This window comes from Quercus lobata, chromosome 9, assembly GCF_001633185.2.
Source record: "Quercus lobata isolate SW786 chromosome 9, ValleyOak3.0 Primary Assembly, whole genome shotgun sequence".
Classification (NCBI taxonomy): Eukaryota; Viridiplantae; Streptophyta; class Magnoliopsida; order Fagales; family Fagaceae; genus Quercus; species Quercus lobata.
In genome coordinates, this window is record NC_044912.1 from 6,441,878 (window position 1) to 6,513,966 (window position 72,089).

General features: G+C 36.0%; 4 protein-coding genes across 9 annotated transcripts; all 4 read right to left on the reverse strand.

Annotated features, from left to right (window-relative positions):
* Positions 1-18,544: 18,544 nt before the first annotated feature.
* LOC115959672 (protein NTM1-like 9) lies at positions 18,545-23,250 on the reverse strand. The gene is made up of 7 exons (XM_031078169.1): positions 22,961-23,250; positions 22,118-22,437; positions 21,242-21,526; positions 20,990-21,115; positions 20,394-20,735; positions 20,111-20,281; positions 18,545-19,902 (listed from the first exon to the last, which is right to left on the reverse strand). Exons 1-7 carry the CDS (start codon positions 23,124-23,126, stop codon positions 19,831-19,833), a joined length of 1,482 nt encoding a protein of 493 aa, XP_030934029.1. The 5' UTR covers positions 23,127-23,250; the 3' UTR covers positions 18,545-19,830.
* On the reverse strand, positions 18,545-37,784 carry LOC115959670 (NAC domain containing protein 52-like). 5 transcript variants are annotated; one of them, XR_004084963.1, is made up of 10 exons: positions 37,514-37,784; positions 36,426-36,700; positions 33,847-34,128; positions 33,606-33,731; positions 33,330-33,455; positions 32,895-33,194; positions 32,337-32,666; positions 31,874-32,221; positions 31,455-31,667; positions 18,545-19,689 (listed from the first exon to the last, which is right to left on the reverse strand). XR_004084963.1 is itself a non-coding variant. In XM_031078168.1 (9 exons), the coding sequence occupies exons 1-9, from the start codon at positions 37,677-37,679 to the stop codon at positions 31,533-31,535; spliced, it is 1,737 nt and encodes a 578-aa protein (XP_030934028.1). In that variant the 5' UTR covers positions 37,680-37,784; the 3' UTR covers positions 30,295-31,532. The 5 variants fall into 5 exon arrangements, 4 of the variants coding, with proteins under 4 accessions (XP_030934028.1, XP_030934025.1, XP_030934026.1 ...); XM_031078168.1 differs by lacking the exon at positions 18,545-19,689 and having other exon boundaries at positions 30,295-31,667; positions 32,337-32,520; positions 33,100-33,194; XM_031078165.1 differs by lacking the exon at positions 18,545-19,689 and having other exon boundaries at positions 30,295-31,667.
* Positions 37,785-42,841: 5,057 nt separating this feature from the next.
* On the reverse strand, positions 42,842-46,765 carry LOC115960353 (NAC domain-containing protein 91-like). Its single transcript, XM_031079207.1, has 6 exons — positions 46,513-46,765; positions 45,704-45,981; positions 44,576-44,848; positions 44,127-44,459; positions 43,586-43,930; positions 42,842-43,498 (listed from the first exon to the last, which is right to left on the reverse strand). Exons 1-6 carry the CDS (start codon positions 46,682-46,684, stop codon positions 43,229-43,231), a joined length of 1,671 nt encoding a protein of 556 aa, XP_030935067.1. The 5' UTR covers positions 46,685-46,765; the 3' UTR covers positions 42,842-43,228.
* A 16,547-nt stretch (positions 46,766-63,312) lies between these two features.
* LOC115960662 (uncharacterized calcium-binding protein At1g02270) lies at positions 63,313-67,829 on the reverse strand. Of its 2 annotated transcripts, none has more exons than XM_031079620.1 (10): positions 67,239-67,829; positions 66,917-67,021; positions 66,669-66,774; positions 65,552-65,772; positions 65,362-65,438; positions 65,151-65,259; positions 64,917-65,042; positions 64,703-64,813; positions 64,465-64,572; positions 63,313-64,095 (listed from the first exon to the last, which is right to left on the reverse strand). In XM_031079620.1, exons 1-10 carry the CDS (start codon positions 67,434-67,436, stop codon positions 63,874-63,876), a joined length of 1,383 nt encoding a protein of 460 aa, XP_030935480.1. In that variant the 5' UTR covers positions 67,437-67,829; the 3' UTR covers positions 63,313-63,873. The 2 variants fall into 2 exon arrangements, with proteins under 2 accessions (XP_030935480.1, XP_030935479.1); XM_031079619.1 differs by having other exon boundaries at positions 63,313-64,098.
* Positions 67,830-72,089: the final 4,260 nt, after the last annotated feature.

The following is a 72,089-nucleotide window of genomic DNA, read 5'->3' on the forward strand; positions in this document are numbered from 1 at the left end:
CTTGAAAATGCTAATAAGTAGGGTTGTGCATGGGTCAAGTTGAGGAGTTTTTTCAACCCAATCCGCCATGGTGGGTTAAAAAAATCCAACCCATCACAGGGGTTCAACTTGATAGGCCAAGAATGTATTGACCCCTTTGGTAAACTAATCAATTAATTAGCCAAGTGAATTAATTAAGTTAACTAACATTCAATACGCGTGGTAACACAAACAAATCACCAATAACTAAATGCAGCGGAAATTAAATTTGACACCAAAGATTTGTTTACGAATAGGGAAAACCACTAAGGCAAAACCCCACCGAGTGAATTTAAGGTCACTACTCCCGAGAATCCACTATTATCAAAACAAGCAGTTACAAGTAAAGGAATCCCAGTACCTTATACTAACCTACAATTGAACTCTTACCCCAATACACAATTGGACTTGTAATGTAGTGACAATCTTTCCTTTCAATGCACGACTCTAAGTACATGACTAACCAATCGATGCACGGATCCCAATACGTGACTAACACACCAACTTGAGAAAGATGTTAACTGCAAAGTTCTTCAATTCGTCCACACGATGAAGATCAAGAAGCTCATTGGTTACAAAACCCTACGGCGTACAAATGCAGCAGCTTCTTCAAGAGAAATATGAAATAGGGCAGATTGTCTCTGGTCACAATATGCATATAATAACAAGTGCGACAACCTTTGCATCAACTGAGACGGCCCTTAAAATAATCCTTATATAAGTCTAGAGTTGTGAGAAAAGAAACCCTACACAAATAACTTGGATATGCGTGAAAAACAGATCTGGAAATTTGAATTTTGTAATACTCGATGGATACAGTTGTCGAGCTATCTATCGAGCTTTAAATATTAAATCTCAATAGATACATCTGTCGAGCTATCTATCGAGTTTTAATGAACAACACTTCTTCACTTGATTCTTGGACAGATTTGCATGGCTTCAATACTAGACTTGAACTCTTATTCCTTGAAGTATTAAACACATCCTAGATCTATCCAATTATAAATAAAGTGCGTTTTGTCAAAGGATTAGCCAATTCTATATGAAATATGTTCTAACAAATTCTACATATGTCCTAACACAACCCAACCCATGTGGATCGGGTTGGACCCATGGATTGGATAGTTTTTTTTTAATTACTATTATTATTATTATTAAATTAAGTATTAGAACAACACCACTACAAATAAGAGCAAATTTATAACCAAATAAGTATGAGCATAACACCAAACGAACACAAACTATATAAAAAGAACTTAAGGTTTGGGTTTTATTTAGGAAGAAGGGCAAAAAAAGTCAATAACAAAATTACATAATTTATTTTTTAAAATTTAAAAATATATTAAATATAGGCGAGTCGGGACGAGTTAGGCGGATTTGTAAATTTCATGACCTGAACCCAACCCAACCCACTTTAAAAAATAATTTCATGACCCAACCCCACTTACCAACCCTTAAAAACAGACTCAACCAATGGGTCGGGCCAGTTTTGACAGGTTGGCACGTTCGCTGCACACCCCTACTAATAAGGTAAAGTAATAATTTCAAATGTATGACTTGAACCTGTAATCTATCACTTTTTTGGTGGAAGGCACCCGTCATTGCACAAAGATTCAACCTTTAGGCTCTACCAAGTACAAAAGGATGCTTTAACCCTTTTTTTAGAAGACTTTAACAATTATTTTATTGTGAAAGTGGGTTCTTATAACATTGACAATGAGGAGGGAATGGGAACCTCGAATTCAAAAGTGGCAAGTATATACAACAAAACATACTCTTTTATATCAAAAGCAACAAAGCCTTACTGGTATTACATACATTAGAGAATCTGCAAAAAACATATAACTGCCTATAGCCAATCTCCATAATATTATTATCATTTGTGATTGGGGCCATCCCTATCAAGACCATAGCAACGTTACATTTATATATGCTATAACTTGTAAGTTAAATAAACAAATGTGGTATTTGGGAATTCCAAAAAAGGGATTGAAGATGTATTGGATTAAATTTAGGCTATCAATTAACTTGAACTAAAGCGTATGCATTGTATGAGAGAGAGGGACAATGTTCATGGCATAGTGAATATGTAGTGTCTATGGTTAGTTTTATTTTTTATTATTTTAATAATGTTTATCCTTATGTTTATATTATGTTTATAGTTTTAATTTTTACAATCATATTGTTTCATACCCTTATATATAAATAAACACATAATGACACACTTGATAATAAATATAAATGTTGTGGTTTCTTTGTTCATCAAAAATAAATTATTAACTTGGTTTATAAATATGCATGAGTTGAATTAAAAGTAATCTAGCATTTTTTTTTTTTATAAAAGGTTTACAAACTAATCTAATATTATTAAAGATAGCATTTTTTGGCCAATGAGATGATGAATCACAGGTAAAAAAATGCATGACTTTATCAAGATTATAATTATCTCTAGTCTCATATGACTTTCTACTAGGGATATCGTTGAAAAGTGGATGATGAGAATCAACAAGCATTCAAGGATCCATTGCATGTTCCAGTTGGGCTTATTACTAAAGCAAAATCCAAGAAGATCAAAGGAGCACTTAATGGGCTGATTCAAGAGATTTGGGCTGATTCAAATGCAGGACATTCCAAGCTGGGCCCAAAGGAAGATGAAGACGTAATAAATTTAATTCAAACTATTGAGGGCTGATTTGGCTTAATTGGGCTTGATTTATGGCGTGGATTAATGGCTGATTGATTTTCCAGCTCCATATCAATTAATAGATATTTTTCCTATTCTGGAGCTTCTAATTTCGGACCAAATCTACCTTAATTTTAGGCTTTTATTATTTAGAACCTTTTTTAGCTATTTTCCTATTTTGGATTTGCTAATTTCAGACCAAATCAACTTTTATTTAGGGTTTAATTATTTAGTACGTTTTTAGATTTTCTATTTTCGGTCATGTCTTATAAATAGCATGCACTCATTGTAATAGAGATAATTATTGAATAAAAAATCAGAAAAAAGGTGAGGCTTTGCTCTTCTTTTAGTTCTTCAAGAACTGTGAACTTATCAGGGATTCTTCCTTGTGGCGTTCAAACTTTATACCTTTGGTTCGTGATTCAATTATAATCATTGGGCCAAGGTGTTACACTTATACCTTTGGTTCATGTTTCGATTATAAATGTTGGGTCAGGGTTTCTATCAAAATATTTGAATTTTAGTTTTATTGGACAAGTATTCCAATATTTTTGTTGGGTCTCAAAGCGTGTCGATTGAGGTTCGCATCAGTGGAAGATGAAAGATTTTACGTACCAAGAAAGGCCACGCGCAATATCTATCTCTTGCATAGTGGGCTTGAATGTCGAAGCTTTTCTTTTGGAAGCATGACATTTATTTTTAGAAATGATTATATTCCATAATACAACATTAAATTTGTAATATCTAATATAAACCATGAAATTGATCAATTTTAATTAAATAGAAAGGATTATTTTCCATACCATTAAGGCAAATGATATATGTTACCCCTAGACGTTAATGAAGGGAGTGAATTTTGTACCGAATGTCATTTTGGTTTGGCTAGTGGAATAAAATATATTGGTACCATATCTAATATGTGTGTGTGTGTGTGTTTATGTATATATTTATTTATAAGTTTATAAACATGTATATGTTTATTTATAAGTTTATAAACATATATATATATATATATATATAGATATGTGTGAGTGTGTGTGGGTGTGGGTGTGTGTGTGTGTGTGTGTGTTTATTTATGTATATTTTTATTTATAAGTTTATAAACATATAATTTTAAATCCACAAATTAAAAAAAAAAAAAAATCCACAAATTTATATGCTCAAATATAGTTCAAGTACATTAGGTCAACGTCCAATCCAAGTTTATTAATTACTAGTATTATGCCCGTGCGATGCACGGCTTAATAAAAAAAATATTTTGATAATATAATTAAATTTAATAACAAATAAAATGAAAAAATAATTAATTCAAAATTTAATATTAAAAAATAAATTGCACTTGTACACTTAAAAGAAATTTAATTTTTATTTCTTATTTTGATATTTAAATCATTTGTTTTAGTGTTGATTTCATTCAAATGGTTATAAGTTATATCAACTCTAAACCAGCATATGTATCCATCTGTAACATTCTAAATTAATAATAAATAAAAATATAATACTCTAACTTAATGTAACATTCTAACTTACTAATAAATAAATATAACATCTTAACTTAAAGTAATTTTTGTAATTGTATTGTGTTTTAGCCTTTAAGAACACATATATTATTTTTTTTATCATAAAAAAACAAAAATATTAATATTACACATGAAAAAAAAAATGAATTCAATAATTGAAACGGTTGAAAACAAAATTAAGGCAAAACCTCAATTCATTAATGAAAAAATATCCAAATTTTTGAGCTTAAAAAAAAAACGGAGTTAAGTAAAGATAAACTTACATAGAATTTTGGACAGATGGATTCTCTTGTATCCAACTTCATGTTTGACAGCAAATTTTGTCTTTAATTAAAGAATATAGATTACATGGAACAAAGCACCAAACAAAAGCCATAACAAATTAAATCCACTATAAAATATTGATGTCAACAACAAATAATCATGTAATAAGAAATTAAAAAATACAAATATATTGCTTGATATATTGACTTTAAAAAAAAACACTAAAAGGTGTGATCAAACATAGAATTTCAGCCTATCTATAAAACTTGTTGATAAAAATCATATTATATATAATAAAAAGGCAACAAATACACAAAATCTATTCAATTTGATGGAAAAAAAAAATACCTGCAAGGTTGTAGGTAGGGCAGAGGGGAGAAAGGAAGAATATAGCAAATAATTGTAAAGTACGTAGTAGAAATAATGAAACACCAAAAAACTCTGTGTATATATAGTGAGAATTTTAGGTTGTGAAGAAGATAATATGAACAAAAAGAAGTAGTTTAAGTGAAAGTCAAATACTTTTTTTTTTTTAACTTTATTATTAGGAAAAAGATGACATAAGAAGTAAATTTATCACAAAAAAAAAAAAAAAAAAAAAAAGATGACGTGTTCCCTCCTTGGTGAGATCACTGGGCTACATTACGTGTTGGGGCCTATGATTTTAGGCTTGGCTGTACCAGATGGTTGGCCCTTAGGATCAGCAATAATTGATAAGCTTGAATCCTTCATTTCGTTAATTCTCTTGCCAACTTATTATGTGCTCAGCTGCCTGAGCTTGGTATGCAAGTTTATCTTCTTCTTCTTTTTTCCTTTTACGTTTTTTAAAGAGACGTATGAAAAAAAAAATGCAAATTCGATTTTTTTTTTCTTTTACATTTTTTTATCTCTCTTTTTTTTTATTTAAATTCTACCCTTAGGTAATTTTATTTTATTGATTTTAGACTTTATTGATAACATTTTAAATAGACACAACTATTATAGTTGTAAATGAAATACTACTTTCTTTCATTACTTGATTTGTTATTGTGGGGCCCGGCCCAAAAATAATGGGCCACTCCAAATCCAAGCCCATCCGAGGAGCTTCCTTTCCGAGGAGAGGCCACACATGAAGCGTTACTCAATCCCAGCAACGCCCAAGAAGCCTATCCGAGGAGAAACTCCTCCTCGGATACCACGAAGCCCAGACCAAGAGCCATCCCCAACCAATTCAGTTCACCCTCCAGACATATAAAATGAATAAAATCCAAAATATCCCTCGAAAAGCTACCACCACATTAATTGCGCCCCAACCAACCTCTTGGCCGCATTAATGAGGAAAAGACCCCTGAACAGTACTGCCTTGGCCTCTGCAACTCACAAAGGGAGTGGTGAGGGCGGCTGATGGGACAGGCGCTCAAGTGGATGCTTAGATGATCAACAGGTGTAAGGTTTAGATGAAAGAAGGAGAGCTATATAATGTAATACAGTCCCCCAAAGAAGGGGACGGAAAAAAAACTGTATGAAGACCTAAAGAGAAAAGGAATATAAGGAGACTTGAGAAATCTTCCCCGTGTCTTTTATCTTCTGCAACCACCTTATCCATGCATTCGACCGAACAGGCTCACTGAAGCCAAGTTCTTTCACCCATTCTCTACGAACATTCATTGTGGGTTGCGTCTTGGGTCAAAGCCTGATCATTAGAATTTGGGCCAAGAAAATCGTGCAACCACAATTGGCGCCGTCTGTGGGAAGAACTAGGGCATCAGCAGGCGCAACGGTCAAGCATGGCAGAACTAAATCCGCACCAGGGGAATCCTCACCAGGCCGACTCCCAACGGACACAACCCGTCGAGTCCCAGAGGCAGAATAACCCCGTCAACCCAGGCCACAGGGGAGATCGTGAGGGAAGTGTGCAAACTATCCGGACAAGCCAGAGTCACACTCAGATAGGAAGCCACGCTTCCCAGAGGCGAAAGAGTCACCAGGACATGCAGAGAGAGATAGATGATCTGAAGAGAAAGTTGCGACGAACCCAGCGAAAACGATCTCCTTCAGACTCAGACGGGTCCTCTAATGCGGAGGATGTGAGTTACCGACGGAGGTCAAGGACCCCCCCAAGTGAAACCTTTTCCTACGTAAAGGAACCGCGCCACGTGCGGAAGTATGAGAGCACATCCAGCAGGGGCTCGGGAAACGATGCCATGAAGAAGGCGTTGGACCAGGTCTCAAGATCCCCCTTCACGTATAGAATTGAAGGGGCTAAGCTGCCTCGACGGTTCAACCAGCCGACATTCACCATCTATAGCGGTCGAACGGACCCGGTAGAGCATGTGAGCCAGTTTAACCAAAAGATGGCGATCTACTCGAAAGATGAGGCCCTGATGTGTAAAATCTTCCCATCCAGCCTGGGATCAATGGCGATGAGGTGGTTCAATGGCCTAAAGGCAAATTCCGTAAGCTCATACAAGCAGCTCACTCGGGATTTCTGCACCCGCTTCATCACCAGCACCAGAGTCCCCAGGCCCCTCGGTTCGCTACTGTCCTTGTCCATGCACGAGGGAGAGACTCTGAAAGCATACTCGGACAGATACTGGGAGGTGTACAACGACCTGGATGACAACCATGATGCGGTCGCTATCAGCACGTTCAAGAGCGGGCTCCCCACCGACCATGGCTTGAGGAAATCCCTCACTGGTAAACCGGTTGCCAACATCGATCAGCTGAGGGATAGGATTAACAAGTACAAAAGAGTGGAGGAAGATCAACTGCAAGGGAGGGGTAAGGATAAAGTTATCCCCCCCAAAGCAAACGACTTCAGGTCGGAACGGCACAATCCTGGTCAGCCGAGGAGAGATTTTTCGCGACAGGCGGGCCAGAGCAACCCGCAGGTAGTGAATGCCATATTCAGGGAGCCAGTACAACAAGTGTTGGAGAAAGTACGGAATGAGCCCTACTTCAGGTGGCCAGGAAAGATGGCCGGAGACTCTTCCAGGCGTAACCGGAACCTGTACTGCCACTATCATCAGGATCATGGGCATACTACTGAGGACTGCAGGAATCTATGGAATCACCTAGATCAGTTGGTCCGAGAAGGAAAGCTACGTCACCTACTGCACCCGTCAAGTGGCCATCCCGGCCAAACAACACAAGAGCCCCGAAAGGACGTGTCCTTGGGACCCCCCACCGGGACGATACATGTCATCCTCGCTGCACCAGGAAGGACGGGGCCACCCACTCCCAGGGTGTTAGTTGTTGATCGGTTCCCCCCTGAGGGTAGGCAAGGAGAGCCCAAAAGGTCAAGAAAGGGAAGCTCTCTGGTACGGGGTTTCTCGGACGAAGATAAGAGAGGAACTATTCAACCCCACGATGATACCTTGGTGGTCACGCTGAGGATCGGGGGCTTCGACGTGAAGAGGGTGATGGTGGATTCGGGAAGCACGGTAGAGATAATGTACCCCGACCTATACAAGGGGCTGAACCTGAAGCCAGAAGATTTGGCCGCTTATGACTCCCCTCTTCTCAGTTTTGAGGGAAGGATGGTCACGCCAAAAGGGCAGATCCGACTGCCCGTACAGACTGGAGCGGAGATAGTGGAGGTAAATTTTATTGTGGTTGACGCTTATTCGCCTTACACTGCGATAATGGCAAGGCCGTGGATCCATGCCCTGGAGGCCGTGACCTCCACACTTCACCAAAAAGTGAAATACCCCTCCCGAGGACAAGTGGAAGAGCTCCGAGGAGATCAAGCCATGGCTAGGAAGTGTATGGTGGCCGCCGTTTTACATCAGCCCCCAATCAAGTCCTCGGTCCCGGAGAGCTTATAGCAACCAACTCCCTCGGCGAGCCAAGGCGAGGGGCTGGCCGAGGAGATAAGGTGCGAAGGTCTGGATAGGATTGCTGTCAATGACGACCCTGAGAAGTTCTTTCAGGTCGGCTCTGAATTACCTTCCCAGGAAAAAGAGGAGTTGGTCGGATTTCTCAGAGAGAATGTCGACGTGTTCGCGTGGGACGCCTACGACGCCCCGGGAGTTGATCCCAGCTTTATTTGTCACCACCTAAATGTCAACCCCTCTTCAACTCCAAAGAAACAGCCGCTTCGACGTCCTTCGAAGGAACACGCCAGTGCCGTAAGGGACGAGGTGGCGAAATTAAAAAGGGCAGGGGCTATCAAAGAGGTCTTTTATCCCGAATGGTTGGCGAACACAGTGGTGGTAAGAAAGAAGACAGGGAAGTGGAGGGTCTGTGTGGACTTCACGGACCTGAACAAGGCATGCCCGAAAGACCCATTCCCCCTACCCCGAATCGACCGATTGGTGGATGCAACCGTGGGCCACCCTCGAATGAGCTTCCTGGACGCCTTTCAAGGCTATCATCAGATACCCCTTGCGCCTGACGACCAAGAAAAAACGGCTTTCATGACGCCCATCGGAAACTATCATTATAAGGTGATGCCGTTTGGGCTGAAGAACGCAGGCTCAACATATCAAAGGATGATGACTCGGATGTTCGAGCCACAACTGGGCAAGATCATTGAGATTTATATAGACGACATGGTTGTGAAGAGCAAAAGGGTTTCCGAGCACGTGAGTGACCTCGGAGCGATCTTCGCTATCTTAAGAAAGCACCGGTTGCGGCTGAATGCTTCCAAATGCTCATTTGGGGTCGGGTCTGGGAAATTCTTAGGGTACATGGTCACTCACAGGGGAATAGAAGTAAGTCCCGACCAGATCAAAGCCATTAACAGCCTACAGGTTCCTCGGAATCCGAAGGAAGTGCAGAAGCTCACTGGCATGATTGCAGCACTAAACCGGTTCATATCACGATCGGCGGATCGATGTCGGCCTTTTTACCTCCTGATAAACAAATGGAAAGGGTTTGAATGGTCGGAGGATTGCGCTCAGGCTTTCCAGCAGCTTAAGGACTACCTGTCTCGACCACCCATCATGTCCAGCCCTGAGGCAGATGAGGTGCTGTTTGCATATATTGCCGTAGCTCCCCATGCTGTGAGCTTGGTGCTGATACGGGACGACAATGGGGTGCAGCGGCCGGTTTACTATGTGAGCAAATCATTGCACGAAGCCGAGGTACGGTACCTTCCTTTGGAAAAGGCAATCCTGGCGATAGTGCATGCGACCCGTAAGCTCCCTCATTACTTTCAGGCGCATACGGTCATCGTTTTAACTCAGCTTCCCCTTCGAGCAGTTCTTCGCAGCGCTGACTATACAGGCAGGATCGTCATGTGGAGTGCGCTCCTGGGAGCCTTTGACATCAAATATATGCCCAGATCCTCCGTCAAGGGACAGGTCCTCGCGGACTTGGTGGCAGAGTTTGCTGAGCCCTCTTTAGAAACAATGACTGAGAAGAAAGCATTGGATGAGAAGTCGGTTGGCGTGATTTCAGCAGTCGAGACCAGGCCATGGAAGGTCTACGTGGATGGGGCGGCTAACCAAAGAGGGTCAGGAGTTGGGATAGTTATAATATCCCCGGACGGTGCTGCTATTGAAAAATCTTTGAGGCTCGGGTTCTCGGCCACGAACAATGAAGCCGAATACGAAGCCTTACTTCAAGGGATGATGATGGTTCACAGATTGGGCGGCACAGTAATAGAAGCATTCTCGGACTCCAGACTAGTGGTCGGACAAGTGATGGGTGAGCTGGAAGCTCGAGATATCAGGATGCAAGAGTATCTGGGACAAGTCAAGCGGCTACAGACGAATTTTGAATCTTTCAATCTGACGCACATCCCCAGGAGTGTAAACACCCATGCAGACTCGCTGGCCACACTCGCCACGTCCTCAGCGCACAATCTGCCGCGAATGATCCTGGTTGAAGACTTAGCCCGGGCAAGCCCTATCAGCGGAAATCCGGCCAGAGTCCATCAGATCAGAAAGAGTCACTGCTGGATGGATCCCATAAAGAACTTCCTTCAGAATGACGTCTTGCTGGAAGAAAAGCTGGAAGCCGATAAGATACGGAGGAATGCTCCTCGGTTCTGGCTATCCGAGGACCACCAATTATATCGGCGCTCCTATTCTGGACCGTACCTACTCTGTGTACATCCAGAAGAGTCCGAGTCTCTGCTTGAGGAGTTGCATGAAGGAATTTGTGGAAGTCACACCGGAGGAAGGTCGCTGGCGCATAGGGCACTCACCCAAGGATACTGGTGGCCGAACATGCAAAGGGAGGCCCAGGAGTACGCCAAGAAGTGCGATCAGTGCCAGAGATTTGCTCCGAATATTCACCAACCCGGAGGGGTTCTCAACCCCCTCTCTAGCCCGTGGCCGTTCGCGCAGTGGGGTCTTGATATTGTCGGACCTTTTCCTAAAGCCGCGGGGAACAAGCGATACATCATAGTCGGGACCGATTACTTCACTAAATGGGTGGAGGCTGAGCCTTTGGCCAACATTAGGGACGTGGATGCCCAGAAATTCATCTGGAAGAACATTATCACCCGCTTCGGAATCCCGCGTACACTCATTTCCGACAATGGTCTTCAATTCGACAGTAAAAGCTTTAGAAAGTACTGCCACGAGCTTGGAATCATTAACCGATATTCCACCCCTGCATATCCCCAGGGAAATGGGCAGGTGGAGGCCGTGAACAAGGTCATAGTGAACGGACTAAAGAAAAGGCTAGATGAGGCAAAGGGAAGATGGATAGAAGAGCTCCCGCACGTTCTATGGACCTATCGGACAACGCCACGGCGGTCAACCGGTGAGACCCCCTTTTCATTGACTTATGGGGCAGAGGCTGTACTCCCAATTGAGAACAACTTTCCTACGCTGAGATCTGCTTCGTTTACTCCGGACGGTAACGATGAGTTGTTGGAAAGAAATCTAGACTTAGCCGAGGAAAGAAGGGAAAAAGCAACGATTCATATGGCCTATTATCACCAAAAGCTGAGACAGGGATACGATGCCAATGTCAAGCTACGACCCCTCGGTCCCGGCGATCTCGTGATGAGGAAGGTCCTTGGCAGCGCAAAAAACCCCTCTTGGGGCAAGTTGGGGCCCAATTGGGAAGGACCATACCGTATAACATCCGTAGCTGGAATAGGCGCCTACTATCTAGAAGATTTGGATGAAAAAGCTGTGCCTCGACCATGGAATGTAAATAACCTCAGAAGATATTATTATTAATGAAAATGGCTTCGCCCACATTTTGTTTATTGGCTATCCACTTCTTGCTGATCTGCATGACAATTCTTATGAGTCTTAAACAGAACCTAAGTCCTGTATGGCTCCTTGGACCACAGACTTAGGGGAAATTAACACTTAAAAAGACCTCGTAAGTCTTGGACAGAACCAAGGTCTTGCATGGTCCTCGGACTCAAGCCTATGGGGAAACCAAGTACGAAAAGAAAAATCGCGTAAGTCTTGGACAGAACCAAGGTCTTGCATGGTCCTCGACTCAAGCCTATGGGGAAACCAAGTACGAAAAAAAAATCGCGTAAGTCTTGGACAGAACCAAGGTCTTGCATGGTCCTCGGACTCAAGCCTATGGGGAAACCAAGTACGAAAAGAAAAATCGCGTAAGTCTTGGACAGAACCAAGGTCTTGCATGGTCCTCGGACTCAAGCCTATGGGGAAACCAAGTACGGAAAAGAAAAATCGCGTAAGTCTTGGACAGAACCAAGGTCTTGCATGGTCCTCGGACTCAAGCCTATGGGGAAACCAAGTACGGAAAGAAAAATCGCGTAAGTCTTGGACAGAACCAAGGTCTTGCATGGTCCTCGGACTCAAGCCTATGGGGAAACCAAGTAACAGAAAAGAAAAATCGCGTAAGTCTTGGACAGAACCAAGGTCTTGCCATGGTCCTCCGGACTCAAGCCTATGGGGAAAGCCAAGCACGGAAAAAGAAAAATCGCGTAAGTCTTGGACAGAACCAAGGTCTTGCATGGTCCTCGGACTCAAGCCTATGGGGAAACCAAGTACGGAAAGAAAAATCGCGTAAGTCTTGGACAGAACCAAGGTCTTGCATGGTCCTCGGACTCAAGCCTATGGGGAAACCAAGTACGGAAAAGAAAAATCGCGTAAGTCTTGGACAGAACCAAGGTCTTGCATGGTCCTCGGACTCAAGCCTATGGGGAAACCAAGTACGGAAAAGAAAAATCGCGTAAGTCTTGGACAGAACCAAGGTCTTGCATGGTCTTCGGACTCAAGCCTATGGGGAAACCAAGTACGGAAAAGAAAAAGAAAAGAACTCAAGCCTATGGGGAAACCAAGTACGGAAAGAAATCGCGTAAGTCTTGGACAGAACCAAGGTCTTGCATGGTCCTCGGACTCAAGCCTATGGGGAAACCAAGTACGAAAAGAAAAATCGCGTAAGTCTTGGACAGAACCAAGGTCTTGCATGGTCCTCGGACTCAAGCCTATGGGGAAACCAAGTACAGAAAAGAAAAATCGTGTAAGTCTTGGACAGAACCAAGGTCTTGCATGGTCCTCGGACTCAAGCCTATGGGGAAACCAAGTACGAAAAGAAAAATCGCGTAAGTCTTGGACAGAACCAAGGTCTTGCATGGTCCTCGGACTCAAGCCTATGGGGAAACCAAGTACAAAAAAGCAGAATCGCATAAGTTCTAAACAGAACCTAAGTCCTGCATGGCACTTCGGACCACAGACTTAGGGGAAACTATTACTTGTGTCAGATCGGGAGATTATCGCTTAAAGGAAATCATTTCTATGCGCTGCACACATCCATCGAGAGCCATATCTGCATCATTGCAAGTATTTAAAGTAAAACACTACTGGCATACATCCATAGAGAGCCAAACTAACATTCCAGATTAATATTTCGAGTACACTGGAAAGAGAGGTCCTTACAAAAAATGGAAAAACAGGACGGCTCTCATAAAAAAAAAAAAGAGTACAAAAAACGAAAGCCTAAGAGACTAAGCCTCAACAGGGGGATCTTCCTTCTGCTCGGGCTGAGGAGGAGGAGCCTCAACGACTGAGTCTACGGTGGGACTCTTCGTTATCTCAGGCACAAGGGCGGTATCAGGCGCCGCCAAATCCTGCTCTGAAGTCACTTGGGCACCATCAGGATTCGCTCGGATCTCCTGAGGGTAGAAGATGTTCTCGGGCAGTCTTAGTGCCGAATCCGCAGGAACTCCTGCAGCATCGAGAGCATGAGCCCAAGAGATACTGCAGTAATCCCTGCACACCTCGGGGACCTCCTCTGATAGCCTGGCCTCCGTCTCCTCAGCCCCAAGCTGGCGAGCAGCATTCTTCTCAGCCTCTATAGCCTCTCGGATCAACTGAGCCTCCTCTTTGACCCTTCTCAGTTCATCCTCGACCTTTTGCAAGGCAGTTTTGAGATCCTGCACTGCCTGCTTCTCGGTGACAAGGTTGAGCTGCGTCGAGTATAGCTCCTTGCGCTGGTCCTCCGCCTGGGTCTCGGCGCTCTTCAGACCAGATTCTGCACTCTTGCGCCGGTGCTCCGACTCCTTGAACTCGTTCGTGAGTATAAGGTGATCGTGCCTGAGGGACCCCAAGGTCTTCTCCACCTCTGTCCGAGCCTGGATCTCGACCTCAGTCCGATTACGTTCACTTCGGCAGAATTCCTCAGCCACAAATACCTGCTGAGTAATCTACAGACAAAACCAAAATGCTTTAAAAATATCTAACGAGATCAAAAGAGTTAATGAAACAGTAGAAGGATCACTTACCATTGCGAGATCCCTTTTAAGGGATAGGAAGATCTCGGACTGAGAGAAACGCCTGTAAGCCTCCATGTCCCGAGGAAGGAGCAGGGGCTGCTCTAAGGCCTCAGCCACGTACCCAGCTCGGCCGCGGTTGTACTCTCTGATCGAGGCATTGTAAGGGATTGCGACCCCCTCTAACTCCAATTTGGGGCTCCATACACGCGGAGTAACCCGTACATCCGCAAGGCTCTCCTCGTCCCTACTCTCCGAGGAATTGCCCCTTCTGCTCCTTGGAGCCCGAGCAGTCTTCTGCTGCTTGGTGGGCTGAGCAGCCACCTCACCCTCCTCAGGGGTGTCAACCGGTCTCTTCTTCTTCAGGTCCGGATTGACCTTGAGACCAGTTTCCAAAGTTCCTTGAGGGACCACGGGAGGAAGGGCCTTGGCTTGTGGTGGAGGTGGTCCCTTCGATGATTGGCCTTTCCCTCTGGAACCCAACAGCTCCTTCAGAGATTTTCCCTTTCCTGCCATGGGCTCCGTCTCTTCGTCCGAAGTATCGTCCGAGCAGATAACAAGGGAAGGAGCGCCAACTGCCGAATGTCGATCCCGCTCTCCTTCGGGATCGGAAAATTCCGCTAAGGGGGATTGCTGGACTTCCTCCTCAAAATGGAACTCGTCTATCTCTTCCTCAAGAGAAAGACGAGACGACTCAGCTTCTTCTTCAACTTGAACGGCAACGCCAGGCTCGTCTGGCGGAGGTAACTGCTCTGCCAAGTAGGGATTTCTAACACCGGGCAACACAACTGGCGGTAAATCGTGGTCGGCTAGGAACCCGTCCTTGGACACGTCAATCCTGGCCAGCCTCGGACTGCCGGCCCTTATAGCGTGACCGATCGCCTGGAAAGAGCTGCTTAAAGGTTGATAGCCCAAAACTAGATGAGCCGCACGCAATTGTCCGTCCTCGAAAACGTAAATCTCCGACCTAAGAAGGTAGTTCAACGCTGGCACGTTCACAAGGCTAAGCCGAGGAGCTACGTGAGATTTATCTGCAAACAACCAAGAAGAGTGGGGTTAGTTCAAGAAATCTACCAGTTATAAGGAAAGCAGTAAAAATAAACCCTCAACACTAATTCCTCTCCCAACAAGGACCGATCCCAAAGGACGCCGCACCTGGGTTTCCTGCCCGAGTTGGACAATGAATACCGTCGAACCACTCCCCAGAAGCAATGAGGAAGTCATTCTTCACGGTCTTATTGGATACCGGGAGACAAGAGATCAACCTAACGTCCTCGTTCCGGGATTTAAGATAATACCCCTCATCCCCGAGGCGGTGACACTCGTACAGATAGGCCACATCGTGCCAAGTAAGGCCTAGGTTCATCCGCTCATCTAGGACATCTACACAGCCTAATATCTTGAACATATTTGGGGCACACTGTTGCGGGCCAACCTATGGTTGAACAAGTATTCCCTGGTAATCCTACGCATGGGAAGTGTCATCCCTCCCTCTATGAAAGCAATCATGGGGATGACAACTTCTCCCAGACGTTTATCTGTCACTATTCCTTCAAGAGGACAGTACCGCAGCCCAACCCCCGGGGGGATGCGGTATTTAGCCCTAAAGACCTCCATAGCGGCCGGAGTATTTACTAGTTTCTCGAACCTACCCATCTGAACTGGACTGGGAAACGAAAGTAAAGATTGAGCAGAAAAGAAGGGTCCGAGGAGAGAATTGAAACGACGAGATGAGCGAAATGTACTGGTACCTTCACAAAACGCTTGATGGGATGCCTGGAAATCACTCGTAAACGAGACGTTTCGCAGAAAATGGTCACGGCGGCGTAAAGGGCGCAAGTGCTTGTATGTCTCTGGGTTTCGCTGTAGATCTCTGGAGTCCTTTGAGGTTTATGAAAAGCAGATAAAAGAAGGAACTGAACCCCCCCCTGACGCCTTATATAGTCAGGAGGAGAGAGAGGAAATCACTCCTGCCTAAAAATACGCGAATGAACGATGGTCGTTCGATCCGCGCCGCACCGTTGGATGAAGGGAACATAACGCCTCCAGAAATTAATGGCCACGCCTCGAAAATTGTGGCACGTCAAAGGTCACGATCTGCACACGCGCCCCAGGTCCTCCTTATCCCTATCCACTCATTAACATCAAAACCCCGCTTTTCTCCTCGGAAGGAGATAAAAACCGGAGTTTTGAGGGGCTATTGTGGGGCCCGGCCCAAAAATAATGGGCCACTCCAAATCCAGGCCCCTCCGAGGAGCTTCCTTTCCGAGGAGAGGCCACACATGAAGCGTTACTCAATCCCAACAACGCCCAAGAAGCCTATCCGAGGAGAAACTCCTCCTCGGATACCACGAAGCCCAGACCAAGAGCCATCCCCAACCAATTCAGTTCACCCTCCAGACATATAAAATGAATAAAATCCAAAATATCCCTCAAAAAGCTACCACCACATTAATTGCGCCCCAACCAACCTCTTGGCCGCATTAATGAGGAAAAGACCCCTGAACAGTACCGCCTTAGCCTCTGCAACTCACAAAGGGAGTGGTGAGGGCGGCTGATGGGACAGGCGCTCAAGTGGATGCTTAGATGATCAACAGGTGTAAGGTTTAGATGAAAGAAGGAGAGCTATATAATGTAATACAGTCCCCCAAAGAAGGGGACGGAAAAAACTGTATGAAGACCTAAAGAGAAAAGGAATAGGAGACTTGAGAAATCTTCCCCGTGTCTTTTATCTTCTGCAACCACCTTATCCATGCATTCGACCGTACAGGCTCACTGAAGCCAAGTTCTTTCACCCATTCTCTACGAACATTCATTGTGGGTTGCGTCTTGGGTCAAAGCCTGATCATTAGAATTTGGGCCAAGAAAATCGTGCAACCACAATATGATTATGAAATGCATTACTTCTCATTAAATTAGTTCAAATTACAAAATAATAATAATAATGAGACCACCTTAAAAAATAATTACGTGTAATGCGTGAGTTCGCGATTAGTTAAGATAAAGTTTTGATCATTTATTGGCTTTAAAGTAGCGAAGAAAACTCATGATTTTCCTTAAACAAGTTAAAATATTAACCAAAACATTCCAAAAGATGAAGTTGGAGCCAAAATGTGCCTAGGACAAAGGTGCCAATTAGCACCTTGTCACACATACATGGATTCTAATCGGCACTTACAACCTAATTCCCACCAAATCAGAGTTTTATCGTGTCATATTAGCTCAAAATATTCTAATGTGTTTAAAGATAAAAACAAGTTCAAAACTACTACAGCAAATTAATGGAGTAAAAAAGAAAAACTATTTCTTTATTTTCCCCTTATAAATAAAACCCTCATCATCAAATTAAAGGATTATAAAAATTCCAATTTTCTGTAGCAATAAAGTTATTAGAAAATTAAGACTTTGAGAGTCATAAGGTGTGGCAAAATTTCTAAGAGAAAATGCTTTAAGGAGATATTAGGTTGCTTATGCAACATTTACTCTTTCAAAGTCTTTAAGCACATTCATATGTACACATTCAAACTACTGAATACTTCAAGAAATCACTTCAAGCAATCTACAATACAACATACGAAATGATTGATAACATGAGATGATATTTATTGTTCATATAACATATTCGGACACAACTTAATCCAAAAGTTTAAGATTATGAGTTTAGATTCAACTATATTGTATTAATCATTCACTCTTCTCATTATTATTCAATTTGAAATTTCACTCATATTTGTATATCTAACAATCTCCTCCTTACATGTGAATTATTGCCTCTTTATGAGCTATAACAACAACTACTAGCTCTCTCTTGCCTATGGGCTATTTTTTTTTTTTTTTTCCCACCAACACATCATCTATGGGGCTTTTGTATGTCACCATAAAAGCCGTGTGTTAGCCCTGCATGTTTATCCATGGAAACCTGCCTGCACATCCATGTCCATGGAAACCTCATGTAGAAATTTTGAGAGAAAAGACTTAACATTGTACAAACAGTATCGTGTTAGTTTTACTTGTAAAACTACCACCATTGGAAGGCAACCCATTTTAAAGCGTGAATGCACTAAGAATAATAGTATCATTAACAATAAAACATTGAAATTTGACAATCAATTAAATCTTTACCTATATGAGATGCCTGTAATCATTTAAAACTACTGGATTATATAAGCCAAAAGCCCCTTACTAGAACAACTTCAACCTCGAGGTCGTAGACCATGTCACTCATTCCCATCCTGTGTGCATTAGCCTTTTTCATTGTACAGTTCAATTCTAGCTTGACTTTCTCACTGATAACTATTTTCATGCATTCATTTTGTCTCACACTCAATAAGCATCTTAAAAACGCCCACATTCCAGCAAACAAGTTTGTGGCTTTGCACAATAAATCGACTATAACTATCCCAAAGATTAAAGAAGATAACATTAAAGAAAATCTCCTGTCGAACACTTTATTACATGTTTACAGAAAACGACAATTATCCAATACAACTGAACATAAATCGCATGACAATTATCCGATACAACTGAACATAAATCGCATTGTATACAGATTTAACAACAACCAAGTCTTGCTCTAATATTTTAGTTGCCAAATCCTTATACTAATTCCAAATGATTGCTTGATTCATTATATACATATAGAACTGGTTCACAGCACCAGCAGATGATGACGTACTGCACTTGTAAGGTTCACTTTGTAAGACGACCAAAGCTATCCGGTGCTCATCAACATCATACACAAGAAGGTATTTGGTATCACCAGGATATCCACTCCATGTGAGAAGAGTGTGATATCCCAGAGATGTAAAATACAAATTGCATTATACATAGAATTGACAACTGTACTTGTTTCACTCTGTATCGGAGTTGGGGTTGCTAAAATCTTGATCAGGATCTTAAATGTCACAATTCTACAAATTTAAAATGTCAATGATTTAAACATTAATTATATTCTTTTAAGAAGGATTATTAAAATAACAACCCAAAATAAGGAACCTTTAAACTCAACATGGAGCTAAAATAAGGAACCCAATTTGGTAGTCTTTTTTAGACTTTTTTCTAGGGGGGTAGGGTGGGAGAGTGGGGGAGAGTGACAACCCAAGTTCCAATGACAATAAGTCTGTCTTGAGTTGTAAAAGTAGGCCATAGGCCGTTGATTGTAAAAGACCATGGGTCTTTGGTTTGTAAAAGACTAGAAGTCTCTTTTTCTTTTGAGTTGAAAAAGAGTGAATCACTGTGAGAAGACTTTAGGGAATGTTTGCAAATGTAGGTGGGAAAAGGAAGATGACCCATTTTCAGCAAAATTCCCAAAACTTTGGCTGAATGTTGCTCACATGAGGGATTTTACATGCGGGATTTCAGAGAATATTAATAATTCTTTGACTTTTAGCTTTGTTTTTAAAGAATATTAAACTTTCTTTTGAACTTTGTAAGAAAGACTAATATCCTTTTTAATTTAGCTGTCTTCAAAGAGTATTTAAAATTCTTCTACTCTTTCCGGGAAAGACTTTTTTTTTTAATAAGTACTTCCCAAGAAAGCCATAGTTTTTTTTCTTTTCTTTTTTTGCCTTGTCTTATAAGTAATATTAAGAATTAATTATCTATCTAAATCATTGACATTCTTTAATTGTAAAATTTTATGATCTTCAATCAGATCCTATGATCTGATCCAAAGACCCTCCCTCAGATCCTAGATATGATCCTGATTTTTACAACCCTGGTGAATCCTTTGGATTGATGATATCTTCAAGCCACAACATATCTTGATACTCTTGATCAAACTGTCACACATAATAACAATGCAAGGTAAGTTTTCAGAAGACCAATTTATCCGAAGACGACAACCACAAAGAAACCACATTGAATAAGTCAAAAAGTACCCACAAACGAGTATAACAAGTCTTGAGCTACAAATTAACACAACTAGAAATTTATTGGAAAAACTTGCAAGATCAATTAATAAAAGATATCTTGAGAGTTTTCACTTACCTGTGCAGAGACCATGTTTTCCTGGGTTTCACTGTCAAAAGCAAGATTATTTTGACTGCTAGACTTGTAACGAAGGCAGTCATCTGCTTGCATCTGCGAGTGTAATGGGGATAACATGTTGCAACCTAGTGGCTGTGGTGTGACAGGGAACATATTCCAGCCTGCCTCTACCTGCAAATTAGCCTGATGTTAGAAACATGAATGAATAAGATAGCTGCTTAACTAGTTAACTGTTAGAAGAGAGATGTTATTGTTTTATGCTTGAATTTAATTCCTTTCTCACCTCATCAGATGTTTTTTCTACCACATCATTTTTTGTAACACAAGTGTTATAACCATTGTCCTCAATGGGTGGTATACTGCTAGACGTTATTCCATCAGAATTTTCTGCTGGACTACATCGAAAACTCCAGGGATAATTGTCAACTTCACTTCCTAATTTTGGTGACACTGAAGCTGGTGCTAGCATAGACTGTGCTTCTTCAAGAGAAGCTTTAGCTGCGGCAGGAGATGAAACAGCCGGTGTAGTGGTGGTTATAGTTGATACGGAGGAAAGGTTGCAATCTAATGGCTCTGGTGGATGGGTGTAGAACATTTTGGGGGCTTTCTCCAAATCCTGGTCAACCTGATGGAAGAAACATGAATAACCAAGATAAGTGTATAATTAATATCTGCACTTCTAATCCCCACAATTTAATAACAATAAAAACTACTCTATGCCTTGTAGCTCAACTAGTTGGCATCTCATACTATTTCCAACAGAGACATTTATCGTTCAAATCCCCCCTCCCTATTATAACTATCAAATTATTAATAAATAAATTAAAAAAAAAAAAAAAACCACAGATAGTGTCTAATGCTGAAACTAAGTCCTATTACCTCAGAGTTGAAGTTGTCATTTTTAAATTGAATAGGTGCTGTAGCATCAAACATCATTTCCTCCACATAAAAATCAAATGCAGATGGGGAGAGATTATTCAAAAATTCCTCCACATTAAATTCATCCTGATAGAAGAAACATGAGTTGCAAGATATTGATTAATTTAATATACTATACTTATCAATTAGCAGAAAAGAAAAAGAAAAAAGAAGAAAAGCATAAGTGCTGATGCGGAAACTAGGTCCTATCACCTCAGAAGATGTCATTTCTGCCTCCTGTTTTTCTGCAACAGAAGCATTTTCACATTGAACAGGTGCTGTAGCATCAGACAACATTTCATCAGGAATTTTAGCATAACAAGATTGATTACTTGTTTGATGAGTTTCAGCTTGCACATCCAATGCTGGAAATACAGGAGCTAGCGATGATTTAGACTTCGTTTCTTCAATACAAGATGAGGTATCAAGTGAAGCAGCAGGTCCACCATTGGTACTCTTTTCTCGATTATCAAATAAACGACAAAAGACAAAGGCCTTCTGCATAATGTTAAGCACCCAAGTGAATTTGGGCGGACATAACATCATTGCCTAATATATACTACAAATTGAATTACCACAAAAAAATGCAAATAACAATACGTAAATATGTATCAGAAATGACAAAACAAACAAATTCTCCATTCATAAATGTGAGTACTGTTCAACCCAAAAAGAAACCATCAAACTACTTTTGGTTAAAAAAAAAAAAAAACTCACACCCTGTCTTCTACGAGTCTCCTCCTCTCCTCAATAGGGGATATCATGAGCTAAAACCACTAATCCTTGCAACAGTATCTACATGTAGAATTTCAGTATCTATCCCTTGATGGATTACGAATATCTTCTTTAATGAATCTAAAATATTAAAAATAAAAAATAAAAGAGAGATCATTAATCCAGCAAGAATGTTAACCCCTCACTAAGAATTAACAAAAATTAGCAGTTTCCACAATCCTAGCTAATTGAATCAATCCTCTTTTAAAGTTACGTCCAACGATTTATCAACCCACACACACTCAGTGCAGTAATCAATAAAAAATCTCAGGTCAATATAACATCAATCAAACAAATTGAATAGCAAAAGTCAACCTGACCGGGGTGCCTTCCATCAAAGTCCTTCTGGGTTGTGCTGTACTCATGCATTACCCACTTAGTCCCTATTCCCTTCTCTTTTCCCTTAGTAGTCCCTATATGGAAGACCAGAGTCTTCTTCATTCCAATCAAGCTCTCTCCAGACTTGATTTCCCTATCTGTACCAGTTGATTTCCAGAACCCAGCCTTGGTTTTCCTGTTCACCCTTTCTTGTTTCTGATCCCTTTTTCTCTTTTTTGGATTATCTTCCTGATGCTTCAGGCTCTGTTCAGTGAAGAAGAACCACTCTTGATCCTCCGTATCAATTCCACTTTTCACTACAGTCCAAGAAACCAGACTTTAGCACAAAATTTTGACACCCAAAATGGGAAAAATCATATGACCATGTACATTATATAATTGCTCAACTATGAGATAATTATATGGGCATATCATGCAAATCTTATGTAATCTAGTAAGTACACTACTAGAAAAGACCAAGAAGTCACAAACACACACACACAAGTGGTTTAAAGAAGAAAAACAGCCATACTAGAGCAGAGGAGCATAGCCCAGGAAAGCATGAGTCTTTATACAAAAGAAAACGGTAACTAGAAACAACATGAACCAGACAGCACCAATACCCGAAAACAGATAATGTACACATGATCTCTGCAACTATTTCTTAAGATCAATTAATTAATGTAACACACTTGCCCACAAAACAAGCAACAATCTACAACAATCAACAAGCTAGCTAATACAATGTGAAACACTTTCGTACCTTTTCACAAAAAAGCATTAAATTTTCCAAGAAATGAAGGTGGGGGGTGTGTGATAATAGAAAAACAAGAAGATTACTTGGTAAATCCCAGGGCTCATCTTTATAGAACTCAATTTCGGGAATAAACCAAGTGTCTTTATCATTCCCTGTGATCTTCTTCTTCAGGTAGAGTTCGATGACCTCCTTGTCCTTCGGACTAAATCTGACCCCACGTGGCAAATGATCCAAACTAAGCTTTTCCATTACTGAGAAACCTAGGAATAAGTTTTACTGAGAAACCCAGAAAGAGCTTTACTGAGAAACTACCTAAGAGAGAAAGATGTTACAGAAAATCGAGAGCAGTGGAAGAAGGTAGTTGGTCTTTGGCTTCTTGTCTTCTTGTCTTTATATACTACTCGTCAGTAAAGCCATTTTCAACTATCTTCACTAACAAGTCTGGTACAGTAACAAGTCAAAATATAATTTTGGACTTTATTTATTGATTTAAGCATGAGATTCTAGTTCTAGATTCTTCTTTTCATGTATTCTTTGTTTTAATTTAAATAACAATAATAAATAACCTATTCTTATAAATTAGTGTGGATAATATGATTTACATTTAGTCTATAGTATGGATACTTTTTTTTAAGATGAATATCAATTTTATGGATACTGGTTTTTTTTTTTTGAAAGATATTATGGAGACTAGTTGGTAAATGTGTAATATAAGAAAAAGTTTAACATAATATGATTTTTTTTTTCTTTTTTTGTCTAAATATAAAATTTTATAATAATGGTAATTATTAATAAATATTTTATACATGGAACTATATATCTAATTTACCATTTAAAGAAAATATAACATGTCAAAATTCTAATGGAGTCCCTAAAAAAATTATAATGGAGAGTTTAATTATAGAATATAATTTAAATTCAATTAAAAGATATAAGATAAATTCGTGAAGTGTAAAATCACAAGACTTCAAAACCTTATAACCTTACAATTGAGCTATAGGTTATATAATTGCTATTTATAATCAAGTAAAGACACTAATTAATTTTTTATATAAACAAAGTTTAAATATTGGATCTTTTATTTTACCTATTAAGCTAATTAAAACTCACTTTTGATCTTATATATATTATAGATAAATTATACATTTGATTTTTTTTTTTTTTTTTTGGTATTTTAATGATCAAAACACCACAATTTATAAGATTTGGGTGATAAAATTTATTATCTACTGTTTTTTTTTTTTTTTTTTCAATTTATGTGTCGGCTTGTGGCAAGTTGTTGCTAACTAGCAAAAGTCTGGGCCCTCCACAAGTCCACATGCCGCTTTTTAGTACCGCGCGCTTTTCCACATGCATACGGTTTTTTTAGTAGATCTATTACACTTCCTTTTGAAATTAAAAGTAATTTTTAACGTATTATTGTTCACAGTCAGTGCACCGGTGACTTTACAAATATAAGTTTTTGTGAATTGAAGAGGTAAAAAAGACCGAAACTCAAGCCTTTTGAATGGGGTTTCATCCACATGTAAATTTGTAGGCGGTAATTTTATTCCCCTAAGTTATTTTGTTTATTTTATGAAAATATAATTATACATTAAAGAGAATTATAAAGCTTTATAAATAAAATAGTAAATTACGTAAATAAGCATTTAAATGACATAGTCCGTGAGAATTATTATTCTTAAAGTGCTTTAAAAAATAATTACGATTTCAAAAGGTGCATTTTAAAAATGTAATTTTTTTTAAAATGTAGCTAAGCATTGATAAAATTTGTGAAAAGTGTTATCATTGTGAAAAATTATGGTTTTTGACTCCATGAGATGCAATTTGAAAACTCGTTGGGTTTTTTATTATTATTTTTTTTATTTTTATTTTTTAAATACAAAACCAAACGTCAATCCTTTAAAGTTGCTAATTTCCCCCATAAAGGGCCAGATAGTGAGTTTGAAATAATTTTTTTTTTCTTTTGTATAATTTGTTAAAACCAAACTTTTTAAAGTTATATTTGTATTTTTTTTTATCAACTTTTAGCAAGTAAATAAATAAATTTTCGGTAAAAAAAAAACTAATCTAAACACACCTTTAGTCAAGTTCTAGCTTATTTTTACCTTACCAAAATAAGTTAGATCGTCACTAAAAAGGGTAATATTAGATTTTTTTTAATCCAATAATTAAGAATATGTTTAGTAAAACTAAAAATAGATAAGCTATTATGTAAGTATCTTTTTGCTTAACGGGTAATGTTTTTGATGATTGAATAAAAAATTTGAGATTTAATTCCTACTTATACCAAAAACTGATTGGTGTCTTGATTTAATGATAAAGAACACAATCATCATAAATGGACGCCAATTATTGAAACTCTATCTTAAAAATATATATATATATATATATATCTCTTTTTGCTAAAATAATTAAGTCAGCCTTGGGAATAATCTTTGAAAGCTAGTACTATGTAGTATCATGTTCAGAAACTAAAAGAGGACATTTTCAACATTTGAGGACATTGTGGTTGTATGGTAGTATAACTAGGACGACAGTTTTCAGTGTTTAAACAACATTACACGTATTTTTACATATTTTTTCATCCACACGTATTTTCAAAAAATACAAACAACATTACTAAAACAATATTACTAAACACCCAATAAATTCTTCTGCTTCATGCTTCAAAATGAACTTTTTTTTATTAAAATCCCAAAGAAAAAAAAAACCATAATAAGTGCTTCCCTTAATCCATTCTCTTTTTTTTCTTTTTTTCTTTTTTCTCTCCAAAAATTTTGTCAGTACTTTGACTACTCTGTACACCATTTCTTTTTCTTCGCTTCCATTCAAAGTACTAGGGTCAGTGTGGGACCCAAAGTTTGTGTGTAGCGCAGCTACAATTCATAATATAAGATAAGAATCTATTTCATAACTCATATATAACTTAGTTATTAAAATATCTTCAGCAAAAAAAAGTTATTGAAATATATGTATCCGTACGGATTGAGAGGAAGTGGAATCTTTGCCGTCAATCTAAAAATGAATGGATGAGATATTGATGAGAAGAACCTTCTGGAATTCATGACTTCTTTTTTTTAGATAATTATAATAATGTACATAAAGCTAAACCTGCATCTCGTACAATTTTCACCCATAAACATACAAACACTTTATGGATGAGAATATGTCAATTTAGGTATAACGCTCTTTACTTTTGGAATTTATGACATAATTGCACTTAGTACAGGTAATTTTATAACCGCAATTTTTACAATTATTTTATAAGATAAATTGTAACAAGTTATTTATCACATTCACATTAACTTATTATTTTTTTGTTTATGGTTATAACCAGTCACATCAAAATCATGACATAAAAGTGTGTAATCTTTTTTTTTTTTTTTTTTTTTACTTTGCACCAAAATATATATATTTTTTAATTTTTCTGGGATTTTGCACTATACACATACACTAGTGGAATACGTGAGAAATGAGATGCTTTGGAATTCTTGGATGATTGAATGGAGTAGTGGAATGGATTATTATATCAATGAGAATGTTCTGGAATTCATAACATAATTGCACCATACATGTTACATACACACTAGTGTAATAGATAGGAAGTTGATGAGAAGGTTCTGGAATTCTTGGAGAATTGAATTGTAGTCTAGTGCAATGAATGAGATGTTGATGAGAATCTTTTGGAATTCTTTAACTTTTAGAGTGCGTTTGGATTGGGCGTTTTCTGTCCAATCCTGCGTTTGCGTTTTTCATTTTTTTTTTTTTTTTTTTCACGCGTTTTGGGTGTTGTGGCTACTGTTCATGCACTGTTCAATAAACAGTAGCCGCAAACTTTGACTTTTCAAATTTTTTTGACCAATCACAGCACATCGTGTACTGTTTACGGACCCACAAATTTCACTTTTCAGCAACTTTTTCATTAAAAATGGGTCCCACGATACTATTCACATATTTAAAAATTATTTCGCTACAGTGTTTTTCAGTTTTCAGTTTCAGTTTTCAGTTTTCAGCTGTATCCAACCTCACCCAAGCACTAGTGGAGTAAAATTTGGCGAGAAGCTTCTGGATTTCCTTAACTTTTAATTGCAACCAAACGCCAGTGGAGTAAAATTTGATGAGAAGCTTCTGGAATTCTTGGATAATTGTAACATTCACTTAATAAAATTCTTTGTATCTGTTTTAAAACATGTTAATTAATTTGACCACATATTTATTAATTTAAATAAATAAATGAAAATGATTATAATAAACTTTTATTGAAATATTGATAACATTAAAAAATAAGATCTACTTATTACAAATAGAATTTTAAAATTTTCATAGTAGAAATATTCTAAAACCTCTAAAGGATTTTACTTTTAATAAAATAAGTAAAAAAAATCACCCTCCTCAAAATATTTACTGCTCCTATCAACTTGGGGCTATTTAATAATAATAATAATGATATAGGACTTAGGTAAAAAGGTGAGGATTGAAAAGTTGAAAATTAATTATTTATTGATAAAGGGAGACCCCACCTCAACTATGGTTCACAGAATGTTTGAAATTGATTTGCTAAAGTCTCGTAAGAAAATAGTAAATTTTCATTATTTTGTACATATATTTTTTGGCAGAGTATTGTAACATTTTAATATTAAAATATCATTTTAATAAATTATTAAATAATGAGTTAAGAAACTAAATGAGGACAATGTTGGATTTTCACGTGGTTAATGAATCTTAATTAGTGAGGAGTTAGCGTGCGTGGCGGCATTTCTGCGTTTGCGTGTGTTTGCGTTTTAGACTGGATCTCACGGTACTATTCATGATCCAGTCAAACTTAGCAAAACACAGATTTTTAGGTAAATTTGGGTCCCACGATCCTATTCACATATTTAAAAATTATTTTGCTACAATGTTTTCAGCAATAAGTTTCAGTTTTCAGTAAATAAGCGGTATTCAAATAGACCCTTACTATTGTACAAAAAAGAATCAATGTGGGATATTTTTTGGAAATTAAAGCCCTCATGGTAAATTTAATTCATGAAAATAAAAAATTTCTTAAAGGTAGTTTTTCTAGGAATAATCTATTGAGGCAATTTTTTTTTTTTTTTTTTACAAAATAATGGAAGCCCTCACAGCAAAGGGAACCCAAATCAAAAGAATAGGAATCAAGAACCCTCCTAACAAAACCCATAAACACAAATTTCAGTTTATATTATAATTGGGTAAAGAAAATGGAGAAAATATTATATCACAGCCTAATTCTTCAAATTTTCCTTTTCAAACACAAGAAAATTTTGAATTAGAAACTAGAAGAAGTTGTAGACACCCCATTTTGTAACCAATGAGTTCACAACCTTGTGTTATAGTAATTTTTTTTTTGAGAGATAATTACATGTTGCTAACCTCGCAGCTCGAACCCTTTCCCCCCAGACCTCCAAACACTTTGTATATGAGGAGGTGTCAATTCAGTTACAAGACCTTTAATTATGTTATAGTAATTTAAAAAATAATCTAGGAGCAAAAATGTTGTTTGAATGGTTCGATGAACATGAATTTCAATTTAAAGAATATGATGATTGAACCATTCAGTCAACAGATCAAGCTACATCAAGTTTTAAAGTTCATATGCATTCCAATGCGTTAAGGCATACTCAAGTGATTATGGGTAGTTTATTTTGATTGGTCCTTATTGGATTAGTTAGAATTAATTCATGTAAGAATCCCATTGGTTTATTTTTAAGACAAGAATTTAATTAAAAGTGTGGGTACCTAAGGTATGCTTGGCAACGTCCTAGGCATGCAAGCAACGTCCTTGGCCGTCCGCTTTCTCATTGGTTCATGCCTTATAAGGTGGAAAGAGGGAAGTCATCTTTCCAATGTGGGATTAAGAATTCAAGCCAAGGCAAAGGCAAGGCAATCAAGCCAAATAGCCAAAGCCAAAGGCAAAAATTCTTGGTACCTACAAAAAGTGATAAAAAAAATTTAGGAAATAAAGCCCTAAATTTTGATTTTTGATTTTCCCTCCTTGAAAAGAAGAGGGTAAATTGGAGATCAAAAAATTGGATCATTAAAATAAAATTTTGATCATAGTGGCTTTAAAGTAGCAAAGAAAACTCATGATTATCCTTAAACAAGTTAGAATATTAACCAAAACATTCCAAGGATGAAGTTGGAGCCAAAATGTGCCCAGGACAAAGGTGCCAATTAGCACCTTGTCAGATAGACATGGATTCCAATTGGCAATTATAACTTGATTCCTGCCAAATCTGAGTTTTATTGTGTCATATTAGCTCAAAATATTCTAACACGTTTGAGGATAAAAACAAGTTCAAAACTACTACAGCAAATTAATGGAATAAAAAAAAAAACTATTTTTTCATTTCCCCCTTATAAATAAAACCCTCATCATGAAATTAAAGGATTATAAAAATTCCAACTTTCTGTAGCAATAAAGTTACTAGAAAATTGAGACTTTGAGAGTAGTAATGTGCGGCAAAAATTCTAAGAGAAAATGCTTTAAGGAGATATTAGGTTGCTTATGCAACATTTACTCTTCCAAAGTCATTAAACACATTCATATGTACACATTCAACCTAGTGAATACTTCAAGAAACCACGTCAAGCAATCTAAAACACAACATATGAAATGATTGACAACATGAGATGATATTCATTGTTCATATAACATATTTGGACACAACTTAAACTAAAAGCTTAAGATTATGGGTTTGGATTCAAATAAATTGTATTAATTACTCGCTCTTTTCATTATTATTTAATTTGGGACTTCACTCATATTTGTATACCTAACAATCTCCTCCTCACGTGTGAGTTATTACCTCTTTGTGAGTTACGAACAGCAACTACTAACTCTCTCTTGCCTATGGGCTATTTTTTTTTTTCCACCAATGCGTCATCTATGAGACTTTTGACTTTTGTATGTCATCCATGAAAGCCGTGTCTCAGCCCTGCATGTTCATCCATAGACACCTGCCTGCAAGTCTATGCCCATGGAAACCTCTTGTAGAAATTTTGAGAGAGAAGACTTAATATTGTACAAACAATATCGTGTTAGTTTCAATTGTAAAACTACCACCATTGAAAGCAGCCCATTTTAAAGCGTGAATGCACTAAGAATAATAGTATCATTAACAATAAAACATTGAAATTTGACAATCAATAAATCCTTACCTATATGACATCCCTGTAATCATTTAAAACTACCGGATTATATAAGCCAAAAGCCCCTTACCAGAGCACCTCAACCTTGAGGTCGTAGACCATGTCACTCATTCCCATCCTGTGTGTATTAGCCTTTTTCATTGTACAGTTCAATTCTAGCCTGACTTTCTCACTGATAACAATTTTCATGCATTGTTCTTTGTCTAACACACAATAAGCATCTTAAAAACGCCCACATTCCAGCAAACAAGTTTGTGGCCATGTACCTTAAATCGAATATAACTGTCCCAAAGATTAAAGAAGATAATATTAAAGAAAATCTCCTGTTGAACACTTTATTACATGTTTACAGAAAAACGACAATTATCCAATACAACTGAACATAAATCGCATTGTATACAGATTTAACAACAACAAAGTCTTGCTCCAATCTTTTAGTTGCCAAATCCTTCTACTAATTCCAAACGATTGCTTGATTCATTATATACATATAGAACTGGTTCACAACACCAGCAGATGATGACGTACCGCACTTGTAAGGTTCACTTTGTAAGACGACCAAAGCTATCCAGTGCTCATCAACATCATACACGGGAAGGTATTTAGTATCACCAGGATACCCACTCCATGTAAGAAGAGATCCCGGAGACATAAAATACAAATTGCATTATACACAGAAGTGAAAACTGTACTTGTTTTCACTCTGTAACGAAGTCTGAGGGTTGCTAAAATCTTGATCAGGATCTTAAATCTCACAATTCTACAAATCTAAAATGTCAATGATTTAAACATTAATTTGAGTCTTTTAAGAGGGATTATTAAAATTCCAACCCAGATTGTGGTTTCTTTTAGAGAAACGTTTATACTGGAACCAAAGTAAGGAACCCAATTTGGTAGTCTTTTTAAGACTATTTTTCTGGGGGGTGGGGTGGGAAAGTGGGGAAGAGTAACAACCCAAGTTCCAATGACAATAAGTTGTAAAAGTAGGCCATAGGCCTTTGATTGTAAAAGACCATGGGTCTTTGGTTTGTAAAAGACTAGAAGTCTCTTTTTCTTTTGAGTTGAAAAAGAGTGAATCACTGTGAGAAGACTTTAGGGAATGTTTGCAAATGTAAGTGGGAAAAGGAAGATGACCCATTTTCAGCAAAATTCCCAAAACTTTGGCTGAATGTTGCTCACATGAGGGATTTTACATGTGGGATTTCAGAGAATATTAATAATTCTTTGACTTTTAGCTTTGTTTTTAAAGAATATTAAACTTTCTTTTGAACTTTATAAGAAAGACTAATATCCTTTTTAATTTAGCTGTCTTCAAAGAGTATTAAAAATTCTTCAACTCTTTCCAGGAAAGACTTTTTTTTTTTTTCATAAGTACTTCCCGAGAAAGCCATAATTTTTTTTTACCTTGTCTTATAAGTAATATTAAGAATTAATTATCTATCTAAATCATTGACATTCTTTAATTGCAAAATTTTAAGATCTTCAATCAGATCCTATGATCTGATCCGAAGACCCTCCCAAAGATCCTAGATATGATCCTGATTTTAACAACCCTGGTGAAACCTTTGGATTGATGATCTCTTCAAGGCACAACAAATCTTGATACTCTAGCTCAAACTGTTGCATAATAACAATGCAAGGTTAGTTTTCAGAAGACCAATTTATCTGAGGATCATAAACACAAAGAAACCACATCAAATATATCAAAAAGTACCCACAAACGAGTATAATGAGTCTTGAGCTGCAAATTATCACAACTTGAAATTTGTTGGAAAAACTTGCAAGATCAATAAATAAAAGATATCTTGAGAGTTTTCACTTACCTCTGCGATGGCATCTGAGCTATGGCATGACCCATTGTCCTTAACAGAGACCATGTTTTCCTGGGTTTCATCATCAAAAGCAAGATTATTTTGACTGCTATACTTGTAACGAAAGCAGTCATCTGGGTTATAAGGAGTCAAACCCCAGGACTCGGAGATATTGGGAGCTGACTCATATGTGCCAGATTGGCGATGCACCCCCCAATGACTGCTGTTTAAGTCATTGGTGAAAGGGTAAGAGATGCAAGAAGAACCAAAATCTGCTTGCATATGCGAGTGTAATGGGGATAACATGTTGCAACCTAGTGGCTGTGGTGTGACAGGGAACATATTCAAGCCTGCCTCCACCTGCAAATCACCCTGATGTTAGAAACATAAACGAATAAGATAGGTACTTAACTAGATAATTACCCTTGGAAGAGAGATGCAATTGTTTTATGCTTGAATTTAATTCCTTTCTCACGTCATCAGATGTTATTTCTGCCACTTCTTTTGAAACATTAGTGTTATAGCCATTGTACTCAATAGGTGGTATAGTGCTAGATGTTATTGCATCAGAATTTTCTGCAGGACAACATCTGGGATAATTGTCTGCTTCACTGCCTAATTCTGGAGACACTGAAGCTGGTACTAGCATAGACTGTGCTTCTTCAAGAGAAGCTTTAACGGAGGTAGTAAATGAAACAGCAGGTGTAACTGAGGTTAAAGTTGGTGGGGAGGAAAAGTTGCAATCTAATGGCTCTGGTGGATGGGGATAGAACATTTTGAGTGCTTCCTCCATTTCCAGCTCAAACTGATAGAAGAAACATGAATAACCAGGATAAGTGTATAATTAGTTATCTGCACTTCCAATTCCCACAATTTTATAATAATAACAACTGTTCTAACCCTTGTAGCTCAACTAGTTGGCATCTCCTAGTGTTCAAATACCCCCTCCCCAATTGTAGCTATCAAATTATTATAAAAAAATATATAATAAAAAAAAAAACTGTTTAAAGCTGAAAGTAAAATCTTTTCTTACTTCTGCAGCTTCTAATTCTGCTACTTGATTTTCCGCAGTGTACGCATTATAACCATTGTTACATGCAAGGGGTGCAACAATGTAAAATCTTGGTCTGCCATTAGTAGGATGCTTTTCAGCTTGCTCCAGCAATGCTTGAGATGCTGGAGCCAATGTTGGTTCAGAATGTGTTTCTTCATAAGAAGATTTATTACCAATAAAAGTTGAAACATCAGGAGTGATGGGGGGTAAACTTGATGGAGAGTCATCTGGAGGCGTGAAACAGAACTTATTCAAATTTTCCTCCACATTGAAATCAACCTGATGGAAGAAATATGAGTGCACAAGATAAGTACTTAATTAATTTACTATACTTTCAATTCCACCCCCCCACCCCTCCAAAAAAAAAAACAAAAACCATAGATAGTGTTTAATGCTGAAACTAAGTCCTATCACCTCAGAATTGAATTCGTCACTTTTAAATTGAACAGGTTCTGTAGCATCAAACATCATTTCATCAGCAGGAAAATCAAATGTGGATGGAGAGAACATATTCCAATATTTCTCCACATTGCAATCATCCTGATAGAAGAAACATGAGTGCACAAGATAAGTACTTGGTTAATTTAATTTACTATACTTCTAAATTCGAAAAAAAAAAAAGAAAAAAAAAAAAAAAAAAAAGAGGAAGAAGAAGAAGAAGTGTCTGATGCTGAAACTAGGTCCTATCACCTCAGAAGATGTCATTTCCGCCTTCTGTTTTTCTGCAACATAAGCATTTTGGTATTTGTAGTTGTCATTTTTAAATTGAACAGGTTCTGTAGCATCAGACATCATTTCGTCCACATTAAAACCATCCTGATAGAAGAAACATTAGTGCACAAGATAAGTACTTGATTAATTTAATTTACTGTACTTCTCAATTCGCAAAAAAGAAGAAGAAGTGTCTAATGCTGAAACTAGGTCCTATCACCTCAGAAGATGTCATTTCTGCCTCCTGTTTTTCTGCAACATAAGCATTATGGTAGTTGCAGTTGTCAGTTTTACATTGAACAGGTGCTGTAGCATCAGAAATATTAACATAATAAGATTGATCACTTGTTTCAGCTTGCACTTCCAATGCTGGAGATACAGGAGCCAGCGATGACTTAGACTTTGTTTCCTCAATGCAAAATGTTGTATCAAGTGAAACAGCAGGTCCACCTTTGGTACTCTTTTCTCGATTATCGAATAAACGAATAAGGACCAAGTCCTTCTGCATAATGTTAAGCACCCAAGTGAATCAAACATCATTGCCTAATATATACTACAAATTGAATTACCACAAAAATGCAAATAACAGTACGTAAATATGTATCAGAAATGCTATAACTAACAACAATGAAATTGAGGAGGTTGTCCTACAAAGTCATTTGATGTATTATAGTTATCAGTTTAAGGAAGCACCATTAGTAAAGCAAACTCACCATGAAGGCATCTACATAAATTTTGTTTTGAGTCAAGGGAGAAAATAGTTTAAAATTTTCTTCATTGATTTTAGAATTTTACAGTGATTAAAAAAGTTGATATAATTTGAGGCTGGTGGAAGCGCTTTCACACGAACAATTAGAAAAATATCTATATACAATAACAAATTTAAATGGTTCGGTCAACTCCATGCCCACAGGCCACATCCCCAAGCAACAACGCCAATCAATATCAGCAATATGGATTAGAACCACATTCAACCAAACCTCACAACTTGATTAGCACACTTTCACAAGCATCAAACACAAACACAAATGTCACAAACTCCAATTACACCCAATACAAACTCTTAATTCCAACTAACAAAATCATAAACGAGATACTCATAATCTCAAAACCTTAATACACCCAATGTTGCTCTTACATTAACAAGACAAACAAATTTTCAAATCATAGATGTATCTTTCAACTCAAAAGAAACCACCAAACTAGTTTTTAAAAAAAATATAAAGAGAAAAAAAACCCACTCTATGTTCTCCTAAGAGCCTCCCCCTCTCCTCAATGAGGCTAACTCTTGAGCCAAAACCACCAATCCCTAGCAATACTGTCTATGTATAAGATTTTAGTACCTATCCCTTAATTGATGAAGAAATATCAAATTACTTATTAAATAAAAAATGGATTTTCATTCCACTGAGAAAATTCAAACCTAGTCAAAATAGGAATTTGAGACAATGGATAACAAGAATAATGAATTACACTAATTCCTAAGTAAAAGGAGACAAATCCCACATTGGTACAAAGAGAAGGCAGGAGACATGATAGTCCAATTTATAGAGTAGTAATGTAACTTTTAAGTTGTGTGGGAAAATTATTGAATACTCCGGGAGTATCATAAATGCGTACTCTCCCCTCCCACATGAATTGTGAGTCCCACCATAAATTTAATTAGTGGGACCCACATTTATATAAGAGAGGAGAATACATATTTATGGTACTCTGAGAGTACCCAATAATTACCCGGTTGTGTGTGATGATTCTAAAGCGAAGTAACAAGATGCGATAATCCTATAAATAGAGTGGTAATATTACTTGTGTTGTGTGTGAGAATCATAACATAATGCTTTGCTAGTGCATTAATGGTGAGAACACCTTTACTGTATAAAGGATTTGGGTTGTTTATGTTTCTGGTTGTGGTTGTAATTCATATTATTAATAATAGATTTTGGTTGGCATTGTCTACCAAAATAAATTTATAGATTTTATATTTCATATGGTCCTTGCTATTTTATTATCTTGTGTGTTGTTCACAACAAATTTGAATTAAAAGAATCATCCAAAACAAATTTAAGATAAAAAGGAAAAACCAAAATTGATGCAGAATGTTTGGTAATGCATTATCACACTTTTTTAAAGTACAATTTAAACTTTAATTTTTTTCTAGGTATAGGTTTTCAAAAGCTCCATTTTCAAAAAGCTAAAAAATGAGCTGTACCAGCACTTAGTCATCTTTCCTTTAGCCAAGCACGCAAAGTATGCATTTAGTCTTTAATGTTAAAGATGCCTTGATACTATGTTAAAGAAATTGCAGATGAGTGCAGAAGCGAAAGCATAAAAGAGAACACAAGAATCATGTGATTCAGCCACCACAGAGGAAACCCTTAATGGCTCAGAAAACTGACTCAGGGTTTAGACGAATTGGCCCTTAGATTTATTACAATCAGCAGAAGTTTGGCAAGTTATCAAAGTTACACAAGTATCTTCATATTCTGAAGTAATAATAGATTCATATAAGCCAACAGCCTAAGCTTTTCAAGCAAGGATAACTCAATTTATTCACCAATTAAACATTTCAAGAGATCATTCAGCAAGAATGTTAACACTCACTAAAAATTAACAAAATTTAACAGCTTCCACAATCCTTGCTAATTGAATCAATCCTCTTTTAATAAAGGTAAAAATGATTTTGGAGGCAAAACGATCTTTAATCAACAGGAAAAATAAAAGAAAAATTCACTTGAGCAATCAAGAAAATATCTCAGGCCAATTTCACATCAATAAACAAACTAAATATCAAAAGCCAACCTGACCGGGGTGTTTTCCATCAAATTCCTTGGTTGTTCGGTACTCATGAATTACATACTTAGTCCCTTCTCCATTAGGGGAGCGCCCTAAATGGTAGACCAATGTCTTTTTCATTCCAATCACTTTCCCTCCAGACATGATTTTCCGATCAGTACCGGTTGGTTTCCAGTACCCTTTCTCGGTTGACCTGTTCTTCGAATTCCCTTTCTTATGCCTCAGGCTCTGTTCAGTGAAGTAGTACCACTCTTTGTCCTTTGTAGGTATCCTAGCAAAACCTACAATCCAAGAAACCAGACTAAGCACAAAATTTTGACACCCAAAAAATGAAAAAAATCAAATGAGCCCCTATTTAATATGGGCATATTATGCAAATATTATGTTACTGGTAAGTAAACTAGTAACAAAATTTAAGTTACAAAGACCAAGAAGTCACATAATGAAGAAGATTCAACAAATTTTTTTTACAAAGAGTGATTCAGAATTTTGTAAACAAAGTGCACAAAATTACAAAATGGGAAAACAATGGTACTACCAAATTCAACATGACAAATTAAAAACTAAGAATGAAGTTACAAATTCCAGGTCTAAAATGAGAAAATCAAATGGTCATATCATATCGAGTAAGTGCTAAATCACTCTCTAAAGTCAATCAACTACTTTTTTTTTTTTTTGGGTAAGGTAATGTTTTAAAGAAGAAAATCAACTATACAAGAGCAGAGGAACATACACCTAAGAAATCATCAGTCTTTATACAAAAGAAACTGCTAACTAGATACAACATGAAACCAGACAACAGTAAGACCAGAAGAAACAACACACACACACACACAAAGGTTAGAACCTAGGAATTGAAATATAGATTCAAGTAGCAGACATGATCTATGTAACTATTTCTTTTGATCAAATTAATGTAACAAACTTGTCCAGCAAAAATCTATAACAAGCAACAATCTGTAACAATTAACAAACTAATAATACAAGAAACAACCCAAAAAAAAAAAAAAAAGTTCCTACCTTTGACAACAAAAGCAATAAATTTTCCAAGAATATGAAGGTGGGTGTGTGATATTAAGAATTAAGAAAATTACTTGGCAAATCCCATGGCTCATGTTTACAAATATCAATTACGGGTAGACGCCTAGTGTTTTTATTATCTTTCCCAGTTATCTTCGGCTTCAGGTAGTCATCAATGAGCTCTTCGTCTGTGGGACTAAATCTGAACCCAGGTAGTGAATGCAAATCTGGGTCATCCATAATTCACACACTCTCTCTCAAGCTTTACTGAGAAACTAGCTAAGGAAGAAAATGAGGGCAGTTGGTCTTGGTCTTCTTGTCTTTATACTACTTCAGCAGTAAAGCTTTTCCCACGCAAACTTTACAGTTAACCAAGTTGGTCCTTTTAACCGTGTCATAAGGAGAATTTAAAAATGATTTTATCCCCTTTTTTTTTTAAATTAAAAAAAAAAAATTAGGACTAGAATATTTTTTCCACAACTCTATGTGACATAATGTGGTGAAGAGAATGCTTGCTTCATACGCAATCTACAACTCGATGCGCCATAACCTTTCCCTTTGAAATTGGCTTTTAAGATCTCATGATATATAGTTAGATACTTGAATAAATCTGAACACTATCGTTTGTAAAAATTAAAAAAAAAATTAAGTTAATTGTAACTCACTTTTTAACAAGTTTATTTTAGCTAAAGTGTTTATAACACGCATCATATTCTATTTTTTTGAGAAATATTATGTTCACAAAAAAGAAGATGTTTAGTAGTGAGCATTCTGTCTTGGAGACTTGAACTTCAACTTTTGCTCTTCACTTCTATAAAAACTTTGTACTTGTAAAAGAGAATTGACTTAATGATTTTTAAGACCTCGTGATATATAGTCAATACTCAAATAAATTTGGACACTTGTTTGTAAAAATTAAAAAAAAATTAAAATAAATTAAGTTAACTATAACCCACTTTTTAACAAGTTTATTTTAACAAAAGTGTAAAAGATGTCTAGTAGTGGGCACTCGCACTCTGTCATGGAGATTTAAACATTGACTCTTATCTTTCATCTCGTAAGAATTTTGTACTCGTAGAGTCATCATTACTCCAAAAGTACATGCTAGTGTAAGATTTACTCTTACTATTATTTACTACACTGTACAAAGGACACGTGTCTTTGTTATAGTGGAATAACAAGACGTCAGCACCATGTGTGTTACAACCTGCCAGTTCCGCGCGCTTTTTCGTATTTGTTTTGTCTCTCCTGTTTCGTCGTTTTGGTATTATTTAAAAATGAAATTAAACCTCGTATTTAAAAAAAAAAAAAAAAAAAAGGATTGAAATTAAACTAATTTAGACCGTAGGTATAACTTTTTCATTAGTGTCAAAAACATAATCTCATTATTTTCATGAGTGCATAATATTCATTATTCAATTAAATGATTTTGTTATTGTACAAAACTAAAGTACGATTCTAATCAAGGAGGCAATTACAATAGCCAAATCCTATATTAAACAAAGCCTCCCACTCCCTTCAATTGTATGAGTGCACAAATTAGCTAACACAATGTTCTATATGATATCATGTGATTTCTAAGTTCTAACTATTATTAGAGGGGTTTTGGTCAACACCACATTGATGTTCCTTTTGATGAGTGTTTGTTCCTTTTTTTTTATTTTTAAATTTTTGAGTGAATGTGAATCAAGTAGTCCATTGAGATCATGAGCACCATCATTAATCCAAACTTACTTTAACTAGATAAAATTTGATTTTTGATTTTTGATTTTTTAATATAGTTTCAGGTTATGGTGTCCACTCTTAATAATATCTTTTTATTATTAGACCAAAACACTAATCAGTTTTTGGTATAAACGGGGATAAAACCCTAGATTTCTTATTCATCCATAAGAGACTTTATCAATTGAGCTAATTAAAACCCACAAATTTAACTTATTTTCACTCAACCAAAATATGTTGTACTAAATTGATACTAAAAATAAAGATAAAAATTGAAGAGATAACAAAATATATATATATATATATATATAATACATCCAATAATAATTAAGAATATGTTCAGTAAAATAGATTGGGTATCCTATAAAAACAACTTATTGCTAAAATAATTAAAACACCCTTCGGAATAATCTTTGACCATTGATGAAAGTTAGTACTTAGTACAATAAAGATTTTCATATCATTTTCAGAAACTAGTAGGATATTTGTTTTGCTTGAATAATGTTATAGACACAAATTATTTTATAATATTTTTACAAATTATTAATGTCTTTAGCATTTTTCAAATAATTATTAGTAAGTAAAAATATAATATTAGTGTTAGACTCAAATTAAAATTAGTGAGAATTTGTCACATTAATAGTTTATAAAAATGTTGTAAAATAGTTTGTAGTTGTAATATTACTCGTTTTGCTTTAGTTTGCTGTGTAATTTTCATAATTTGGGAATATTCATTAGTCTAATTAATGTTTAAAATGTATTTTTTTAAAAAATGTTTAAAATGTATACTTGAAACCATAATTAGTAATTCCCTTAATCCATTCTCTAGTTGAATTTTTTGTTTCAGCAAAAAAAAAAAAAAAAAAAAAAAAAAAGGTTGAATATTTTGTCATCATTGCTACTTTGCTCCTTCATTGGTGAACTTCATAGCGTGAAGCGTGAACCCAACAAAGTGGTGCATATAGGGTTTGAGTAGATGTGGAATCTTTTGTACTAAATAGAACACGTAATAATAAAAAGAATCTAGTCATTCAACACAGGTACGAAAGAATATATTTATAAGTGGGACCCATGCTGTCTATCTTAAGGTGCAAGGAAGGAGTTCAACCATGTGGGATGGAATTGGATGAACTATTTGATGAGAAGTGAGAACATTCTGGAATTCTTTTAATAATAAATTGCATCATATTATAGACTAGTGGGAATGAGAAATTGATGAGAAGATTTTGAATAATTGGAGCTAGTGAAATCGAGTTTTGAGATGTTGATGATGAGAACTTTATGGAATTCATGACATGATTGAACTTTGTAGTGGATGACATTATGAGATTATCAATGAGAATGTTTTGGTATTCCAAACTCTTTGGGCTGTTTGGTACGTGATTTTAAGTAACATTTTTCTGTTTTTAAACAACATTACATGTATTTTTATACATTTTTTTATCTACACGTATTTTTAAAAGATACAAATAACGTTACTAAAACAAAGTTACCAAATGACCCATTTTTTTTTCCTCAAAAAGTTCTTTAACTTAATTGCATTTTACACTAAAAGTATAATATATAGATGGGAATTTAGTTTATAAAATCTCTTTTTTTTTTCCTTAAAAAAATTAGATTTTTTTTATAAGGATAAACTACAAATTACACCCATAAATTTTGGGAGTATTTGAATTTTACACTATGAAGTTTCAAAATTTTGATTTTTACTCTTATAAGTTTGGGGGTGTTTGAATTTTATACTTTAAAGTTTTAGAATTAGAATTTTACCTTCTAAATTTTAGGGATATTTGGATTTTACTACATAAAGTTTGGGATTGTGAATTTTACACTCTAAAATTTCAAAATTTGGGATATAAAATTCAAATACTCCTAAATTTTAGAGGATAAAATTTAAATTCTGAAACGTCAATATGTGAAATCTAAATACATCCAAACTTTAGGAGGTAAATTTCAAATTCTGAAACTTTAATGTATAAAATTTAAACACTCTCAAACTTTAGAGTGTAATTTGCAATTTACCTTATTTATAATTTGATAATTGTAATTGAAGGTAAAAGATTTGACTCAAGAAGCTTTAAGTTTTAAGTTATAAATCGATTAAATAACAAAACTATTAAGAGTTAAAAGTTAAAACCTGCTATAAAAGAAAAAAAAGAAAAAGAAAATATTTTGTTTAAAATATACTATAAATTGGGAATTTGGGATGGACCCGGTTGACTTGACTTAAAAAGAAAAAGAATCTTATCAAAAAAAAAAAAAAAAAAAAGGTAAAGGATCGGCTAAAGTATCTGTTTTTGGCTTTTTGCACGTACTAACAAAACGCGTTGAATGCACAAATGAACTCAACGATTGGCCGATTGGGAGAGGGGTCCCATTGGGACTTGGGACCCCTAAAAGTCCAAAACTTTGGTATTAAGTTAGTTGACCATCCAATTAGCCACCGCGTTTTTATAGTACAATCACTTCGATGTTTTTTCCTACTCCTCACTTTGCACTATATGGCTTTATTTGGCTGAGCTTTGAAATTTGTGTATTATTTTGTTTTGAAAATAAATTTTGTGAAGCAATGAATAATTGTGTGGATATTAATCATAGGATTAGAGGGGGTTTGATGAAAATAGTGTTGTATGATCATAGTGTATGATAATTTTAGAAGATTGGTATCAGACTGACCATGTTTTATGGTGCCAATGTTGGGTTGTTAAGAAGTAATATATTTATTAATTGTTTAGTTAAAGTAAAAATGTTAAGATAGATAAATGAAATTTACTTAAAAGTGACCTTTATTGATAAAAAAAAAAAAAATTATCATGTTCATAAAAGGGTGATTAATGTACTAATGAGAAAAATATTGAATTAATTCAAACTAAGGGACCCAAAAAAGGTAGATAGGATATACTAATAGAGAGCCCAATTCTTTAACTTGAATCCATGACATGTTAATGTGGACGAAAGGCACTTTCAATCACATTAGGCTCGACCTCTAGAATAATAAAAGGTAGAAAAATACCACAAATAATATTAGTAAAAGGGACATGACAATTAAAGAAGTATCATGAAGTATGAATTCATAGAAAATTAAATGGTAGGAAAACATGTGACTGCCTTTTACTAGTGTCTATTGAGGATATTTTAAGTCATGAATTTTGTTACATTGTTTTTTAATTTAGCTTCTTAACTTTTTTTTATTTTCCCAGATACTTTTTTAACTTCTTAAGTAAAAGTATTAACTCTTTTTAGGTTGGTAATTTAATAATTTTAACATAATTACGCCAAATGCCTTAATTTTTGCACTTTCAGGCTCAATTTTGTCCCCAACCCCCCCACGCATATGGCCCATATAATGCTAATTCAGCTTTTTCACTTTGATCTATATTCACATGTCCTAGAGGTCAATTCACACACCCCCATCCACAAAACACCATTGTCATATCCATTAACCATCCAATAATCTGCAACATGAACAATAAAGCATTTCTGGAACTATAAACTACCAGTTTACTTAGCCAGACAGTATGTACACATTTTTTCAAAGTACGACTTCATAAAGAAAGACAAACAAGTCTCTGTAATCATATGCAGCAAAACTTAATTATAAAGAATACAAAACTGTAAGTGAAAGCATTTATACATAAACAGATAGACATAGTCTGGGCATATATATATATATATATATATTTTTTTTTTTTGATAGCTGGTTACATATAATTACATAATATAGTCCTTAGCAACGACAAACCTAAGAAATCTATCCTATCAAGTCTAACCCCGCCCCAAAAAAGACAAAAATTTTGGTGTCAACTACATGCCCAAAAAGTTCTCTAAATAGCTAAGTAGGATCCTCACTGTTTCATGATGAAGACTAAAAATTTCACAAATCTAAAGGTGTACATGGTGACAAGTCACTATATTTTTTTTAATAATCTCAATAAGGAATGATGTAGCACCATGTACACCTCTAAATTTTAAATGACGTAGGTCGGTTAAAAATGCTAAATCTTCACCATGAAAGAGCTCTCTCAGTTTCAAAAACAAATGTACAATATCCTAATATCCAACTGAAATCATAATTTAACACATCTCCATATGCTAGCAAAGCCTATGAACAAGACTGCAACCAGCCCTACCCTGAACAAAGAAGCTGCGAGAAAGCCTGTCAAATTGCTACTGCTGTTGAACCTCATGATTGGCCTTGGACTGGTACTTAGTTCTTGAGAAGTTTTATAGTTTTCGATGGAATTAGAAAGGATATTTTGGGGTTCACTAAAAGCATTAGTAGTAGCAGCAGCACTGTGATCACCAGCAACAGCATGCTTTTCTGAAGTATTTTCCTCCTGTACATCAGCATTTTAATAAACTTCATAATCTGTGCATATATGTCATCAGAATATCACATTAGGTTCACAAAACAAACTTCTTACATCTGTAACAACTGGTTTTAATTCATGGTCCCCTGTTGTGTGTCTCCAATCTTCTGGCACCAAGTTTGAGGTAAGTGGCTGCACTTGAAGTTTACACTGCAAACGTATTCTTCTTGGAGCACTGCCCTGTGCAGAGTTTCCAATGCCTGGTTGGATTTTCTGTGAGCGCTGCCTTATCGTGATTCCAGTTCTAACCTCACCACTTGAGGCTGCAGTCAAATGATTGCTCGATTCCTTGAGACTATAATCATACATTTGTTCAGAAGCACCACTAGATGAGATGGGGTTCTGCAAAGGAGCCTTTCTGTCAATGATGTCTTCAGACTTCAGAGAACCTTGAAAATGCTGTACACCATTACAATGCAATGTTAGCTATATAAAGACCAATTTAGATAAAGATCAGACAAAAATAAACCATGTCAAATAAATTCAAACGTATCCAAAGAAGGCCATAGCAACTCACAAACTGACACTACACAAATTATAGTAGCAAAACTTCCAAGTCCAATTAATAAAAAGTTTCTTGAGTGCTTCCACTTACCGGTGCATTGACCACCTCAGCATCTGACACACTGCATGATCCATTGTCCTTAACAGATACCACATTCAAGGCCTGACTTTCATAAGCCAGATTATTTTGATTTCCAAATCCAACATATGAGTACTCATCTGGATCGCGTATAACTGAATCCAGGAATGCAGCTATATCATCTTGATCATTTGAGCCATATTGGGGCGTCACCCCACCATTACCACTGTTGAGGTCATTGGGGACATGGAAATGTTCTAGCTCCTGTAATGGGGAGAAAGGGATCCAATCTTGTGGTTCTGGGTCAAAGAACATGGCCAAGTCATCCTCCAGCTGCAGATCATTCTGATGTAAGAAACATGAACAAACAACACAAAATTTAATTAGTTACTTTTATATCTCATTTCCACAAAAACATTCAAAATTTTCAAGCTGCAACTTGATATCAATTTCTTTCTCACCTCAGGTAACTCTCCCCCTTGATTTTCAGCAACAACGCTGTTGCCTTTGTTACAGTGGACTGGAGCTACAGTGTCAGATGTTGATGCATCAGAATTTTCAGCAGGAAAGCCATCAACACTTGTGGGATCATTTAGAGCTTGCCCTCCCAATGATGGAGACACTGGATCCAGTTCTAACTGTGTATCTTCAGGTGAAACAGCCGCTTCATCATGGTTCAAAACTTCAATGCTCAGATCTTGTTTCTTGAATAAGCGGCAGATGACAAAGGCACGCTGCATGAATTTAATCAACATAGTGAGTTTGGGGAATGCCACATCAATGTCTGAGCAGAAGTAAAAAGTTAGGTAAACCACAAATTAGCATAAATAATATGTGAATGTGTGGCAGAAAACTTTAAAATAATTACGATAATAGAATGTAGTAGGTTGTTCTATAGAGCCAAAAGGTGTATCTAGGTGTTTAAGGAAGCCCCTTTAGTAAAGCTGACAGACAATACTATTGAATCCAAGAAATCATACATGAAATTAAGGATAAAGAGATAAACACACACAAAGAATAGAAATGGATAAAGAAAAGAAACGAGTCCATGCTTCTGATTTGTCATTTGCTTGGCCATATACATGAAGCCTGAGATAACTAGTCACGTGTTGCCTTTCAATACCTGTTTTTCATATTTAAGGTCTGGTGAGTTATCCAAGTTACACGAGTAATTATTCTTCTGAAATCATATGAAGAACAATGCACTCAATCAATTTTTATTTGACATACAGACCAACAGCCTTCCTCTTAAAAAGTACAAACAACTCGCTCAAATCACCAATCATATACCTCACTGGTAATGTGAAGTACCCTATCTGTAAATTAACAAATTTACTGTTTCCACAATCCTAGCTAATCAGGCAGTCCTTGTTTAAATTTTACATAAAGCGATGTTAGCCATCCTTAATTCACAAATTTAAATGATTTTAGCAGCAAATTGGTCTTAAATCAAAAGAAAAAGTGACTTCAACAAAATTCAGTTAAGCCTTTCCTCAAAAGGAATTCTCAAATCAATATCAATAACCAACTCATTTCGCAAACCAAACAGCAAAATCAACAAAGTGAATGAGTAGAGATAGAAAACCAACCTGGCCAGGGTTAGTGCCATTAAGCTCCTCCAGGGTTGGGCGGTACTCGTGCATTACCCAATTAGTCCTTTCACCCCTAGGAGCACGCCCCCTATAGAAGACCAGAGTCTTCTTCATTCCAATCAAGCCTATTTTGGACTTGATTTCCCGATCCTTCCCAGTCGCCTTCCAGTACCCAGCACGCGTTGCCCTGTTCAATCTAGATCCATTTGGGTACTTCCGATCCTGTGGGCAGAAATAGAACCACTCCGGATCCTTCGTCTCTATTGCTGAGAAATCTACAGCCAAAACAGATTGATCACCAAATTCAAAATGAGAAAGTTAAATGGGAATATAAATACCTTCTAAAAGATGAATTGATAACATCATTTCTGTTATATAGCACTTTAATCTACCAAAAAATGTACGAATTAAATCTCATAAACAAATTTACTGAAAAGGGAAAAATACTATTGATACCAAATTCAGCTTACAAATTGACCTAGTTAAGATAAACACAAAATTCAACTAGGCAGATGAAGTATTTGACAAATGATATACTAATTTCGATTTCCTCACCAATTTAATGCACAAAAACAAAACGAAATTCAATCGCAAACTCTCACATAGTAAAACAACAATCTTCTCCAACCAAAATCAAGAAAAAAATTGGCAACATATCTAAAATTGAACCAAACAAAACACGAAATTCCCAATTCCAATAACAACCCAATTCATAAAAGGGCAAAATTCAGCAGAAAAAGTAATAAAAACACGAACTTTTTGGTTCATGATCAACAGTACTATAAGAAAAAAAAGAGAAAACTTACGAGGCAACTCCCAAGGCTCGCATTTACAGACATCAATTTCACGAATAACAGAGACATCTTTTTCATTCCCATTGATCTTCAACCTCAAGTAGTAATCGATCAACTCCTTGTCAGTTGGACTGAATCTGAACCCCAGTGGCAGAGAATTCATCGAAATCACAGCCTGAGCCATCGCAAAAACTCACACACACAAACAGAGAGAAACAGAGACAGAGTCTAGAAGAGAAAGAAAAAGAGAGACCCTTTTAGAGAGAGAGAGGGAAAGAGAGACCCTTTTGGATAAAGAAACAAAGCAAAAGAGAGAAAGAAAGAAAAAAAGTGAGGAATAGGGAATCAGAGAGAGATTCTTGTAGACTTGTAGTTGATAGTCAGTTCGGAGATTTTGTGGGTTGGCCCATTCGAGAGTTGTGAGCTTAAATAAGAATAAGAATGTGAAACAGAGGATTTCAAGACTTGGGAGTGGGTAAGCTTTGGTCATGTATTTATAAGATTTGAATCCTCGTATATACCGCGTTGGACTGTCTTACCCTCGGTTTTGTCAGCCTTTTATTTACCGTATTTTTGCAAAGCTGTGATTAGTGAAGTGGTGGGTTGGGCAAATGGTAATTTTGTGGAAATATAGTGGTGGACTATGTAGCAATGGACACTGAGTTATTAATTTTAAGGTAGCGTTGTGAGCAAGTTTTAAACTAAGATGGTGTCTTGGTGTGTTGGCAAGCCGATGTGGTGATGACACGTAATCGGTTGGAAACGTGTGGGGCCCACTCAGCCCACCATGAAGATTGAAGATGCATGGAACCTGCCTTCCAATTAGCGCGGGCCTTTTCTTTGTGTTTTCTTTTTTTTTTCTTTCTTTTTTTTTAATCTATTTATCTACCTATATTATTAATAATAGGTTTTTTGGTTTGTACTTCAATATTTTGCGTACTAAAATACCTTCACACAAATTTTTAAATTTTTTAAAATATCTCAATATTTTAGTTAAATAATTTTAAATTAAAAAACATAAATGGATTAAAAGAGTAATTTATTGTTACTAAGTTTTAGGTTTTTTCCTTTATCTTCTTCATTCAGTCTAAAACTTAGGATACTATCCCATCTTAATTTTAATGTTACCTTAACTTTTTGTTTTAAAAAAGAATATTCCCAATTATTTACATATCACTATATCACTTTTAAACATTATAACATTAAAAAAAAAAAAAAACATAAAAAAGAGCATTATTAACCAATGTACCCTTAGGATATTTGTTAATAGGTTATTTAAAAAAAATAGAAAAAATTTTATGAAAAAATATGAAAAGATGTTAAAAAATTTAATTACTTTTTTATTTTTCTATAATTTTTTTTTTAAAAAATACTTCCTAAATTAATGTTCCTAAGCCATTTGTTAACATTTCTAATTCTTCGTTTCTTCCATCCTTTTGTTGGTATCAAATTATCAATATATATATTATATTCTATTATTAGGTTTCATGGTTATAATGCACTTTTTTACAATGTGGGAATTTTAAAAATTATTGATACGAGGAACTTCTTTTTTCTTTTTATCTTTTTGTTTCTTCACTTTTCATTTCTTTTATCTCTTTTGAAGCACTATTATCTATTATTTCTTTTATCTTTTTATCTTCTTGTTTCAACTTTCTTTTTTATCTTTCTTTAATCTTTTTGTTGTTGCCACTGTTATTCTATTATTGCTACGTTTCATGGTTACGTATCTTTTCAGTATGATGTGGGGAGGGTTTAAAGTTAGAGAATTAATAATATGAACAAATGCAAAAGGTGGGCTTGGATTCTATGGTCATGTAAGAATCATTCTGTGACCATTTCAAGTCAAAATATGACTATTATTGTAAAATGCGAAATTCAAGAATCTCAAACTCTTCTATATATTCTCTTTCTTTGGGGGCTAAAACTTGCTTATAAAAAATGAGAAGTTGAAGAGAATTTTTCTATATTTAAGATGATGCCGAAGGTATCATTCTTTGCAACAAATAAAGAAACAAAATTTACATATTAAAACAGCAAATTATTTTAGTCCCTTTTTGTTCTTTTAGTGGAGTTTAATTAAATATAGAAAAAAAGGTTTGGAAATATAGAAAGAAGCATTGTTGATTATAGAAACATTGGAGGTCTTTAAATTATGATATTCATCAAAGTGGTGGTGACAATAATAGAAGTAAAATTAATTACTTTGAAAGGGTATTGAAAACAACGTGACAAAGTTCATGTTTAAAAAAAAAATGGTATTAATTAGAAATAAATCCAACATTTAAAATCACCCTTCAGATTTCAGCAACGATTAATGACAATTTTTGCATTTTTTTTTTTTTAAGACATTTCACCATTCTCAAAACTTTATTTCAATTCCAAGGTTTTACTACTTCATTTCTCAACTTTCAAAGTGTATGTCAAGCCATCTACTTTGAGCTTTCCTCAATTGAGTCAATTCCTCTCCCTAATTTTCTCTTCCCAACTTTGTTGGTATTATTATTACAATGCTCCCCCATTGCTAAACATCCTTTTCATCCTTTATCGTAATACGTAGTATGAACACGAATTTTACTGGAAAGTAATAAAAATAAATAGTATGAAGTGTGAACACAGGAAAAGTGGCTTGTTAATAATAATAAATAGAGAGATCAATTGGCATCGAATCTCTCTTTTTTCTTTTTTCTTTTTTTCTTTTATTATTAATGTACGCCCGTTACCTGAAGGTGATGACAAAGAAGTGGGACCTTGCTGTCTAATCATCTAGCTTCGATGAGAAGCTTAAAATCGAGAGAGAGACAGAGAGTAAAATTATGTGTGCATTATTAGGCTCATTGGTTTGAACTTTAGACATATAACACAATATATCAACTTCAAACCACAATACTATAGATTTATATAATTTTTTTGGCATTTTATAGATAGGAAATAATATAGTATGATCAAAAGTTGAGATATCACTTTTATTTGCATATAAAAATATATAGTGCGAGCCTACAGGCCCTACACAACCAGAGCAAGCAAAGCAAAAAAAAAAAAAAAATATATATATATATATATATAGTGCGTTTGTTAACAAATAAGTTTTCCACAAAAAGATGCATCCCAATTCCCATGGTCTTATGTACTGTGTGTATATATATATTAGTAGAGGAATCTGCCAAAAGAACAAGAAATATGATTCCATTACATCTTTGACCTAGAACAAGATAAGATCTATCACAATATATATATATATATATATATTAAGTAATTTGCATTTTCTCATTCAAAATGTTGAGGTCAGATATAATGTCCTATACAAACTTGCAATTTGGCTAATCAAGCTTCTAAATTGTGGAGTCACTTGCAATATGACCCCTACAAATTAAAATTTTTCCAATTTATATTATATATTTAACCTTACAATTCAATTATTTATCTCATGATGATAACATAAAAAATAAAAGGAAAGATATTAAAATAGCCATATAATAATGATCTAGTAATAGAGATTGATTACTTATTGTAGTTATCTTCATCTATAATTTGCTCGAAACAAAAAGGTGAACTTGTTAAGGTTAGGTGGTGGCAAAATGAACATTAGCTATTTGTTAATAAAGGGAAGACCCACCCACCTCAACTTTATGGCTATGCATTACAAAATGTTCAATTTGCTTCCTTATTCAGGACTAAATGGTTTCCTATCATGACGCCAATGAGTAATGCATCAATTCTTTTAGTGGGCTTTGAATCATCATGTCCTTTTAGAAAAGGAAAAAAAATGAAAGAAGAATAGAAGGATGGAAATTTGTCATCACTAACTCACTTTGTAATTTGTAAATTAAAGCAAGTCAAAAGAAGCAAATTTTACTTCAATCATAACTTTGAAATTCCATTTGAAGCATAAAATTTTCAACTTAGTTTCCCCTTCTTTCTTTGAAAGCATAAAAAGGAAGATTGCCCTATAGTTCAATCACATTTAAACCTCATGATTTTTTTTGGGGGTGAATTTGTTAGAATCTTGCCCTTGTATAGCAAGAGTTAGGACCTTTGGAATTTTGGAATGAATGATCATTTTGGGTGGTGTAATTCCTTCTTGAATATGTAGTTTCAAGTGATCAGCACATGAATATCTATTAGGAGAGAATGGTTGGAATTGATATTTTTTGTTTATTACAATAGTTATATGATAAATCATTTTTAAAAATTTGTTCTTTTAATTGAATTAACAAATGCTTATTCAGTTAAATTTATTCTTCTTCTTGGATTTCAATTTTTTTTTTTTTTTTTTTTTGATGATTCTCCTGTTTCTACTAATTTTGATCTCGGAGTTGATATCTTAGAGGTTTTTGCTAAGGAATTTCGATGAGAAAATAGTTATTACCTATTAAATGTGTGTGAAAGAGAGAGAGAATCTAGAAGAAAATTTAGAGAGAGAGAGAGTCTAAAAGAAAATTTTATATTATCTTAAAGAGAGAAAAAACAATAATATAAGATCATCGTACCTAAAAGAGAGAGAGTGTAAAATTATGCGCCCTTGTCAGCTTTTTTTTTTTTTTTTTTTTGTTTGTTTGGCTTTTTAGTTTATTTGTTTATATATTATGAATTCTTTGAGAGGTGATGGCTGGCCCTATTCTCTCTAGAGAGGAAGAAGCAGAGTTAGCTCGCAGTAACAAAAAAGTGAAGAATGTTAGTCACGCCGGATTCGAGGACCATATGAGGGAAGGCCTGACATCCTTTCCTTTGAACTCTGGGGTAGCTAGACACCCTCTGTCTTTCAGGGATAAGCTTGTAGGAGAAATACCCGGTGCGTATGTTCAAGCTTTTAACTTTTCTGAACTAATGGAGGCAGACGAGGATTCAGACTCTGAGAGTTCCGATCTTAGAGAGGGCCTTGTTGCTGTTCCGTTCTCCAAAGAGCTCAAGAACCGTATTAGGTCTCCGTGGAGCAAAAGTCTTATTGTCAAAGTTTATGCGAGAACTGTTGGGTTTTCTTTCCTCCATGGCCACTTGCTGTCATTGTGGAAGCCGGTGGGGAAGCTTGACTGCGTGGACCTTGGTAAGGAGTTCTTTCTAGTCCGGTTTTCTGTCAGAGAGGACTGTGAAGCTGTGCTTAGAAATGGTCCATGGTTTATAGGAGAAAATTTTCTTTCCATTAGGCCATGGGAACCAAACTTTAATCCAGCAGAGGCAAATATCTCGTCGGTTGCCATTTGGGTGAGGTTGAATGAGCTTCCCATTGAATATTATCATGTAGAAGCTCTCCAACTCATTGGGAATGCGATTGGCAAGGTGTTAAGAATAGATACAAATACAGCTAATGAGTCTAGGGGACGGTTTGCTTGCCTATGTATTCAGGTGGACGTTGGTAAGCCGCTTACCACAGCGCTGCTCATTGGTGGAAAGGAACAACCCGTGTGTTATGAAGGAATACAGAGACTATGTTTTTCTTGTGGAAGAATTGGCCACCGACGTGAAAATTGCCCTTTTGTTGTTCGAAAATATGATTCTCAGGCGAGGGAGAATGATGAAAATTATGGTACGCCGGTGAACCAAGACGACGTTGTGCATGCTCCTGCAAGTGCAGGTACCACGTCGGGCACGTCCAAGGACAAAGGAGCGTATGAGTGTATGGCAGGCGAGGATGAGTTGGTGGACAATGCCAAGGACGTTTACGGTCCGTGGATTATGGTGACACGCAAAAGGAATGGGAACAAGGTGACAAAGCAAATGGTCCCCACTGATCAGAGCACACAAAAGATGAGAGGGGAAGGAAAGTTTGGGTCTAATATTCCAGCCCTTAGGGAAGGCAAGAGGAAAGGGGCCACGGAAGTTAATCCATTTGAGGCCCAAATGGCCAATGCGGTCCAATCAATCTCCAATGGGCCGAAGCATGCACACCATAGTCAAGGACAGCCCCACGTGGTTAACAACAGCCCAAGAACTGAGTTAAGCCCCTCTGTTAGGGGTAAGAAAGGAATGGCCAGAAATAGGGCTTCTTTAACTTTGACTAAACAAGCAACAGCCAGCTTTGCAGTCAAAGGAGCGGCCATTAATGAAAAAATATTCTCAGTAGATAATCCGTGTGCAAATGGAAATGAAACTTTCAACTTCCAAGCCAAGTCTATTAGGCAATCTTCAAGCTCTAGTTCTAATGGCCAACAAAACCGTTCTTGGCAAGAGGAGATGCAACCAAAAGATCAAGCGGACATGGAAGCTAGAGCTTGCTCTGTTATGGTGGAAAGTGGGGAAGATGAGTTTTCCCATGCCAAAGCTAACCCAGGTAGGGCGGAGCTCGCGGCAGGAGGCCAGAATGCGAGTGGGAGTATCGTGGTGGAGAAGGAGAGGCCGGGCATAGGCCATGGTGCGGTTGAGCAGATGGATTTTGAAGAAGACAAAGGAGTGGGCCCTCCCTCCAGTTGAGGATCTTCTGTTGTCTTTCATTCCTCTGTTAGTTATGAATATTATTGTCTGGAACTGTAGGGGCGCCTTGAAGCCCAATTTTCAAGACTATGTTCAAGATCTTGTTAGGCATCATGATCCAGCTATTTTCGTGGTTACTGAAACTCACATTGGTGGAGCAAGAGCCCGAGACATCACAGATAGATTACCATTTGATGGTGCTATCCATACCGAGACTATTGGTCGAGTTGGGGGATTGTGGCTCCTTTGGAACTCAGACAGAGTTGAAGTGTCTTTTCTGGCTAGCTCGGAGCAAGAAATTCATACTACAGTAAAGGTACGCTCCTCTAACTCTAGCTGGATGCTCTCTGCTGTGTATGCTAGTCCTAGGAGTGCTGAGAGATGTATTTTATGGAATAATCTCTCTAGTGTAGCTGACCTCCATAATATGCCTTGGGTCATTGTCGGAGATTTTAATGAACCCCTTATTGGTGCGGATAAGTTTGGTGGTAGAGTGGTTAGTGTTAATCAGGCTCTGTTATTCAAGGATTGCTTGGATAAATGTAACATGGTGGACCTAGGATTCTCTGGCCCGAGGTTTACTTGGACTAACGGTAGGGATATTCAGGATCTTATTCAGGAAAGGATAGACAGATTTTTTGTGAATCCGGACTGGTATCTCATATACCCGGAAGCGCGAGTAACTCACCTTACCAGATGCCATTCCGATCATTGCCCAGTATTACTAGAAACAAGGCCTCTAAACAGGGTCCATTTAGAGCGCCCCTTCAAATTTCAAAAATACTGGCTATCGGATTTATCCTTTCCAAAGGTTGTCTCTCAAGCTTGGAGACAGCCCACTCATCTCCATGACGCCATTAAAAATTTTGCTGAGGATGCTACTGTCTGGAACAGGATTCAGTTTGGTAATATTTTTTCTAAGAAGAGTCGGGTTAAAGCTCGCTTGAATGGGATTCAAAGGGCTATTGCTATTAGGCCTTCGAGCTATCTTTTAGAGCTTGAAAAAATTCTCCTTCAAGAGTTGGAAGGGATTCTTAATCAAGAGCATGAACTTTGGGCTCTCAAATCTCGAGTGAATTGGATGGTGCAAGGGGATCGTAACACGGCCTTCTACCATGTTTCCACTTTAGTGAGGAGAAATAGAAACAGGATTACTGCTATTAAAAATAGGGTGGGGGATTGGATTAACAATGAGGAAGAGGTGATGGAGTTTATCCGTAGGGGGTTTTGTGATATCTATTCTTCTTCCCATATTTTGTCTTCTTGGCAGACAAGTCAATCTCAGAGAGGGCAGATTAGGCTAAATGATGAGGAAAGAGATGGTTTGTGGTCCAGGGTAACTGATGAAGAGATTAAAGCAGGGCTGTGGTCAATGAAAGCTAATAAAGCCCCTGGCCCGGATGGGCTCCATGCGGGGTTTTTCCAGCTTTTTTGGCCAACAGTGGGAGAATCGGTGATTCGGGAAGTTAAGCAAATCTTCGCCTCAAAGAAAATGTCGGAGTATCTAAACCGGACCCACATTGTGCTTATTCCAAAAATTCAAGGTTCGGAAACTCTCGGTAATTATAGGCCAATTAGCCTCTGTAATACAGTTTATAAAATTGTCACAAAGATTATTGTAGCTCACCTCAGACCTTACCTGGAGAAGCTTGTTTCCCCTCTCCAATCAGCTTTTGTTCCTGGTAGGAAAGGGATAGATAATGCTATCATTGTCCAAGAATTAATCCATTCAATTAGTGGGAAGAAGGGGGCTGTAGGGTATATGGCAATTAAATTAGATCTTGAGAAAGCCTATGATAAACTAGAATGGAGTTTTATTTGGGAAAGACTTATGGAGATTAATCTTCCCCAAGATTTAATTGATCTAATCATGAGCTGTGTGTGTTCGGTTTCCTCCTCTGTTCTTTTTAATGGGGGAAGTCTCGAACCTTTCTTTCCGTCGAGAGGAATTAGACAAGGGGACCCCTTGTCTCCTTATCTCTTCATTTTATGCATGGAGTACCTTGGTCATCTCATAGAGGGGAAGTGTAGTCAGAAGGTTTGGAATCCTGTTAAAACTTCTCAGGGAGGGTTACCTTTCTCCCATCTTATGTTTGCAGACGATGTGGTTTTATTTGCCAAAGCTGATCTTGGCAATTACGTCGCCATTAGGGATGCTCTTGATACATTTTGTAGTAGAACTGGCCAAACTATCAGTGAAGCGAAGTCTCGGGTTTTCTTTTCTCCAAATGTGGATAGAGACAGTAGGGAGTCGCTTTGCGACGTTCTTGGTTTTGCCTCAACCCCAAATTTAGGTAAATACCTTGGGATTCCCATGAAACACCCAGGTTCTCCGCTGGACGTTAACTTCATCCTAGATAGAGTCAAGCAAAAGTTGGCAGGATGGAAGTCTAACCTCTTATCCCCTGCTGGCCGCACTGTTCTCATCCAAGCCTCTTCCTCAACAATTCCTGCCTATGTCATGCAGTGTGCTCTTCTCCCTAACAAAATTCTGGAGGGCATTGATCGAGTTAACCGGAATTTTCTATGGGGGTCGACTGAAGCAGCAAGGAAAATCCACTGGGTAGGTTGGAATAAGGTAACTAAACCTAAGAGAGCTGGTGGTCTTGGGTTGCAAAGCGCAAAAGGCAGAAACATTGCGCTGCTTACTAAACTGAATTGGAGGCTCCATACCGAAAAGGAAAGCCTTTGGGCCCGTGTGATGACGGCAAAATATTGTAATACTCGAAGAGTTAATTCCAGGAATCCGAGTAGCCTTCCTTGCTCCCCTACTTGGAAAGGTATAAAAAAAGGCTCAGAAATTTTCCGGCATAGTTCTAGGTGGGTGATTGGAAGAGAAAGTAACTTGAGCTTTTGGTATGATAATTGGTCTCAACAGGGTCCTTTAAGGCAGCTGATTCAAGGCCCGCTGCCTCTAGGGACATTTGAGTGGAAAGTTAAGGACATAGCCTCCTTTGAGGGTTGGAATTGGGATATGGTTCCTTTTGTCATTCCCCAAGATATTAAAATGGAGATTCAGGCCACCCCTTATGCGCTCGCTGCCAGTAGCAAGGACAGATTGATGTGGAAGGACTCACCAAGGGGTGATTTTAACATGAGAAGTGCTTATAGTATGGCTGTTGGGGTGGAGCAGCACCCAGAGTTCAAAGGAGGCTGGATTTGGAAGCTTAATGTTCTCCCTAAGATTCAATTTTTCCTATGGAAATGCAACCATAATAGTATTGGAGTAAATGATTGTCTTGTTGGCCGGGGAGTGAATGTTGATCCGATTTGTCCTCTATGCCATAAGGAGCCTGAAACTATTGGTCATGCCCTTCGGAACTGCGAGAAAGTCAAGGCTGTTTGGAATGAGCTGGGAGCAGTGGGCTTTGATAGAGATTTTTTTTCCTCAGATATTGAAGATTGGATGGCGATCAATGGGAAAGCAGACACAGTTCATAATCAAAATTTCCCTCCATGGAAAATCATTTTCTCCTTTGCCGTGTGGAACATATGGAAGAATAGGAATCAAATTGTTTTCAGGGAGCGGTCTCAGAATCCAAGGTTAGCTAAGATCATCACCGACCAAGCCATGGAGTTCTTCTACTGTGCTGGCACAGCCAATGGCATGCGAACTCGGGTTACTACTCTAGTAAGTTGGGGCAGACCGGAAATGGGTTGGATGAAGTTAAATACCGACGGTTCGTCTTTGGGAAACCCAGGTAGTGCAGGTGGAGGGGGTGTAATACGGGATTGGTATGGAAGATGGGTGGTTGGTTTCTCTAGGAAGATCGGCGTTACAACTAGTTTACTAGCGGAGCTTTGGGCCATCAGGGATGGGTTGATGCTATGTATTGATCGTAACTTGGCTATGGTTGAAGTGGAAGTAGATGCTAAGGCTGTAGTGGACATGTTAGCCAAATCCCAGTATTCAAACAATGCAGTTGCGCCTCTGTTAGAAGACTGCAGGTACCTGGTTTCTAAGATTCCTCAAGTTAGAATTAATCACTGCTATCGGGAGGCCAACAGATGCGCGGACAAACTTGCGAGGAAGGGCGCCTATCAGTCTTTGAATTTTATTTTGTATGAAAATCCGCCTGTGGATTTATGTGAGGTTGTAGAGATGGACTGCACTGGAGTTAGTGTTGCCAGGCAGTGCCCTGGAAGTTTTGTTAGCTCTTAGTTTTTGCTTTTCTTTTCTTTCTGTATCCAGTTGGCCAAAAAAAAAAAAAAAAAATTCTTTGATATTTCTTTTTTCTTTTGTTACATTTGTACTTTAACAAATATTCAGCAAATAAGCTTTTAAAATATGCTTCTGGAGACTTATGTTCACACACACTCTCTCTCTCCCTCTCCCTCTTTACATACAGTAATATTTTTATATAGCTTGTTTTTTTAAAATAAAATAAATCAATAAAAATAAAGTAATCTAAATACATTCTTCTATCACTTTTCTTGTTTTGGCTTATAGAAAGCAATATATACTATATTTTAAGAAGTTGGCATGTTTTCAAGTAGAGGAATATGCCAAAAGAATAAGAAGTACGGTTTCATTACACTTTTGTTTTGTCCAAGAACAAGATCTATCACAAACTAATGTTTTTGAGCAAATTGCATTTTCTCATTCTAAGTCTAAGCGTTGAGGACAGTAATGGTGTCCTTTATAAACTTCAAATTTGAGTAATCAATCTTCTAAAGTTTTTTGAGTCACTTGCAATGTCCCCTACAATTAAAGTTTTTTTCCAATTTATATTATACTTAACCTTACAATTCAATTATTTATCTCGTGATAACATTAAAAAAAAAAAGTAAAGAAATGAAAAAGGAAAAAAGAAAAGAAAAAGAAATGAGAGGAACTCTTCACTTTCATATTCTCATCAACTAAATAAATAGACAAACTCATAGGCTGGGTTTGGATTCCACTGAAAATGCGCATCTGCATTTTTTCTATGGGTCCCGTGCACTGTTCACAAGACCCACAAGTCCGGATTTCAGCAATTATTAATAGTGGAGGAAGCAACTAATCCTATAATCTTGAGGTTGATTCCTTTTCTTTTTTTTCGAGTGATAGAGGTTGAAAAAGAAAAAAAGTTTGATTACTTAAAGGAGTTGTCTACCACAATTTTCTTTTGCTTTTATCCACTTTGCCACTTTGGGCCTCTTCTACAATTTACTCATATAGAATAATAGAAACAAAAGGGATGAACTTGTTAACTTGTTGGTGGTCGGCAAAATAAATATTATATATTTTTTGGAGTAAACCCCACCTCAGCATTATAATTATGCATCACAAGGATGTTTAATTTGATTCCTTATTCAGGAATAAACCTTCACGTATTTATCAATCCTTTAGTAAGAGTACAATAGTGGTGTTAGCCACACCATTTACAGATAAGCATGAATAGTAAGGATGAGTTTTTCATGACTCATCACTCACTCCATTTAATTTCTTGCAACAGTACTGCATTGTTATTTGCTAGTTGTAATAAGCAGGTCAAAAGGGCAAATTTTACCTCAATCATTACATTGAAAGGGTGATTATTCTTTTGATTCTTATCAAGTTGACTATTCTTTCTTTCCCACCTTATAGAAACGAAAGGAAAGCTGGTATTCATCAAAAAAGAAAAAGAAAGGAAAGCTAGTAAAGTGATTGTACCTTCCCCCTTTTGTTTGTTTGTGTAAAAACAATTGGCTAAAGTTAACGCATACTTGTGTGAAGTTGTACTGTCTTCTTTTTTTTTAATGAATAAATATTAGAAAATTTATTAAAGGAAAAAAAAAGACCAAAAAAGGAACTAACCCACCAGTAAAATTAATGAATAGTATCTACCATAAATGTGAGAAACGTGAGTATCATATTACCGTGTTCAAGTAACATCTAATATTTACTCACTTACAAACCAAAGATAAAAGATGGGTTAGGGTCCTTGGGGATTGGGCAGAAACATTAGCAATGAAGTTGTATTGTCATGAGTTTTGGATTCATGTTTCTTTTTTAGCATTCAATTCATAAAAAAAGAAGTTTGCTTACTATAGTTCAAAAACATTTAAACCTCATGAATTTTTTTGGTGAATTTGTTAGGATCTTGCCCCTGTATGGCAAGAGGAATTTGGAATGATAATCATTTTTGAGTAGTATAATTTCTTCTTGAATTAATGCAGTTTTAAAACTCTATACCACAAAAATTCTACCGATAAAGTCATAAAACTCTACTTCGTCCATTAATGTCAAACTAGCACTTTGTTGTAGAGCTTTTGTGATATGCATGCACTAACAAAGAGAATTAACTAAAAAAACTTGATAGTGTTTTAAAATTCTAAAATGCTCATAAAATATGAACAATAAATTGTAGCACTTTTTCTATGAAACTCCAAAACTTAACTTCATTCTTTTCTTTTTAAAATTTTTTTTATACAATATAGAAATTATACTCTAATCTAATTTAAGTGTATATGTGTGAAATTTTTTCCTGAAGATTTGAACCCCAGCCCTTACTTGTGGAGTGACCATCATCACATCAAGAGTGTGCGGTAGTTAACTTCACTCTATAGCTAAAAGACAACAAAAATGTTTTATGTGAATTAAAAGCTTTCAATTTTAGTTAATGCTACCACACACACACACTTTTTAAAAAGATCTAAAGACTCTTTTCTGGCTTTGCTTTCTCTTTTAAGGATAGTCTAATTCCATTGATTTTTTGTTTCATGTAGCAATCAATTTAATTTGGAAAAAGTTCTAGTTTTCCACATTTTGTAGCGCACTAAGGACTTTTTTTGCTTTTGTTTGTTCCACCATTAATTAGAGATGAGCATAAGAGCATGGATGAGAATTTTCGTTATCACTCACTCTTGAATCTCTTTTGCATTCTTTTCTTCCAAAGAAAAAGAGAATTTTAATTCTATGATGCCCTTGAAAATGGTGATATTAAAGCATAACTCATTAAATTATTAAAGTATATATATGTCATTGATTAGACTTTTCTCCCAGTTTCTGTAGGGAGCTAGTGAACTATTACAAGTTACAACTTTGTTATTAAATTCATAAAAAGGAACTTTGCCAATATTTGGTGTATGTTAAAAATAAAATTTCTTTAATTTAATTATTATAAGTTGTTATTGTTTCTTTATTCTGAATAGTGATGGTTTCCTTCAACTCAGCATCAGGCTTGGAATCTTAGAGGTTTTTATGAATTTTCAAAACATGTTTTTATGAATGAAAAAAAAATAAAAATAAAAAATTGGTGGTTTCAAGATCATAATTCATAAACAAAAAGATGAACTTGTTAGTGGTTAGAAAAATGGACAGTAAATGGTTTTTTTTTCCTAGTGAAAACCAACTTAGCTTTATATATTACAAAGATATTTAATTTGCTTCCTTATTCAGGAACAAATAAATGGTTCCCAACTTTCCATATCATTACAATAGTGGAGCATGAAGAGTAAGGATGGATGAGAGTCCATTTATGACTCATCACTCACTCCTCCATATATTTCTTGCAACACACTGCAATATTGCGGTCAAAAAAGCAAATTTTAAATCAATCATACCTTTGAAATGGGTGATTAAATCTGGGTGATTAAATCATTATACTATGTCATTACATTCAAAATAATGTTCTCATAAAAAGGAAAAAGGTTCCAAAAAATTTTCTCAAAAAAAAGTAAAAGAAGAGTTAAAGGTATTCATGAAGTTGTATATAACATCTCCTTAAGCAGCATAAATTTATCTAGTTGTTTATTCTTTGGCTTTTTACCTTAAATAAGCAGCATAAAATTATCTAGTTATAAAGCTAGTGAAAAGTTCTACTTTCTTTCATATTTTTTTGCTAAATAAAATATTACTCCTGAAGAAAATTTATGAGCATTCCCACCAAATATAAAGGAAGTTTGCATAAATGTATTGCTTGCCTTATCATTTTGAAAAAGACAAACCTAAGTTTATCTTGTTCTTTAATTGCTTTATCATAGTGGACCATACAGGAAATTTGTTTTTCTCATTTTAATATAGCATGCATGACTGCATGATGGACCATGATTTGGGGGACAAGGATATAGTGTTTGACAAAAGCTATATTGCTGATGGATTAGGAATTGGAATTTTCATCACCTTGCAAAAAGTAGATATCATCACCAAAGAATCTAAAGTAATTCAAATGCTTTTGAGGACTTTGAAATCAGTACAGTCATAAGACTTTTAAATCAAATGCACTGTGTATAGCACTCAACCTATAGCCTGAAAACCAAAATTGAGCTATATAATGAAAGGTTCATACATCATACTTACATTAAAAAGCACACACACAAAAAAAAAAAAAAAAAAAAAAAAGCATTTAAATTCTAAGAGAGACAATACTCATCCTCATACCAGTCAATGATGTTTATAATTCACAAACATCAAATCCACAATTTGATCCCTATAAGTTGCTATTGCTTTAGTAGGCTGATGAGTTAATTTAAGAGTGTACGATGGCTCACTGTGTTACTCTTAACTTTGTCGTTAACAATAAACTTCTCAATTTCGAATTCAATAATCAAGTGATTGTAACAAGTTCTCGTCTAAAAAAAAAAAAAAAGTTATGAATTGTTCACATGCTCAACATACTCTCATTATATTCCCTTACTGGCATGATTTATAATGAGACATCATTTTTAATACTGAAAATCATACATTTAAAGTGTCAAGACATTTTTTAATAACATTGTGAAGAGATGAATGTTTGTAATATCTTTAACCCTTTAAACAACTCCCACCTTGAAAGTAGGGCTTACCATGCAAACTGGAGACCTGACAAAACTGACCAACCCAACCGAAACTAACTCATCACAACTAAATTTGACATCTCTGGTGGTCGATGATGGGTCTTAGCCCTCAAAAACTGACTCCGACTGGTTGAGTGGCAAGTTTCATCCTCAAAAACCCTAGCCACCCGACCCACCCAACAAACACTCAAAGACGACCAAAAATTACCTAGATTCGGCGACAATTTGGCGCTCCTTAGGTTTGATCTAGCCATGTTTGGCCTCCCTTTACTCAGATCCACTCAAATCCGGCCAAGATCTACTATCTTCCTCGCTTAAATTTGCTTAAATCTGGTGATATTTGGTTGGATCTAGCCTAGATCTACTCAAATCCGGCCACCTTTGCTCCTTATCTGACCCGCCTGAATCGACTGATGGCTTTCCTAGGCTTGATCCGACTTGACCCGTGTTGGTTCGTGGTCAGTTGCAGGTCCTTTCTCCTTCCACCTGACCTGAGCGGGTCGAGTCCGGGTTGAGGCCAAAACCGACCCGTGGACAGTCCTACTTGAAAGTATGAATATGCATGTTATCTCTCTATATACAATATGGAGGTAAAAATTCCATAGTGCATAGATAACTAAATCCACTAAATATAGCCACCTAACAAAAAGAAAGAAAGAAAGAAAGAAAGAGACATAACAGACATGAACTTTATATTAAAATCACATGCGCATTTCACATTTTGGTCTATCATGGCCTAAAGAATTAGAAAGCTGTTTTTAATAAAAAAACAACTGAGAAGAAAACAATTACCAAACGTGCTTTCAGATCGCAAGCTGTTCTTTTCATTAACCAATTTTTTTTTTAAATATTGAACTATAAATCTTATAGTTGTCTGTTTACTTTTTTTTGGCACTAAAAGCCATACAAACAGAATCTAAACTGTAAGTTATGCAGTTTTGATTATTATAACCGTTTCAAATAGATTTTGTTTTCTCTAACAGACCGACTGATCAGATACCCTTTTAGGCATAATTCTTTGTACCCAAATAAGCATAATCCTAAATCCTAAAGACCATAGATCTCTATAAAAAATCCCAATATAAAAGAGTAAATGATCATAGTTTGGCTAGATTGTCAATTAATTTTCCAAATTGTGTTGTGTAAATGGAGGATGTTTCACCACTTGTTTTCCATGTACTTCAAGCCGATAAGGCTAACTTGGTTTAAATAATATTGGATGTCTTGTTTCTCAACAAACAAAAAAAAAAATTAAAAAAAAAAAAATCAATCCACGGCAAGAATGTTTCTTCTTTGTAAGTAATTTGTTATGAGAATTTTCCCAGATCAGCAATAAAAAAAAAAATAAAAAAAAATAAAAAAAAAAAATAAAAAAAAAAAAGCTACTTTTATAAGAACTTCTACCTTCCAAATGCTTTTCCAAGAAAAACGACAAGATTAGGATGCTTTTTGTTATTTTGAATTTAGAGACTAACCATGAACTTGTACTAACACTATCTGGTTTTAATGGCTCTTCTCATACTTTGCAAAATATATCATTCCCCAAACTAAAAAAGAAAGGTTCAGGCATCCGTCATGTAGAAATATAGGTATAAAGTGGACATGACACAATGTACAAGTACAATCTTCTATTTGGTATATCAAATCTGTTGTTAGACCAGAATCTATAACAAAATAAATGTGTATACTTTTCTTGAATGCAGTCCAAATACAAGAGGATGCTAAATGTATGGTGCATCTCACCATGCTACAAAAAGGTGATTGCCACCGAACTATATTTATACGTATATATATATATCCTCAAGTCTCAATGTTCTTTCTCTGATTTGTTTCTTTCCTATTTCTTTTTCCCAACTAAGGGGAAACAGAGTAAAAGGCAGAACAGAACGGGACAGTGTTGAACGCTAGCCCCATTTTATCAACTGCGAGGCACAGGGATCTTGATGTACCTGAATGAAAAAGTAGGTCAGCAAGTCTCACCCTAGTGACTTCGCTGATGCTCCTTGAAGATTATAAAAAACTCGATGTTTCCGTCCAACAATGGCACATGAATCATCTAACATGGCCCTGTCACCTAAAAAAGCTCAAGATATTTCTGCCCAAAAACTCTGATGGTTGGCTTTGCTCCAGGAATCCATCAATCTTTAGCCCCCGAGCTTTCCCCTACCTTTTTTGGGATCCTTCTGTACAAGTTTTACATCTAAGTTCTTTTACACCTGAGGTTTGTCAGGATAACGACTGAGAGCATGGCATCCTTATTGGTGAGAACACCACAGTCAGTCGTGCATGATCAGAAAGTGAGTAGTCTTCAGGCCACGTTCCTTTCTCCACTTCAGGAGGGAAGAGAACTGCATTTTTTATACTGAAGCCAATGGTTTGCTCCTGAATTCCCCTTGCCTCATGGCTAATTTCCTCTCTTTGCTCTGACCCTGAAGAATTCCAAATTCGCTGCTGCAATGCCATAGTTCACAACATGAACAGATATATTTGACATCAACTAAAATAATTTCCAATGGGGTTGTGATCTATACATGAGACCATATTATAACTGGAGACATGATCTGATAACAATCTATATATATATATATATATATTTCTGCCACAAGTTTTGAGCCATCCAATCCCATAACATGAACAGCATAGATATCAGCAAGCAAAATTGTCTTGCTCAAATGTAAAGCTTGAAACCCCAGAGTGTGACTTTTGCTAAAGCCTATAAATGTTTTACTACCAAAAGAATTGGTTGTGTTGTTTGAATGCCCTGAATCTACATATAGATGAGAGCTAAATCAATGACTTCAACTGAACATAATTTACCTGAAATTCTGTTAAATCAACAACACCATTTCCATCTTTGTCCGCTTGATCCCACAATTCCTTTGACTCCTCAACACTAAGTCCATTGCAATGGCCAATTAAATTAAGCTGCAATGAAATGACAATACAGTATTAGAGAACTCGAGCTCTGAAACAAAGGTTAATTTTTCTTAGAAACCAATATATATGTGAAAAGTTAATCATGTCCACCAATCCTCCTCCAATAATTATACTGTACCTGTCTAAGTGCTTCACAGAAACCTGAGTAGTTAATGTAATCACCATGGTTGTCAGCCTTCAGAAAGGCAAATGCATCATTTTCTGTCAGTGATGCTCTCCGTAGTAGATACTGAAAATTGGAAAGATCAACCATCAGAATGCAGAAGGAAACATCTGCAAAGTATCACAACAATGTCTAAACAAAGTTAAGGCTGAAAAATGAAGTAACTGACCTTGAACATGGCAAATACTGCTTCACTCCAACTTGTTTTTAGTAGTTTCCGATATCTGTTTGGATTAAGAAGCCATATGAAATCAACTCCACATATGTTCCCCCGATGATTTCGGTGGCTAACCCACTGCATTCAGAATAAGAAAGAGATCAGGAATGTGAAAAGCAAATACAAGCACTAAACAGATCTTCTGGCACAAGGGAATGAAATTTTTGAAGTGAAGTAAAGATTGACCTTTTGTGCATCTGCATCAGCATATTGATGAGCAGTATCATATGATGACACAAATCCCTGGGATCGAAGGAACTTGTAAACATGTCCACGTTTGCTTCCATTCCAGTCACTACAGTGAGTACAAATCACAAGAAGCATATGAGTATAATAGAACAGTGAAAACAACAGAGCAATATAAGCCTCTCAAAACAGAAGATGCATGTAAACTCACCCACAGAGTATAATTGGCATGGGATTAAGATCATTCTCTTTCTGATAAGATTCCACGTATTGCAGTATTTTGTAGACCTACAATGAGAGATGTATAAGATACGATCAAGGCAAGGCATCATGGAAAATGACTAAAATGAAATATTTACGGTATACATACACAGAGGAATATAAAATTGAAAATGAATTACCTGGTGCAATCGTACAATACACAGACTTGAATCATGAGGAAATAACAAGTGGGTATTCACAATGAGAATTTCTTGCCGGATATCATTGGTTCGACATTGTGAGAATGGGGCAGCTATTTCAACATGTAACAACTGAGCCACACGGTCTCCAAAATCATTGAAAAGAAACTCACGATAGTTAAGAACTTTAAAATGATCCTTACGCACCGCAGTCAGCAGACCTATAAAATCCAACAGAAACACCGTAAATTGGTATGAACCATGAATGCATTGACTCAGGTTAAATGGGTGGAAAAATCAGCAGCATATACTCATTCATAAATGAGGTGGTTTATTTACCACTAATATATATATAACAAATACTCAACTTTACCCTCTCTCTCTTCAGAAATTTTAATGTATAGCTGAAATTAGACAGATACTTCTATTGGGTGCCAAATACAATCACATATAAGAAAGATCAGAAAAGACCAACAATAATGATGAGTCTGTTAAAAAGGCCCATCCCACTCTCTTCGACATGAAAACTGTATGGTAGGCGGAACTCATCTGTTAAAAAGGATTACCCCACACTCTCCAACAAGGCAACTGTATGGTCAGGTGGAGCTCATCCTCTCTTCCATTTACAAAGTCTTTATTTTTAACCCGGTTTCTTCACTTATGTTGACTAATTACCAAAATTTCTACAAAGAAAGGAGCAAAAAATAGTGTCAACATCAAAAAATAGGAAGCACAGTTTCCTTTCTAACAGATCTCTAGAATAAAATGGCTTTTCCCTTAAATTCACAATGCTCATTCCCATTTTAACCACACTATTGTAAGGTTGCATGTTTCTTTCCATCTTTCCTGAATCCAACAAACCAGACCATTAGGCAACTGATGATGGGAAACATTATATACACAACAAAAATTTCCAAATAATCAGTATGCATATCTGATCGGAAACTTTTACATTCAAAACAAGCCTAATTAAGTTCAATTTCTACTAGTTTTATGCAGTCTAAATATGTACAGTGTCAAAACAAGGAATCTTTCAATAATTTGTTTGTGGGAAAACAACTTATATCAGGACCCAATGGCAACTTGATAAATCTAAAATGGGTTTTAAAGAGAATACCATCACCGCGGTTGTTCGTCCGTCCAAGCTTGAAATTAACATATCCGGCATCACCAAGTCTCTTTTCATACAAATTAACAAGCTCTTCATTTCCAACCCAGAATTCCTGTGCCACCAACATACCAAACCACCATATTAGCATATACCCATTAAGAAACTAGTTTATTCTTTCATCCAAATCCATTGAAATCCATCAAAGAAAGATATCAATTTTCCCAAAAAAAAGTGGGTGTTAAGCAAAAACAAACCTGAAGACAAATGATAGAAGATCTCTCATATATCAATGAATCCAATATGCTACGATTCCTGGCCAACCAATACGCTCTGTAATCGCTTTCACGGCAACTAGGATCCTGCTTCAAACATTGAAAGTGAATGAATACCGAATCAAATAAAACACAGAAACAAACATTGAAAGCAAAACTACCATTACCCACAAAAGTAATTGAACATACTATGCTCAAGAAAATGTAAATACCAGATCAAATAAAACATAGAAACAAGCATCTAAAAGTAATTGAAACATGAGCAAATTCAAACTACATATGAAAAAAAATAACAAAAGGGTACCTCACGGTTGAGGCGCTTGTAGATTGGGGCAAGGATGTTGAAAGTGGTGCAAGTAATACAAGGCTGTTGGTGTTGCTGTTGGTCTCTAATAGAAGAAGAAATTGCATAGCTCCCTATCTTTGAAATCCGTCCCTTCATTTTACTGACCCTCCTACAATCCTTCCTCATTTCTCTTCTCTCACCAATATACACACACATATAGATAGGGAAATTAAAAACAGTTTCTTTCAATCACCCACCAAAGAAAAATACAAACTTTAAAGATGGGTTTTGTTCCTTTTCTCAAACAAAACAATGGGTCAGTTTTGATTGTGAAAGACAATGATGGGGTTTGGTGGTTTTTGGATGTAACAGAAACATGGAACCCTCTGTTTTTTTCCTTCAAGGCTGCTTTGTTGTTTGAAGAGGAAGAAGGGGAATGGGAAGTGTAGCCGGTGGGAGAAGGATGTTTAGGGAAGGGAGATCGAAGCGGAAATGACCGGTTGCGGCGGTGTTAAGTTTTGGGAAGAGAGAGAGAGAGATTAAAAGAACAACCTCGTGGTAGTTGTTGTCCTCTTATAATTCTACGTATTTTACGTTGTCTCTTTGCTAATTGCCTATGTTGTGTGTGCTCTACATGTTTGTGTTTGTTGCGTATTTATAGAATTCAGGAATAGTTGGTGTTTCTAGCTGCTCAAAAAGGAAAATGGGAGGGACAAAAATAAAAAAGTTACAACTTTTTTCGTAACTCACCACGTGATAAGTTGTGAACGGTGAAGTCAAAATAATAACTTCATACTCTACTACTTATAATTGTAGATTTTTTTTAATGTCCCAAGCATTGCTCCCTCAAAAATATATGATGACATGGAATATACGCGCATAATTCGGTTTATATTTATTGGAAAGGGGCTCTTAGGCTAATTTTTGACTCTCCCACTCTTTTCTTTTCTATGCTTCTGCTTGCAACGAACGCATGGGTTTCCTGGCTTTTTATCTATACCTTTGAATTACGTTATAAATTCTGCACAAAAATTCTCATAATATCCATTATTTTATTGTATGAATGTTGTCATCATACATTGGATCGACTTTGATTCCCATCTATATCATAGACTACTTGTTACTACTTGTTGGTTTGACGCAAATCTAAAACCCTTATTCCTCGATGAAAAAAAGTTGTTAGTTGAGTCAATTGAAACCCACTATAATCACATAATATCTGTTTTTTTATATATATATATATATATAAATTGTATCCTGTCATCATACAATGGATCAAGTTCAAATCCCATCCATATCATAGAAACAGAGACTACTTATTGTTTTGATGTAATTCAATTCTAAATCTCTAATTTGACCACACAAAAAAAGTTTGATTTGAGTTAATTGGAACTCGTTATAGATTTCTACGGTTAGGACTTACACTTCGTTTGTGAGTTCATAAAGAAATAGAATTAAATGAGTAAATCATAAATGAATAAAATGAAATGAATGGTAAGTAAACTTGTTTTGGAATAACATAGAGGAAAAAAAATGAAATGATTTAATCACAATAGAACTATTAGACCCTTATTTTAAAATAAAATAATGAATATATAAGAGTATTTTGGAAGTTTTAGTGAAAATTTCATAAAACCCTATCATATTCCCTCTTATTTCTCCAAATTTTGAGGGGAATGAAAATTTGAGGTTTTGAGAAAATATAGAGAAATGAGTGTTCTATCTTCTATCCTATCAATTTCATTTTTTCCTACTTAAACTTCTAAAGAATGGATAATTCTCTCCATTAAAAATCTCAAATAAGAAAAATAAAAAAAAAAAATTCTAAAATTATTCTTTCCGTTCAATTTTTTTCTCTCCTTCCAAATAAGGGCTTAGAATCCATCTCGAATGGTACGTGTCAATAGGATTAATCAAATTGGGGGTGGCAATACTTGAGGACCCACAGAATTTAGATCTCTCTTTTCTCTGCCGAAAGTGAAAACAAATCGATGGGGTGCCTACTGCCTACAACGTGATGATGATTATAAAGCATTGGAAATCCATGATCCACTCATGTCTGCTCGTACATTTTTTTTGATAGTTTATACATCGTGCGGTACTTTGTTGCTGAGAGAATCAGATTCTCAATTCTCAGTCCATACAATGTTAGCAAAGTTCTTCTTATTTTGTTTGTTAATGATATCAATTTTTGATACTTAGAATAAACTTTTACTATACAAAATGGATTAGTATAAGCTTTTAGTATCTCTTTGTTTTTAAGTTTTAACTATATATGAAAAAAAAAATTATGAGAAAAAACTTAATCAGATTCTAAATTGGATTTCAATTGTAGACCTTAAGTTTTGTAACCTTAAGTTTTGTAATCTCTGTGTTAAGTGAGTTAATGATGAATTTTTTTTTTTAAATTTTTTTATTATAGAAAATTTCAACCTATTACGTTTGTTCTTAATGATAGCTTTTTATCATTAGACCAAGACACCAATCATTTTTTGGTGTAGGCGGAGAATGAACCCCAGATCTCTTATTAAACTATCAGAGACTTTACTAAATGAGCTACCTGGAACTCACTAACCAAAGAAAAATACTAAGAATCCAATATTAATGTACTTAAAAAAAAAAACCAACGATATACCTGCTCAACAAAAATCACCACACGATATATCTTAATAAAAATTAGAATAAAAATAATCATAAGTGGCATTAAAATTTGGCAAAAATTTTAACATACATCTAATTATGTTTATTTTTTCTAATAATTTGATTAATTATGTTTATTTTTATGGTAAAAAATATGTTTATTTTTAAATGCATTTATGTGTATGCATGAGTTACAAGCCAATTCTATTAATGTTAGGAACACCTGTTACTTAGGTTAAGATAATTTGGGTAGTTAGTTGTTGACGCCAAGAAACTTAGGGTCTTATGGGTAAAGCGCTGGCATTATTAACATTTTAAGTAGCACGGTTAGTTGAGATTTGCAAACTAACTACAGTACTACATCCTTCTCAAAAAAAAACTACAGTACTAAATGTTAGTACTTTGATTCGGTATCTATGTTTCCATGTTTTTCTAGGTAATTGAGTTGGAAATTAGGTAGTAATTTCATTATGGAAAGTGATGACTTTGCCGTGCTAAGAACTCTCAAAGTAAACAATTTCTCAAAAAATAAAAAAAAATAAAAAAATACTTACATATTTTTGGACACAGTTTAGTTACAAAATTAGTTGTGGCCTAAGACTACAATCTTACTCTATTAAATAAACATTACTACATATTTAGAAAATCTAACTGTTGATCAATTGCATTTTCTTTAAGCTCTTAATACACATGTCAAATTTTGTATCAATCAGATATTATTTATACTATATGATCTATATTCTTATATTTTATACATAATTTTAAACTACAAAAAATTGCAATTTAAAAAATTTATTGATGACATAATTATTGATCTTTATAAATTTCTAGAAATTTTGCAAACATGGAGGACATAAGAAAAAAATGTAATCCAATGGTGAATTTGTTAAAATTCACTTCCAATAAAAAGATATTGAGTAAGATTGTACCTTTAGGTTACAACTAATTTTGTAACTAAACTTTATCCCATATTCCTCTTCTTTCTTTTCTATAAATAAATATATATATATATATATTTATTTATTTATTTATTTATTTATTTATTGTATACACTTTTGGAGGTTGGTAGGTTCTTGTCAAGCATGGGGACCAAAAGCGAGTAGTTAAGACTTAAGAGTCACCCAATTGTATTTTAGTTCAAAGAATTTTATGAAATTTTAATCAAGAACAAAAACTTTGAGAGTTGACTACAAGAGTGAGGACTAGAGTAATTAACTGCCTATCAACTCCAAAAGATGGAAGCAAAATTCCAAAAATCCTATCTATAAAAAGAAGAAAAAGAAGGTTCAAAACATGATTAGTGTAAAAGTTAATAAAAGGAGGTGCCACATTAGAAGTTTGCTATCCACTTTCGGCCGGCTTTTGATGTGAGAGGTCATCACTCATGGTTTTGCACTATTCAAATGTGAACCATTTTTTTCTTTAAAAAAAAAAAAAATAATTGTGAGCCATTTTTTTTTTTAAATAAGAAAAATGTGAGTTGCAACTAGAAGTTTCAATTTGGGCCACACCCACACATGAACCAATTTGTGATGTAGAAATTAGAATAAATTCTATATTATCAAATGGAGCTTCAATGAGCAATTAATGTCATCATATTGCCTACTTTTGTTTTTAAGGATAGAGTAGGCTTGTAGGAGATATGAGTCATGAGTATGTCATCCATGGAGCTTTTATTTTTATTTTTTTGTGGTAAATTTCATCCATTAAGTTATTGAATGGACTATATTGACTTGCTTTAAATCAGAAAAATAAGTTATTGAAAGATTACTTATTTAGAAGTCAGACAAATTGTCAATCAAATTGTTAAAAATAATCTAAAAATTTTATTGCTCAACTCGTTAATATCTTTAGATGTTTCTAATTCAGACATTCGGGATTTAAATTCACTTTTTCCCAATTATCGACTCAAGTACATGTGAGGTACGCATGAGAAGAGGTCAATAAGACGTATGGTGTTGCTTTCACAAACCAAACCAAATTGTAACTACAAGTGGAAATTTGAGCTTTTTTTTGGCAATCGAATTGAATGGCACAGCGCAATTGACCAGTTGTTATTGCAAAATGGTTTAGTTTGGTGTAGAATTTAAGCTAAATCCTCGATCATATCAGCTGTTAATATTAATAACAAATGTAAAACTTCAGAAATGTTCAAATATTTCCTTACCCTGTCTTATACTCTTGTATAAAAAATGAATGGGTATTGCCAGTTTGTTGAGGTGGAAATGT

Bases quoted from the DNA above. Each gene is read 5' to 3' on its own strand.
- LOC115959670 (XM_031078165.1), bottom strand. From the start codon at position 37,679: ATGGATGACCCAGATTTGCATTCACTACCTGGGTTCAGATTTAGTCCC. The intron at 33,456-33,605 runs GTGATAGGACCT...TTCTTCTATCAG, and splicing joins CGGAAATGACATCTTCTGAG to GATGATTGCAATGTGGAGAA. The intron at 31,668-31,873 runs GTAAGTGAAAAC...ATTATGCAACAG, and splicing joins GCTCAGATGCCATCGCAGAG to TTTGAGCTAGAGTATCAAGA.
- LOC115960353 (XM_031079207.1), bottom strand. From the start codon at position 46,684: ATGGCTCAGGCTGTGATTTCGATGAATTCTCTGCCACTGGGGTTCAGA. The intron at 45,982-46,512 runs GTAAGTTTTCTC...TTTTGGCTGTAG, and splicing joins CGAGCCTTGGGAGTTGCCTC to ATTTCTCAGCAATAGAGACG. The intron at 43,499-43,585 runs GTAAGAAGTTTG...GCTGATGTACAG, and splicing joins TAAAACCAGTTGTTACAGAT to GAGGAAAATACTTCAGAAAA.
- LOC115960662 (XM_031079619.1), bottom strand. From the start codon at position 67,436: ATGTGTGTGTATATTGGTGAGAGAAGAGAAATGAGGAAGGATTGTAGG. The intron at 65,043-65,150 runs GTCAATCTTTAC...TTCTGAATGCAG, and splicing joins CTGATGCAGATGCACAAAAG to TGGGTTAGCCACCGAAATCA. The intron at 64,099-64,464 runs GTAAATTATGTT...ATGGCATTGCAG, and splicing joins TTGATTTAACAGAATTTCAG to CAGCGAATTTGGAATTCTTC.
- LOC115959672 (XM_031078169.1), bottom strand. From the start codon at position 23,126: ATGGAAAAGCTTAGTTTGGATCATTTGCCACGTGGGGTCAGATTTAGT. The intron at 22,438-22,960 runs GTAATCTTCTTG...CTTGGACTGTAG, and splicing joins TGAGCCCTGGGATTTACCAA to TGAAAAGTGGAATTGATACG. The intron at 21,527-22,117 runs GTTGACTTTTGC...AACATTATGCAG, and splicing joins ATGGAAGGCACCCCGGTCAG to AAGGCCTTTGTCTTTTGTCG.